The 72089-nt window shown below is 39.9% G+C and overlaps 2 protein-coding genes across 2 annotated transcripts; one reads left to right on the top strand and one right to left on the bottom strand.

Moving 5' to 3' along the window:
• The first annotated feature begins 20913 nt into the window (after window positions 1–20913).
• On the top strand, window positions 20914–21380 carry LOC308657672 (10 kDa heat shock protein, mitochondrial-like). Its single transcript, XM_081309589.1, has one exon. It carries the CDS (start codon window positions 20993–20995, stop codon window positions 21299–21301), a length of 309 nt encoding a protein of 102 aa, XP_081165715.1. The 5' UTR covers window positions 20914–20992; the 3' UTR covers window positions 21302–21380.
• Window positions 21381–41495: 20115 nt separating this feature from the next.
• SPIC (Spi-C transcription factor) lies at window positions 41496–71335 on the bottom strand (the record flags this gene model as incomplete). Its single annotated transcript, XM_081310857.1, has 7 exons — window positions 41496–42578; window positions 45897–46005; window positions 48442–48554; window positions 49696–49789; window positions 50781–50807; window positions 70694–70765; window positions 71039–71335. The coding sequence occupies 7 exons, from the start codon at window positions 71333–71335 to the stop codon at window positions 42151–42153; spliced, it is 1140 nt and encodes a 379-aa protein (XP_081166983.1). The 3' UTR covers window positions 41496–42150.
• Window positions 71336–72089: the final 754 nt, after the last annotated feature.

The following is a 72089-nucleotide window of genomic DNA, read 5'->3' as shown; positions in this document are numbered from 1 at the left end:
CACACTTGCCCATTCTGCAAAGATCAAGAACTTTCAAATATCAATGTGCTCTCTTTTTGTGACATCATTCCAAAAAGAACTGTCTCCTACCAACCAATCAACTCTCATATAGTGATGATGCTCATAATCATCATCACAAGCACTAACCTTTTTGGATGATTACTATATACTATATAGTATTCTAAGCACTCTACATGTATAGTTGATTTATTCCCTACCACAACCTTCTGAGATAGGAACTATAACTTTTGATAGATGAGGAAACGGGCACAGAAAGTGACACCAGGTCACTCTATCTTTTTTTTTTTTTTGAGAGAGTGAGAGAGAGAGAGAATTTTTAATATTTATTTTTAGTTCTCGGCGGACACAACATCTTTGTTGGTATGTGGTGCTGAGGATCGAACCCGGGCCGCACGCATGCCAGGCGAGCGCGTTACCGCTTGAGCCACATCCCCAGCCCAGGTCACTCTATCTTGAGAGGGAACTCTAGTGATAATTCTAATGACATTTTCTGGGATTGTGTGTTATAGGATTTTGCAAAGGTGACTTGGAAAGTAAATTTTTTTGAATGCATTTTTTTTTTAAATATTGGGGGTTTAACCCAGGTGTGCTTTACCATTGAGCTATATCCCCAGTTCACTCCCACAACTATCCCCACCTTTTAGATTTTTTGTTTTGAGAGAGAATCTCACTAAGTTTCTTAGGGTCTCACTAAACTGCTGAGGCTGTCCTCAAACTTGTGATCCTCATGTCTTAGCCACCTGAGCTGCTAGGATTATAGGTGTGGGCCACCACGTTCAGCTGGAAAGTGTTTTTAAGTGAACTGAAAATGCTGAAAACTTAAAGGATAGAGCTTTAAATAAAAGGAGAAAATCAACATAATGTTTAAAAAATAAAAACTTATGACTATTTGGAATGCAGTTGGAATTGTACCAAGTTCTCACACATTCTAGGCAAGTGCTCTACACCCCTAACATGGGACATGTATGCTTCAAAAGTCAACTCAAAGAATAGGGCCAGTTATAAGGAAATCATACCCAGGTGAGATAATGAGACTTTTTATTTGACATTTATTGATGCTTTTTGCTAGGGATTATTTTCCATATTAGGATGCAGGTCAGTCTAAGCGCGTCTCAAATGTCAATCCAAGCCTCTCTTTCAATAAATATAGACTAAGGCACAGTCCATCACTGCCCTTCTTGGGGCCTCACTTGAAGCAATAGTTGTAACTTTTATTTCAATTCACAAAGTCACTTTCTTTAAATTTATGTTCCGAGTTGGGTTCACTTGGGCTGCTTTTACAAGTTGGTAAGTCGTGAACTTTCAGATGGGACTATTATCTCTTTTTGCTCCTTCAACGGTATGCAAATCAAATTTTCAGAATAATTAAAGGGAAAACTTAACCAGAGGTACGCAGAGGTGATTAGTACAGCTTTAAGTACCCATTTCAAACTAGAAAACAAGATGGAGAAGAAATATCGGAAAGGTATCTGTAGTCGGTGAACTAAGTAGTTTCAGAAACACAAAAGTCAAAAATAAAACCAAAGCCAATAGATAAGCTCACTTTAAATCACACGAAACTAATTATCTATCCAGGAACTAAATAATAACTGGGGAATGAGCAGTGGTCATTCTTCTGGCTGATTTTGTACCAACCCAAGATTATCAGCAAGGGAAACTTTCTTGGAGAGATGCTACTGTGGAAAATTTGCAAGTTATCTTGGGCTACAAATAGCTTTGCTTGAACTGGTCTAGAGGAAATGGAATCTTTTATCACACGTAAGCTGGAAGTAGTAATCTACTGAGATGGAGGACATTGGTATAAGCACCCAGGGCAACCAGGGTATTACTTCCACCTCTCCCACTGACCCGCAATGGAAACCCCTGTGTTATCAGCTCAGTATCCATTCCTCTTTCTTCTGGAAGCCTAGATATTCTTGGGTAAACCATTCACTCTCCACCTTCAGTCGCTCTGATTGTCCAACTTACCATCTGACTTCAGATGTAACAATATAATCAAAGGCTGATCAAGAAAAAACACCCCACTGGCTGGCTGCTGAAGTGGGTTCAGGGATGATCAGAGGATTCAAGCTGGCCAGTAAGACTTAAGCCTGTCACTCCCTTCCCACCCCGTCCCCTGCCCCAGTAATTGGTAACTTGTTTACTAAGGTTGGATTACAGGAATTTGGGACTGGAAGGAGAGTCAGGAAGCCAGAGAACACGCAGGGGCCAACGTCTAGAGACTTCATTTCGTTGAGCTCTTTTTGTTTTTGCAGTATTAGGGATGGAATCCAGGGCCTTGCACACTCTAGGCAAGTGCTCTATCACTGAGCTACACTCCCAGTACCCCTTTTGTTGAGTTTTGATTTTGCCTGAAGGTGGAGAGAGCCACTGCAGGAATGATCAGAGCTGAGACTCAAAGATGATTTCAGCATCCATTCAAGGCCATGGGTGTCAAGACCTCCCTTGAGGTGACAAAGGCAGGTTGGGCAGAAGAGTGCTGTAGGGGCTTGTCACTCTTGAAGAGGCAGAACAGGTATATGGAAGCCTGGCTCAGTGGCGCCTGCCTAAATCCCAGTGCCTTGAAAGAACAGGTATATGGGTGGCAGGGGAGGGAGGCAACAGGGGCACCACTCCTAGTCTGGGGCCTTGGTGGATAGAGGAGCCATTCACTTATGCCCAGGCAGGGGAGGTGGGCCAAGGCTGAGTCTGGGAACCTTCCCCTGGGGAGAGGTTCTGAAGCTCTGGCTCATGGTCGTGAGGGGGCTCAAGAAATGAGGGGAGGGATAAGCTGGGCCAGGAGGGCATGTAGAAGGCTCCATGCTCCTGCCACAGCTCAGGAAGCACTGCCTCCATCACAGGATGGGTCACAAGGATAGGCAATAAGCAGAACTTCCAGAGCCTAAGGGAAGTTGGCAAAATGTTTCAGCGCCTCAGGGCACACAGGCTGGGCCCGTAGTGCAGCAGCACTTCGAAGAAAACCTCAGGTTCCCGGTGGGGGGGCATCCTGGACAGCCTGCAGAGCAAGCGCAGTTCATGGGGGTGTAGCCTGCCCCATTGGGGAGCCCTGCACAGGCCCCATAGTGCAGCTGTAGCAACTCAGCCACGGCCTTTAGCAGTTGGCACGGGTGTTGTATAGTGGTGCGTGGCACTTGCGCCCAGGCACCCTGGCCTCTAGGAGGTGGCGTGCTGCGGCCTAGTGCTGCTGGCCACTCCTGGGGCTCTCTGCTCCAGCTCAAGGTGCATTTGGTGCCCTTTCGCCCTGGCTACTGCACAGGCCCACGTTGGTCTCTGTGAGGATGGCCTTAGGCCTGAGCCTAAATAACTCCATTTTTAAAAGTCTAGTTTGAAACCTGCAGTCTCACCAGGCACACCCACAGAGCCCCCCAGGATGGCCTCAGACAAGTCACTTCTCCTCACCCTGATAACAGAGTGAAGCCCCTGGCAGGCTGTCCTTGCCTGATACAAGGGAAAGGTGAGAAGATCAGGGTGGAGACCACCAGAGCAGATGTTTCTGACCTCAGGGTAAATGATGTCACTGAGAAATCTGGTGTTAGCTGATAAGGATTGCAAGAGGGGTCAAAAGCCCCCAAATTTAGTATAAATAATAGAGCTGATGAACAGGCATTCAGCCAGCCAAAACAAGGATGCACTGGATCTGGAGAGCCTGATGAGGACCTGGACTGATATCCATCACTACTGTCTCAAGGGGGCAGAAGTGCGTGGACATTCTATATTTCTCCCCTTAACTGCATATGTCGCAATTTTGCCCCGTCCTGACAGCCTCCTAAACCTGTCACTTTTGTTAGAACTATTGGGATTGGGGCTTCCTTTCTCTTTCTGTTATAAGTTGATAAACTAGTAGGATATATCCTGGAATTACTAGGAATGCTCTGATCCCCAATGGGTAGATTCTACCTGAGAATGAAGCCATCACAGGGAGAAGCAAAGCTCAAACAGCAGGAAAGACAAAGGCTTAACAGGATCATATTTGAGAATCAGTAACCAAGGCTGGGGCTGGGGCTCAGAGGTGGAGCACTTGCCTAGCACGTGTGAGGCACTGAGTTCAATCCTTAGTGCCACATAGAGACAAGTAAATAAAATACAGGTATTTTGTCCACATACAACTAAAAAATATACATTGAGAGAGAGAGAGTCTTCTCTCAACTATCCCTTGTAGGAACGGTGGAAAAGCTCCTTAAACTCAACAAGCCAAAGCAACCATTTATGTTTCCGAGATTTTATTAGCAGGACCATAGGGGCCAGTCGCAGAAGAGAAGGGGGGAAGAGAGAGAGAGAGAGAGAGAGAGAGAGAGAGAGAGAGAGAGAGAGAGAGAAAGAGAGGAGAAGAGAGGAGAAGAGAAGAGAAGAGAAGAGAAGAGAAGAGAAGAGAAGAGAAGAGGAGGGGAGGGGAGGGGAGGGGAGGGGAGGGGAGGGGAGGGGAGGGGAGAGAGGGGGAGAGTAAGAGTGAGCACGAACAGGGTGTTGATATTTATGGGCTCAACGCAGGTTGAGGAGGAGCAAGGCGAGTGGGCTGCTACTTCTTCATTGGCCAAGAGTTCGAGCCACTTCAGGGACTGGTGATGCACCAATCAAAGTTCGCGCCATTCATAGGGATTGGAGGTGATGGTTTGCACGCCATTCAGTGCATCATGGACCTGAGCTCCCAGAAGAGAAGCGCTCCGGGCGCCATCTTTACCAACATCCCTTCCTTAGTGAGGGCTTATTCTGGCCACCCTATTTAATATAACCTGGTCCCCACCCTGCATCCTGATCCCCTTTGCTAGAATCTTCTTTTTCTCTTTTCCATAACATTATCAACTTTTAACACACTAGATTATTTTCTGTTTAATATGGTTGTTGTTTGTCATCTGTTTCTGCTAGAGGCTCCAACAAGGACAGGGGGTCTTGGTCCGTTTTGTCCCCTAGTATATCTGGAGAACCTAACATGAAGTCTGGAGATATGGCTTATGTCTTTCAGCATTCCATAACTGAGCTCTGTGTCCACAAACTCTCTTCGAGTGGCATGCTAGGGAGTAATTGGAGGTAATCAATCAGTTCATGCATGTAAAGTGTTTAGGATAGCTTCTACACATCATAATCATTCAAAAATTCAATATTTATGATACATATTGTTGGACAAATAAATAAATGGATAGATGTTGTAATGATTTGGATGTGGTTTGTCCTCCATGGGTTCATGTGCTGGAAGCTTGGTTCCCAGTGTAATGGTGTTGGAAACTTTAAGAGTTGGCACCTAGTGAAATTTAATTAGGTTCTTGGGAGTTCTGCCCTCACAAGGGATTAGTCTAGTTCTTGCAGAGTACTGATTAGTTATTTAAAGTGAGGTATTATAAAAAGAGTAAGACTGGCTCCTCCCTGATCTTTGACTTTCTGTATCACCACATGGATAGTTCCTTTTCTATTTCCATGGGGGCCCTCACCAGAGGCTAACCAAGGGGGCTGCCTGATGTTGTATTTCCAGCCTCCAAAACTGTGAGCTAAATAAATCTTCCTTCTTAATAAAGTATCCAGCCTCAGGTATTTTGTTACAGCAACAGAAAATAAATTAATACATACAGATTCTTCACATGAGGAAAAGTATTTCACCATTTTGCTGAAGTTGATTTGAGTAGACTTTCTGTCATTTTCAACCCAAAGTGTTTTGAATTGTGAATTGGACTCGTTTCTTCTTTTTAATCTGTTTTCCCTTTTGTCTCTTTTCATTTTCTAAGTCTGTGTTAGATCCTTTGTTTCTTAAATGTAATGTTTTATAGTAGCACCCATGGGCATTGCCTAGATCCATGGAAAAGTTCAACTTCAACAAAATGTGCAGGAGTAGAAATAAATAAGGGAACACTTCGTCATATCAGGAGGTACCCTAGTGACAGACTTTAAAGAGTATCAGCCATGGGTCAAGTATGTGATAATTTTTTAAATCTCCCTCTGAAAGTAGACCTACACTTATTTTCTTTACACTGATATTTAATGTAAGCATTGAGTGAAAATTTTGAGAAAATTGTCCAGAAAATATGAGAGAGAGAGAGGGGGGAAGAATAGGAGTGAAAAGATCAGGACATCAGACATTGTCTTTGTCCTTATTGGGTTGTGCCAGTTCCAGAACATTCTCTACCTGAAGTATTTGAACTTCCAGATTAAAAGCATCTATCAAGCATCTTGCACAATCCATAAAAAAACCTATATTGACTCACTTTATCTCTTTGGCTAAATTTCCAGAGATAGTAAAAATAAAACAGATTACACATAAGTAATCAAAAATTATAATGGTGTCAGAGTATTCAATAGCAATACTAAAAATCTAGGAAGGGGGCTGGGGATGTGGCTCAAGCGGTAGCGCGCTCGCCTGGCATGCGTGCGGCCCGGGTTCGATCCTCAGCACCACATACCAACAAAGATGTTGTGTCCGCCGAGAACTAAAAAATAAATATTAAAAATTCTCTCTCTCTCTCTCTCTCTCCTCTCTCACTCTCTCTTTAAAAAAAATAAATAAAAATAAAAATCTAGGAAGCAAAACAATATAATAAGGAAAAATGAAATGTCTTCAAACTTCTGAAGAAAATTGAATTCTATGCCCACCTTTGTCAACTTGAAAATACCATGAAGCAAGAGAACATCTCTCATGCCTCTTAAACAGCCCCTTGATTCTGAGAATGGCTTTGTGACTTGCTTTGATCAATAGAAGGTTATAAATGTGTCATGCCAATTACAAGCCTAAGCCTTAAGAGAACTTGAGTTTTCTTCTCCTGCTCCTTTTGGAAACTGTCACCACCAGGAGAACTATCCTGGGCCAGTGAGATGGATGAGAGATGGGTGAATCTGGTCACCTCCACCTACATCAGCTCACCCCCCAAAGCAACACCACCTACCTATCAGCTGGCCACAGACACACTAGGAATCCAGCTGAGAAAATCCCCAAACTGACATTCCATAGAAATATGCACTAAATAAATGATCACAATTTTGAGTTGCCAGGTTTTGAAGTACAGTGCTTTGTTACGCAGTGGCAGATAACTAATACACCAGCCAAGTTATCAATTAGGTGCAAGGTTTTTACAAAGCTGAATTTCATGCATCCCTTCATTCTCTTAGCGAATATTTTATTGATTATCTATTTTGTGCCAAGTACCAGTCTTTGTGGTAGGAAACAAAGTCTTTATTAAGAAGTCTTCTAAATGATCTTTCAGTTTTGAGCCTCATCTTCTCCTCCCACTTCCTCAGATAATGGATCCTCTTGTGCAATTTGTCTAGGCTTTCCCTGGCATAGGTTTCTCCAGATCTGCTGAAGTCAGTCAGTCACGACCAGTGTATTTTCAAACTTCCAAAGTGTTGCTACCAAATTCTTATTCTTCATTGTCTTTGTCCTTATTGGGTTGTGCCAGTTCTTTAATCCTTTACTGTCTTTTATATTATTTTCTAAGAGGAAGATTGAAGCATGTCCTTCATATATATATATATATATATATTTTTTTTTGTACCTGGGATTGAACTCAGGGGCACTCAACCACTGAGCCATATACCAGCCCAATTTTGTATTTTTATTAGAGACAGAGTCTCACTGAGCTGCTTAGATCCTTGCTATTGCTGCAGCTGACTTTGAGTTCTCGATCCTCCTGTCTCAGCCTCCCAAGCTACTGGGATTACAGACGTGCACCACCATCCCAGCTTCATTCAAATATTTATTGAAATATTATGTGCCAGAAACTGTGCTGGGTGAAGGGGCACAAAATTGACAATGGCATAGTCTTAGTTCTCAAAGTGTTTATTATCTCTTCCTCTGAAAGGCAAAGGATCATTTTTAGGCAATAGTTACAACGTAGGAGCCAAGAAAAGCAGATAAGATTAAGCCTCTTGTGATTTGAGGATGCTTATTTGACCTCTCAGCTGTGATCTCAAGGACAAAGCTGATCCACGGCTCATCTCTGTAACTCTCATGCTGACACATGGTAGAATCTTGACCTGGGTTGCATCTGAGTCCCTGACATCACTTTAGTGTTATTTAAAATGAGCATGAGCCAGTGAGATTTCACTCATGTTACCATTTTAAGCAAGACTTTTGAAGGTTAGGACTAGATATTGTACATGGTCCAAAAGCTAAAGAGAAATCGCTAATGTCACACTTGTTGGTAAATGCCGAAGTCTGGCTGGGCACGAAATAACCGAGCCACCACAAAGCCTTGTAGATTCAAACAGCAACTCTTTATTCCCGAACTCACACCGACACTCTACACACACTACCTGGGAATACACTCCCTCCACCGGGCTCCGCGTGCCAATTCTCTCAGAACCCTGTGAGAACTCAAGGGGAACTCCAAAGGAGCGGTGCCTGAGGCAGCAGGATCCGCCCTAATCCCAGCAGGATCCGCCCTAATCCTGGAGCCGCCCTATTCCCAGCAGGATCCACCCTAAACCCTAAACCCTGAGCAGGGTCACCTTTCAACCCAAAATGCCATGCGTCATTTCTACTTGGCTATGGCTCTCAGCAGGTAAAGATGGCACCTGGAGCACTTCTCTTCCGGGAGTTCAGGTCCATGAAGCACTGAATGGCGCGCAAACCCTCACCTCCAATCCCTATGAATGGTGCGAACTTTGAATGGCGCACCACCAATCCCTGAAGTGGTGCAAACTCTCAGCCAATGAAGAAGTAACAGCCCACTCACCCTGCCCTGCTCCTCCTCATCCTACATTAAGCCCATAAATATCAACACCCTGTTCACGCTGGCTCTCTTACTCTCCCCCTCTCCCTCTCACCCACTCTCTCTCACTCTTCTCCCTCTCCCCTTCTGCTCTCTCCTCTCTCTCCCTCTCACCCTCTTACTCTCCCCCTCTTCTCCCTCTCTCTCCCCCACCCCCTTCTCTTCTGCGACTGGCCGCTATGGTCCTGCTAATAAAATCTCGGACAGGTAAACGGTTGCTTTGGCTTGTTGAGTTTACGGAGCTTTTTCCGCCATTCCTACAACACTGTACATTTATTAATAGAAAATATAAGTCTCTGGTCCAAGACCTTATCATCCACTGCCTATACCATATTTTCTCTTGGATATCTTCAAGACATCTCAGATTTTACAATTCAAAAATTGAATGCATAATTTTTCCCCTCAAAATTTTATCCCCTCTTGTTCTTTCTGTCCAGATATCGTGGTGCATGCCTCTCTAATCCCAGTGACTGGGAGGAGGAGGCAGGAGGATCACAAATTGGAGGCCAACTTCAACAAGGTAGTGAGGCCCTAAACAACTTAGTGGGATCCTGTCTCAAAAAAAAGGACTGGGATGTAACTCAGTGGTAACGCACCTCTGAGTTAAATCCCCCAGTACTCACCCCCGCCCCCCCGCCACACACACACAAACACATACACAGACACAAATCTTGTTCTCTCCGAGCTCTGTATCCTGAAGAAGGATATAACCTTCCATCCAACTAAACAGCCTAAAGTTCTAGGACTTACTCTTGACATCTACCTTTCCCTTATCTTCTCTATCCAGTTTATCACTTAGTTCAGCTCTTTTTACTGTTTAACTATTCTTCCCTCCCTATTCCCCAGTTCTGGGGATTGAAACCACAGGTGCTTTACCACTGAGCTACATCCCCAGCCCTTTTTTTAATGTAAATTTTTTATTGATACATGACAGCAGAATGCACACATCCCTTTTTAATTAATTTTTGAGACAGGGTCTCACTAAGTTGCTGAGATTGATCTTGGACTTGTGATCAGCTCCTGCCCAAGGCTCCCAAGTTACTGGCATTACAGGTGTGCACCAGTGCACTTTCAAATCCGTCAAATCTGTTTGCACTTCTAACTATCTTTCAAATCTGTCTACTTGTCTTCATATTTAATATAACCTCTTGCTTGGACTATGGCAATAATATTCTTTTTTTTTTTTTTTTTGGAGGGGTACTGGGGATAGAACTCAGAGGCACTTGACCACTGAGCCATCTCTCCAGCCCTATTTTGTATTTTATTTAGAGACAGGGTCTCGCTGAGTTGCTTAGCACCTTGCTTTTGCTGAGGCTGGCTTTGAACTCACGATCCTCCTACCTCAACCTCTCGAGCCACTGGGAGTACAGCCATGGGCTACCATGCCTGGCAGCAATAATAGTCTTGTTCCCATTTTTCTTAATCCCTTTTGTTATAATAATCAAAGCTTCATCCCTGGGTTTCATAAATTGACTTCCAAACCACTAATGTATAATCGAATCAAGCCTTTGTTAAAGCACACCGGTGGCGACTGACCAGAACATAAAGCTGTTCCCCTGATCAGCCCCAAACAATTGCAAGGGCGCTCCTATAAGCCTGAAAACCACAAAAGGGATGTTCGGGGGTCTAGCCAATGCAAGCAAGCCAGATTACAGAAGCGGGACAGTGCAGTCAAGCGGAGGGAAGCCTAACCAATCACAGCCCAGTCACCCCAGTTACAGAAACAGAGCCCCGTTACCCTAGTTATAGAAAAAATGCCCCATTAGGTAGTTCTGTGATCTTAAAGGTTTCTATAGCAAAAGGAAAAAAACATCTTGCCCCAGTCATGACCCTTCTACTTGGCATGGCTGCTTTATAGGATGAAGTCATAAAACAAAATGGAGTCACATTTGCTTCTACTATCACACTTTAAGCTCTCCTTTGATATTGCACTCAGATGTCTTTTCAAAAGGCAAATCTGATCATGTCTTTCCTTTTTGTTTCTACCTAGAGTTGGGATTCATTGGCTTGATTTGAAATATTTAAGAGTTTCACTTTCTTTTATGGAATGGTTGGTCCCTTTGGGGGTTCACCTCTAAGCTGCAGTCAAACTCCTCTATAGTCTGCTCTCCTAACCCCAAGAGGCACAGGCAGAGGCACAGGCTGGTGTGGGATAACAGAAGAGCAGTGAAAGGGAGACCTAGAGGAGGGAGTTTATGTGCCTTTTGTATCGGAAAAGGCATGCAAAGCCCCTGGCCGGGTCTTTGTCTCTTGGTGTACTGACACTTTTATATCATCAACCTGATAAGGAATCAAAGTGAGGTCTGAGTCAGCAAAGAAAAGCATCCCAAGTTTTGGAAACCCCCTGATGGCTTCCCAGTGATCCTCATGTAAACAAAAATTCCTTCGCTCTGTCAAATACCTGTCATGCCTGGGCCCACTTACTCCTCCAGCCTAACTTCAGCCCCCAGTCCTCACTCCCTGTACAAGGCCCACATCCTTCTTTCACCACCTCAGGACTTCTGTTCATGCTGTTCCATTGCCTGGAATGCCTCTCCACTGGGTTAATGCCTCCCATCCTCCAGCCCACCTCTCTGGGGAAAATGCTCCTGACCAAGTCAAAGTCCCTCCTCTCAGAACAACCTGTCCTCTCCAAAGCAATTATACTGGTTGGCAAGCCTCTTTGGGATTATTTGATGAATGGCTTTCTCCCCCAACTGGGTGGTAAGCTCATGAGTGCAGGAACTGTGAATTCTGCTTACACTTGACTCCCCAGTGACTAGCCAAGTTCCTGACCCAGAGCAAGTTCTCAATACATATTTGTTGAATAAAAGGATAATAAAATAAATGAATATGTAAATGAATGAAGTAATTAGAGATATTCTAGTATCTGGAAATTTCCAAGATATCTATTTTAAATGGCCCCAAACAACAACCATTGCTGGATTATTTCATTGTTTATTCTAAAACTGCCATGTCCGTGCCCCAGGTAACAATTTATACAACATGGTGCTTAGGTCCTCAAATAGATCCTATGATATTAATATGAATTTGTGGCTCTAAGCCATAGTTTGGAGAAGACAAATACTATCTTCTTACCACATTGAAACATGGTTTCAATCTCTTAGAAGAGATCACCAAAAAGCAAGCTGTGAAAATTTTATACCGTGGACCTAATTTTACATCCTAGTAAAAATCTGATACTGTTTGGAAAATTCAATAAGAATCTATTTGCAGACTTAATTGGTGTAAAGAACTTTTCCAGGTTACAGGTTACCCAGCTTTGCAAAAGCAGAGCTCAAGACCCATCTCTCCCTGGTAAGCTTAAAGGCGGGTGATGAAGAGGTGTATAATTTTCACCATCATGACATGCTGAAAGATATGTGGTCCTTATGCTTAGAGTAGGATTGCTTTGATAATTATGAGGATGTGATTAAGCTTCCATCTGATGATAGAAATAGCTAACACACACACACAGAGAAGAGCTAACACTTAGTACCAACTATGCCAGGCAATATTCTAAATTCTCATTTAATCCCCATAACAATTATAAATGATGTTGGTACTATCATTTCCTCCAGTTTATAGGAGAAGAAACTAAAGCACAGAAAGATGATATAATTTTCCTAAGATTATACTAAGGGCTTCTGGCTGCAGAGCTCACCTCCGCACTGTTTGCTATGGTCCCCACAAACCCTGTGGCTGCTGAGCACTTGAAATGTGGCCAGTCAGGATCCAGGTGCACTGTTTGTGTGAAATGTGCACTATATTTTGAAGACATTATGAAATACAAAGAATATCTTATTAATAATATTTCAATTGATTATATATCTATATGATAATATTTTGAATATATAGGGATAAATGTCATTAAAATTAGTTTCAGCTATTTCTTTTCTTTTTTGTGTAATATTTAATTCTATTTGTATCTACTTTGATTGGACAGTGCTGGCCCACACTCACGCTGCGTTGGCCCTTCATGGACAATGAATGCCTGCACTTTATATAGGGCTTTTAGCAAAGTACATGAACTATCAGCATGAATGATGCATTGTAAAATGGGGAAGAGAAAAAAGAATAGAAATAATGGTGCCACCCCCAGTTTATCAGCACTAAAATCCCGAATCAGGGAGAGACGTTAGCTTTTGTCTTTAGCACATAGAGCTCTGCAGTGTGATTCATTGTCTAGGACCCTTCTCATTTCTAGACTCTGTCCTGGCTCCAGCCTTTGCAGACTTCAGCAACCTATTGACATCTTCTTGTTCTCTTCTAGATGGGGGGGGGGGGAGAAGCATCCTTCCTGATGATTTCTCTTTGTGCCTGTTAGCATTTCCCTATATCCAGAAATTGTATCTATTCATGGACTTGTTCTTTTTTTCCTCCTCAGCTTTATTGAGTAATAATTGACACATAAAAATTGCATTTATTTAAGGTATACAATAAGATGCTCTGGTATAAATATACATTGTGAAGTGATTATCACAATAAGCTAATGAACAGATCGGTCACCCTGTATGGTCACCTTGTTTCGTGTGTAGTGAGAACACTTAAGATCTACTCTCCTAGCAAATTTCAAGTACACAATACCTCTTCATTATAACAAGTTATAAAGTTATGAAAGCTTTTTTTTAATAGAATATGAGGAAGGCTCTATTATTATCTCTATTTTCAGATTAGACAATAAAATATTGCCTCGGCGGACACAACATCTTTGTTTGTATGTGGTGCTGAGGATCGAACCTGGGTCACATGCATGCCAGGCGAGCGCGCTACCGCTTGAGCCATATCCCCAGCCCATGAAAACTTTTTAAAAGACATTTGATAATAAAATATTTTGGTGTGTGAATGAAAATAATATATAGATTCTTCCTCCTTTTTACTACACATTCTAGAGCACCCTATGTGCAGGCCAAACCAGAAGACATTCCTCATGGAGGTTGCATTTTAACTGAACCAGTATTCACCAGGCCCTGCTATGTGTTAAGCACTGAGGGTGTAAAAACTGATGATCAAGGTTTTGCCTTTAAAGCAGGTCATAGGGAAGAAAAAGTAAATTTTAAAGAAATCACTGTCATTACTTTGATTACCACATTAAAACTCCTAGAGCATTCCTGAGGAAGTGGGGGCAGTGCTGTTATTTCCATTTTTCAGATGAGGCTGTGTTGCTGAGAAATGAGCTCCATTGCTAGGGCCGGGCTGTTAGAAAGTGGTAGATGCATACACCCCACCCCAGATTACTCTGTTACCCTGATCATTGGCTCTCCTCAGGGCTGCCATGAGGAGCTCTGCCCAGATCAGGGGGAGGAACTCTAAGTAGACCTCTGTGTTCTCCAACATGGTGGCCACTAGCCACATGTGGCGATTTAAACTGAAATTAATTACAATCAGCTAATACAAAATACTCAGTTCTTTATTGGTGACAGCCTCCTTTTAAATGCTCAATAGCCACAAGTACTTGGTGGCTGCCAAATTGGGCAGCATAGAATAGAATGTTTCCCTACAGAGAATTCTACTGGATAGTGCTGCCATGAATTAATTTTAATTTGGTATTTATTAACAAATAACAATCCGTGCTTACTAAAAAAAAAAATTACTCTAAATGAGGCCTTATTTAAACCTTCTAACAATTTCTATGAGGAAGCCTCTATTATTATCTCTATTTTCAGATTAGGGAACTGAGGCCAGAGGAGTGTTGTTGGGATCTGAATACAGTTAGTCTAGTGCCAGAGTGGGTGTCAGTCCTCCTTGGTGTAGTCCTTGAACCACCACAGGCGGCAGCAGCAGCAGCACCTGCTAACTTGTTTGAAATACAAATCCTTAGGCCTCCCCAGAACTGATGAATCAGAAGTTCTTGGTGGGATGTAGTTGTGTTTTAACCTCTGCATTCTGTTGTGTCATATTCTGTGGCATGCCTAGAGTGCTGCTCGGCCTGGCTAGTAGTATCTTTTATATATATAATATTTATATTTATCTCTCTCTCTTTCTTTCTTTCTTTCTTTCTTTATTTATTTTTATGTGTTGCTGAGGATCGAATCCAGTACCTCACAAGAATGAGGTAAGCGTTCTACCGCTGAACTATAACCCCAGCCCCTAGTAGTATCTTTTAATAGGAGAGTATGTGTCCAACAAAAACTTTTTTACTGGAATACAAAGAATAATTGCTAATGAATGTGTACTGAGCACTCATCCCATAGCAGATTTGAGGGTCCATTTTTAATCGAATAATCTAAATGAGCTAATTTATCCATTTCTACACAGTAAGAGGATTTTGTTCTGTTTTTTTTTTTTTTCCCCCCAGGACTTGGGCTTGAACCAAGTGCACCACTGAGATACATTTCCAGCCCTTTTAAAATTGTGAGACAGGCTCTTTGTAAATTACCGAGGCTGGCCTTGAATTTGTGATCTTCCTGCCTCCACCTCCCAAGTAGCTGGGATTACAGGTGTGAGCTATCCCTTGGGCGCAAATTAGTTTTTTCGTTCTCTGTTGCTTGATCATCTCCTCCTTCTCCTCCTCCTCCTCCATCACCACCTCTTTCTCCTTCTCTCCTCCTTCTTCTCCTCCGGCTCTTTCTTCTTCTCCTTCTCTCCCTCCTCCTTTTTCCTCTTCTCTGGATCTCATTCTATCAATTTTTTAAAAATTCAGCCCAAGGCTGGGCATTGTGGCTCATGCCTCTGATTCCAGCGACTTGGAATACTGAGGTAGGAAGATCACAAGTTCAAGGTCGGCTTCAGTAAGTGAGACCCTGTCTCAAAAGAATAAGACGGACTGGGCATGTATCTCATTGGTAAAGCACCCCTGGGTTCAATTCCTAGTACCAAAAAAACAAACAAAACCCTAAAATCTTTCCACATCAAAAGATATATACCTTAGAATACACCAACCTGACCTGAATTTCTGTCCCTGGAGGTTTTAAAACAGCAGAAATTCACTCATTCTGTTACATTCTCCCGTGTTACATGTCTTTATTGACATCTAATATGCATCAGGCATTGTCTTAGGCGACAAAGAAGAGACAAAGTTCCTCCCTTTATGAGGCTTTTATTCTTAGTTTCTCATTCAAAATCTATATTCTTATACTGTTTGTGAAGAGAAAAACAATAAATAAGCAGATAAATAAAAACAACAAATGCAACAGGAAAGATTCTGTGCTAGGGAATAATCATGACCTCTCTGAGATACCTTGAAGATACATGAAGGAAGGAAAAAAACCTGTCATTCAAAGAGCCTAGAAGTTGGAATTGCAGACAGGAGCAGGGACAGTATATGCAAAGGCCCTGAGGTGGGAGTTTGGCTAGTTCAAGGAATTGACAGGTGGTGGGTTATAGGGGAAGGTCATTTGGGAGGGCTGAGCTAATGTTGGAAATACAGGAAGAGGCCAGATCATGCAGGGCCACATAGAAAGAAGTTTGGATTTAATTCTAAATGGGATTTTATGCTTTAACAAGGAACAACAAAAGATCACGACCTACTTGTGATCTTTTACAGATTTTTTTAGTTGGTTATTTTTTGCAGTACTGGGGGTGAGGATTGAACCTGGGGTGTGCTACCACTGAGATACATTCTTAAAACATCTTTTTAAATTTTATCTTATTTATTTGTTATTTTTTGAGACAGGGTTTGGCTAAGTTGCCCAGGCTGGCTATGAACTTATAATCCTCCTGCTTCAGCCTTTGGAGTTGCTGGGATTACAGGTGTGTGCCACAGTGCAGTGCTTGACTGAAATGAATCCTTTTCCACACACATCTCTGTATGTATGTGTGAATGTATCTGCAAAAATATGCCTCTCAGTGCCATGGGTGCTACTTGTAATCAGTGTCATGATCTTTTGCAGTTTTAAAAGATCCTTGATTTTAAGAGCCAAGAGTGGAAGAAGGAAGGATAGTGGCTGTGTCCACATGCCTGATGATAATGGAGATGGAGCTTAGAAGATAGATACAAAAGTATTTCGGGGGCAGATAACTGTGTGCTCAGTACCTGATTAATAGGTAGTGTATAAATGTGTGTTCAATAAGTGAATGAACAAATAGATATTTCTCTAGGACTTATGATGCCCCTTTAATGCCTATTTATTGAACAAATAAACCTGACAAGGGGCTGGCAAGAAGCTTCTCTGGTAAGAGAAGCTTACCAAGCTTCTAAGAGAAACTCTAAGTTTTTTTTTTAATTTTTAAAATTTGTTTTAATTAGTTATACATGACTGTAGAATGCATTCATGTACTTTGATATATCATACATAGATGGGATATAATTTCTTATTTTTCTGAGTGTACATGTTGCAGGATCACATTGGTCATACAGTCACATATATACATACAATAATAATATCTGTTTCATTCTACTGTCTTTCCTATTCCCACATCCCCTGTCCTCCCCTCCCATCACTTCCCTCTACCTAATCTAAGGTAACACTATTCTTCCCTAGTATCCCCACCTTATTGTGAATTAGCATCCGCATATTAGAGAAAACATTGGGCCTTTGGTTTTGTGGGATTGGCTTATTTCACTTAGCATGATATTCTCCAATTCCAACCATTTACTGGTAAATGCCGTAATTTCACTCTTCTTTAAAACTGAGTAATTTCCCAATGAGTATATATACCCTATTTTCTTTATCCATTCATCTCTTGAGGGACACCTAGGTTGGTTCCATAGTTGAGTTATTGTGAATTGAGCTGCTATAAACATTGATGTGGTTGGGGCTGGGGTTGGGGCTCAGCGGTAGAGCACTCGCCTAGCACATGCAAGACCCTGGGTTCGATCTTTAGCACCACATAAAAATAAATAAACAAAGGTATTGTGTCTAACTACAACTAAAAATACATAAATATTTTAATAAAAAACATTGATGTGGCTTCGTCACTATAGTATGCTGGTTTTAAGTCCTTTGGGTGTAAACCAAGGAATGAGAAGGCTGGGTCAAATGGTGGTTCCATTCTCAATTTTCTGAGGACTTTCCATACTGCTTTCCATAGTGGATGCACCAATTTGCAGTCCCACCAGCAACATATGAGTGTGCCATTTCACCACATCCTCAGCAACATTTATTGTTGCCTGTATTCTTGATGATCGCCATTCTGACAGGAGTGAGATGAAATCTTAGTTTTGACTTGCATTTCTCTAATTGCTAGAGATTTGAACACTTTTAGTGACAGCTCTAACTTGTGGAGTGCCTTTTGCCTTTTTTTTTTTTTTTTTTTTTTTTTTGGTAGAACCCAGGGACACTTCACAACTGAACCACATCCCCAGCTCTTTTTATCTTTTATTTTGACACAGGATCTCACTAAGTTCCTTAGGGCCTTGCTAAGTTCCTTAGGGCCTTGCCAAGGCTGGCTTTGAACTCACAATTCTCCTGTCTCAGCCTCCCAAATTGCTGGGATTACAGGCGTGCACCACCACACATGGCTCCATTTTATTTTTAATTCTGAGACAGGATCTCCCTAAATTGCTGAGGGTTTTGCTAATTTTCTGAGGCTGCCCTTGAAGTTGCCGTCCTCCTGCCTCAGCCTTCCACATTGCTGGGATCACAGGCATGTGCCCTGCAAGTGGCACTTATGAAGTGCCTTTCATGTGCCATTTGTGCGTTTGTCAATTCATCCTCACAAGAGTTCTATGGGGGTGGGGGTGCTATCATCACCCCTATTTTACAGCTGGGGAAACAAACTCATAGATTCTTTTAACATATTTATTCCATAAGGGTTTGTTGCAGGATGCCATGGATTAAATAAGCACCAGAACTAATATTGGACCCGGGTCTGTCTGATACTGAAGCTCATTCACTATTACTGGGTTATGCTGTCTCTAATAAAAATAAGAAAATTGAAAAAAAAACCAGACCTTCCCTCAATCTGCTCTGTAATTTATGTGACAGTAAGTACAAAATGGGAGGTGGACAGGCTCAGTTCAGAGCACAACATAAGCCTGCAACCCTGACCTTTCCTCCCTAACTCAGAACACTCATCTGTATGACACCAGGATCTCTTGCCATGAGTGGAGACAGGGAGCTGGCTGGCTCCATGCGTCTGCATTCCCACTTGCTGTCCCCTGGGTCCAACTGCTTGCAGCTCCCTGATATTAGGTCTCGATGGCTAAGTCTGGCCTGGCACCAGGGAGAGGGACTCCGAGGCTCAAGGAGCTGAGAATTCTTGCTGGCCGCTGGGAGGGCTAGATAACACCAGAGAGATGCTGGCATGCTCAAAAGAAGAAGCGCTATTTTGAGAATATGGTCAAGTAATGTTTCACAGTGGAAAAACCAGTGGCACTCTGCAGTAGGATATGACCTGGCATGAGTTATAGCTCAGGCATCAGTGCCCTGGGTTTCTATTTTTATCCCTAAACTTGCAGTTGGAACTCTTTAAAAGGCTGGTACCTAAGAAAGAGATAAAAGCATCTTTTTTTTTTTCTAATATTTCTGGAAAATATCAGAGTTTAAGATTGAAAGCCAACCTGTTAAATCTATTATCAGATGATAGACCTGGATTTTAAGATATGGATTTAACATAAAGGAACACAACACAGCTATTAAAATAATGATATGAAGTTTTATTTGTCAACAAGGAAACAAGTTCCTGCAACATTTTTCTGGGCAAAAAGATGGTTACAAAATAGAGTGCATACCATGGTGCCATTTTGTAAAATATGTACATGTTTTTTTATTTGTATAGGAAAATTTGAGGAGATATAAAATACATTAATGTGGTTATTGTGATTTTTATTTATATTTTATAAACTTTTAGCAAGAAGTTTGAATTATGTGCCTAACCAGAAAGGTTAAAAAAACAGGGGGCAGGGGGATGCAGCAGTTTCTGTATTGAAGGAAAAAGATGGTGGCCAAGGGACCTCTCACCAAATGCTTGAGGGAAACCGTGAAGGGTGAGGTTGGGGTGAGGCCCAACACCTTGGCTAAGGTTTTGTTTCTAATATTCTCATAAAAGAAAGTATTCTATTTCTAAAATTGTCCCCAGATTGTTTATGTTATGTTGATTCGATGTGAGCTATGGGTTAGATTTATAAATGTGGATTCAAAGAACATCCACAAAACTCTTAAGAAGAAAAAGAAAAATTAATCAGCCATTGTGTTCAAAAGTTTAGTCAGTGCACTGGAATGGATTAACATTGGACACTTTGGCTGGGACCAGAACAGCTGTTTTTGTAAGGTTAACAGATGTCTACCAAAGGCAGACAGTCTGGGAGAGGAGAGATGATTTTTTTTTTTTTAAAGAGAGAGTGAGAGAGGAGAGAGAGAGAGAATTTTTAATATTTATTTTTTAGTTCTCGGCGGACACAACATCTTTGTTGGTATGTGGTGCTGAGGATCGAACCCAGACCACACGCATGCCAGGCGAGCGCGCTACCACTTGAGCCACATCCCCAGCCCCGAGAGATGATTTTTGTAAGACAGGAGATCAAAGAGCTTCAAGCGCCTTGACGGTGAGAGTTAATGGAGGCCACTCAGCAGAGGGAAAGCAGAAAGCTACTCTCAACGTGTGCCAGGGCAGAATTCATCTGCCATGCTCATCTCCACTAGTTCCTTAATCTAGGAAGAGGGTTTTTTTCCCCTTCAGTTTTTTCCTCAACTAGATATACCTAAACTTCAATTCATTTAAAGAGCATAATAGTTTTTTTTTTTTTTTTGGAACAGGAAATTGAACCCAGAGGGTTTTGACCCCTGAGCCATATCCCAGCCCTTTTTAAGATTTTTTAAATTTTGAGACAGGGTTTCACTAAGTAGATTAAGGCCTTGCTAAATTGCTGAGGCTGGCTTTGAATTTGTGATCTTCCTTCCTCAGCCCCTGGAGTTGCTGGAATTACACGTGTGCGCCATCATACCCAGCCTACCATAACATTTTGGGTAAGTAGTTAACCTAAAAGAGCTTGTCACCCAGTGGCCCAGGAGACAGAGGCAGAAGGATGTTGAGCTCAAATCCAGCCTCAGCAATTGAGCAAGGCCCTAAGCAACTTAGGGAGACTCTGTCTCAAAATAAAAAGGTCTGGGGACGTGGCTCAGTGGTAAAGCACCCCTGCCTGGGTTCAATCCCTGGTACCAAAAAAGAAAAAAATTAAATAAAAGCGTTGGCCTTTTACACTAGCATTTTGCAAGATTTAAGAATATGTTAAAGATTACACAATTACACCTGGTGTGGGGTTGCATACCTATAATCCCAGGGATTTGAGAGGATAAGGCAGGAGGATTGTGAGTTCAAAGTCAGCCTCACGCTTTTCAGGTGTTCAGAGGGCCTGACTGCGGGTCTCTTTGCGGCGGCTGCACTAGAGCAGAGTCCGAGCTGCGGCGGCGCGAGTCATGGCTGGACAAGCATTTAGGAAGTTTCTTCCACTTTTTGACCGAGTATTGGTCGAAAGGAGTGCAGGCGAAACTGTAACCAAAGGAGGAATTATGCTTCCAGAAAAATCTCAAGGAAAAGTATTTCAAGCAACAGTAGTAGCTGTGGGATCTGGCTCTAAAGGAAAGGGTGGAGAGATTCAGCCAGTTAGTGTGAAAGTTGGAGATAAAGTTCTTCTCCCAGAGTATGGAGGCACCAAAGTAGTTCTAGATGACAAGGATTATTTCTTATTTAGAGATGGTGACATTCTTGGAAAGTACGTAGGCTGAAACAAATCACTGTTGAAATGGCATCCTATGAAGCTGCCCATTCCACTGAAGTTCTGAGATCTTTCATCATGTAAATAATTTCCATGTGTCTTTTATAATAAACTGATGATAATCTAATAACAACAACAACAAAAAAAAAGTCAGCCTCACCAATTAGCAAGGTCCTGAAGAACTTAACGAGAACTTGTCTCAAAATACAACATGAGAAGGCTGTAGATGTGGCTCAGTGGTTATGCGCCCCTGAGTTCAATCCCTGGTATACACACACACACACACACACACACACAGACACAGACACAGATTATATGATTATACATTTAAATATGGAGCACAAAGTCCTATATGGATGTTATGGACTGAAGTGTGTCCCTGCAAAATTCATGTTGAAATCATATACCTCAGAATGTGACAATAGCATCAATGCTGATGTAATTAGTTAACAGGAAGTCATGCTGCCATTGAATGAACCCTAATCCAATATGACTATTATCCTCATCGAGAGGAGAAATTTGGATACATTTTTGACACACACAGTGGGGAGACAAGGGGAACAGACACGGGGAGAAGATGGCCATCCATAAGCCAAGGGAGAGCCTCGGAGCAGATCCTCTTGCTGCCCTCAGGAACCACACTTGTTGACACCTTGATTTTGGACTTCTGGCCTCCAGAATTATGAGACAGCACATTGCTATTGTTTAAATTATTCAGCTTGAGGTACTTTTATGGCTTCCCCAGAAAACTAATAAAGATTGTAAGATATCCTAATGATACTTGTGTGTTGGGCTCTACCATAGGCACTTAAGGAGGATCATCATGTTTTTTTCATGTAAGGAAATCTCATCAAGGCTCATAAGTCCAGGGCTTACCCCAGGTCACAGAAAACCAGAAGTTGTTTCCATGTTCTCTTTCTGGATCTGGGTTCCCCAGAAACATTCTCCATCTAAATCCTTAGACACACACATGCAAAAACAATTGATCCTCCTCAAACCAAACCTTTGCTGAGAGTGCACATTTTTCTTCCTATTAGTAGCAGAAAAGATGTGGGGTCAATTATTGAAAGTATCATAAAAAATTCAAGAATAACTTTATTATTGCTGAGTTTTCCCCAAGGCAACCATATCATCAACATCATCTAAACCAGGTATAGTGGTACACGCCTGTAATCCCAGCATCTCTGGAGGCTGGGGCAGGAGAATCACAAGGTCAGCCTTAGCAATTTATCAATATTCTGTCTTAAAAAAAAAGTGAGGGGACTGGGGATGTAATTCAGTGGTAAAGCACCCTTGGGTGTTCAAACCCAGTACCAAAAAAGAAAAAGAAAATGAACATCTTCTAAAATGAAAAGTTATGGTCTGGGAATGTACACTGTTTCCCAAGCATGCATAAGGCCCTGGCTTCATTCCCCAAACTCTCCAAAAATATATAAGTAAATAATAAAAAGTCATAAGCCTCCATGAGCAGTCACACATACTAATAGGCTGAAGACCAGGGTGGAAGGAGGAAAGAAGAGAGAATGGAAGAAGAGACAAAGTAAATGTCCAGGCAGTGAACCTAACTGACCTTGGCATTGAGGTCAGTGGGCTCTTAGGATAAAACCACACTGTTGACCATGGCCCTCAAGACCTTTTCTCCATCTCCTCCCAACTAACTCTGTCTCACCACATCACCCCTCTAACCCTTCTCTGACCACCTAATGTTAAACAAACCCTCTCTATCATTCTGTTCTCATGTGCCCCAGTTCTAATTCTCTGCAGAGCATGTGACACTCTTTTGTTTAAATACTTTTTTGGTTTATGATCTGTCTCTCTCTTTTGGAAAATGAGCCCCACAATCACTAGTACCCTGTCTTTTCTCTGCTGTACTGTATCCTCAGTGCCTAGAACAGGATCCAGATCATAGCAGGTCTCAATACATGTGTGCTAAAAAAAAAAAAATGAATGGATGGTCTTCATTTAAATTAAGAAAGAAGCCAGGCTCAATGATGCATGCCTATAATCACAGTGACTCAGGAGGCCAAGGCAGGAGGATCACAAGTTCAAGGCCAGCCTCAGCCACTTAGTGTGGCCCTAAGCAACTTAGCAAGAACTTATCTCAAATTAAAAAAAAATAAAAGGGGCTGAAGATGTGGTTCAGTGGTTGAGTGCCCCTGGGTTCAATCCCCTGTAACAAAAATAAAATAAAATAATTAAGAAAGAAGTTTTGCTGTTTAAGGGATGTTTCATTCAAATTCTGAGGGTGCCAATCCAATTTTTAATTTAGTTTAGGGATCCATTTTAACATAATTCGGCACAGAACACATTCTAGAGAAGCTGGTTTCTTTCTCAACCATGGTATGGGAGGTTGAGATTGTAGGATCGCTCTGTGTAGAAGTAGGAGAATCTCAGTATATGATACATTTGGGGGACTGGTAACCTAGTACAGTCAGGAGAAAAGCAATGCTTCTACTCAAGACCAGTAAGTGAAATTTCCAAGGTCCTTCCTGGGCTGCTGACTTCACCAGCTTTCTTCAGTATAGCAAGGAAGTGAAGATCAGGGTCTCTGTAGTGAGACATCCTGGACTTGGATCCCAGCTCTGCCCCTTCCAAGTTGTGTGACTCCCTGAGCACATGGTATCACCTTGCAGGTCCTGTGGGTGATGATTATTACATACTTGTCCCAGAATTTCTATATAGCAAGGACTTAGGAGCAGCCAGATGGTTGGACAGAGATGTGAGGCACTGTGTTGAGAGCTGGTTTTGCTCTCGACTTAGATTGTTTATTTTGAGGTCCTGGTGGAGATTTAGTGGATACAAAAGACCTCCCAAGATAACTGTTGGTGCCACCAGTGGGTGGTTGTGTAAATTTAGTAAGATAAGGTTTAAAAGCCCTTAGCAGAGTGCCCAGCACCTAATGAGGGCTGGACAAATGTTCCCAAGCTTCACTGCCACGTAGATGTCCGTGAGAGTAACACAAGGACCTCTCCTAACACACAACCAAAATGAATTTTCCAACGTGGGAATACAGAGAACGGGGATCTCAACTAGTCCCTGAGGAGCACTAGCATCCATAGAAGAATCAAAGTTGAAATAATAGATATTTAAAGACATCAAATATATTGTCTCTCAGGAAAAAGTCTCCTTAGTTTTGCATCTTTATGAGGACTTCTGTTATTGCATACTCTCACAGTTATGTCACACAGCACTGTAACAATGAATAAATTGTTGTCTCAAGGAATTTAAGTTAATTGTTCAAGACTGAAGATTCAAACTCAGATTTTTCTACTTTAAGTCTACATTATTTTTTTTTACCGAGAAAATTTAATGCTCAATCTCACATATTTTTTTAAAAGCATAACATTGTATTTTGTTATACCAGTGACTTTTTCTATGCTATAAACCTGACAGCAATGATTCCTCATTTATTTAGTTTACTTATGAATTCCTTTTTATTACAAATGACTATCCAGAAATGAAGGGTTGGATAAGAATAGGAAAGACAGTGGAATGAATCTGATATATCTTTCTTATGTGCCAATATAAAAATACCACAGTGAATCTCCACATCATGAACAACCACAAGACTGGGATCCCAATTAGAATAATATGTACTCCATGCCTGTATAAATATGTCAAAATATACTCTACTGTCATGTATAACTAAAAAGAAAAAAAAATGACTCCCCAGGTTGTCAGATTTCTTTCATCAAAAACCATATACCACCAGGCCTGGTGGCACATACCTGTAATCCTAGTGATTTGGGAGGCTGGGGCAGGAGGATTGCAATTTCAAATCCAGCCTTAGCAATTTAGCAAGGCCCTAAACAACTCAGCGAGACTCTGTCTCTAATAAAATATAAAAATGGGCTGGGGATGTGGCTCAGTGGTTAAGCACCCCTGGGTTGAATCCCTGGTACCAAAAAACCAAAACAAAACAAGAACCATATGCCATGATGGCACACTCCTGTAATCCTAGCAATTTGGGAAGCTGAATTAAAAGGATCACAAGTTTGAGGCTACCCTGGGCAACTTAGTGAGATCTTGTCTCAAAATAAAAAATACATACAAAGAGACATGAATGTAGTTCAGTGGTCAAGTTGTACCCTTGGGTTTAATTCCCAGTACCAAAAAAAAAAAAAAAAAAAAAAAAAAAATGGCTGAGCAGGTAGGTGGTGCATATCTGTAATCCAAGCTCCTCAGGAAGCTGAGACCAGAGAATTGCAATTTTGAGACCAGCTTAGCAACATAGCAAGATCTTGTCTCAAAATTTAAAAATAAATTAAAAAGCTGGAGGTGTAAGATCAGTGGTACAGCACTTAGAGCCCTGGGTTCAATCCTTAGTACTGCAAATAAAGGGGAGTAGGATGCCAATCTGAGAAATAAGTTTAAAATTTCTCTTCGTTTTTCCAACTAAAATGAGTCTCTCTGAACTCCAACAAAGTCAGATGAGCTGAATAAGTTATTCAATATGGAGGTAATAAGATAGCAAAAATATTTTTATGAGTTGGATTGCCATGTTCCTTCTGCCACTCAGGAGACATGATAGGACGTTCTTACTCTACAAAAATGTTTTTACATCATCCTGCTATCATGTAGTCCGTATATATAAATGTTTCTAAAAATATCCATTATAAATGTTGGTTTGTTTTTAGCCTCTTTTAGGTTTTAAAGAAATACTAATTTCCTGAGATCAAATGCAGAAAACTGGTTTTCATTGTATTTTAAAATGTTTTACACACTTTGAAGTACAGCAATACAATTTTATTTAAATAGTTTTTATCAAATTTTTTAAAACTTTATTATTTATTTATTTATTATTTGTATGTGGTGCTGAGGATTGAACCTAGGGCCTTGCATGAGTGAGGCGAGCTCTCTGCTGCTGAATTACAACCCCAGCCCCTTAAGTAGTTTTTTAAAAACCCTAGCTTTTCTTGTGTAAATCATCTAACCCACTAGTATTAAATTAGGTTGATTTTCCAGTGATTTAATAAACCTATTACACAAAATTAATGAATCACATCACTGTCTTTGAAGGAAAAAAAGATCAGCTTACAAAAATAGCTGAAAGGTAAATTAATCAATAGGATAGCTAGGCAAATATATATTTAGATATTAAGTACAGATATAGATATAGTTTATGCCCCAACTACTTCCTAAAAGGACTATAAAGCAGCAAACAATAAGCACACATGAATATATTTGATAAAGACAAGAAAAACTAGAAATCAAAAGTAAACAAAAGAGTAATAATTAAATCATAAATCATGAAATAGAGTGTTTAAATAAATGGATAAATAAACTAATGGGATTTGTTTTTACTGAATATCAATTATGAATTTTCTTAACAATCAGAGGAATATAGATGGAGAAGGAAGAAAATTAGATAGAATCAATGCTTCTCAAACTTTCCCCTGAAGTTCAAAGACAATGAGGAACTCCTGAGGAACAGGAAATTAAACATTCCACCAGAAATGAAAAATCAACTTAGAGAATTAATTAATATTGCATTCCATAATTAATATACTGGAAGTTTGGGACTAGCTATATGATAGAACAAATGCTTAGCACTTGTGAGGCCCTGTGTTCAATCTCCAGCATCAAACAAAATAGTAATTTGTTTAATGAAAAAACAATTTCATTGTTCATAATCTGTGAGTAAAATTTGATCTTCAGAATAAAGTACCACATAAGTGCTATATATAGTTTATCACTATTTTCCCATGGTACATTTTTTCCTACCCCTGGAAAGTAATATACACAATTTTAGAAGCGTTAAGTTTATAAAATTCTCATCTGTTCATTTTTTAAAATCATACAAGAGCTGATTATATTACATTATGTACTTTAAAATGAAATCTTTAAATTCATATATAATATATATGCAGCATTATACTGTATGGAATAATGTAAAAAGGGAAGAAATCATACCATGTAGAGACTAAAATCTAGTTTTGAATTAGCTCAGTCTCTGACTGGATTACAACAATCTGGTCCTAATTTATCTTCTAAAGCAAACTAACACAAATTCTTTTTTTGGAGGAAATAATATTATCCAGAACTGCTAGAGTTTTTTATATGCAATGTCTGGCATTCCATTAAAAACCATCAGACATACTAAGAAATTAGATAAAGAGGAAAAACAGACAATAAAAATAGAACCACATATGACCCAATGGAGGGATAGTAACTACCTTGGCCAAGAAGAGAAAACTTCAATATATGTTTCCATGGAATGAAAAATTTAAGAATCAAACTGATTGGCCTCTCCTGAGACATTCAGAATTTTGAAGCACAGGTTATCATAGAAAACAGAGGTCAACATAGGGTCAAAAACAGGGTAATTAGTTGAAAATCTTCAAATGGTAAAATTGCATCCCTGGGTTTCTGATATCTAGAAAGATAACTATTCTGTCTGAAAGGAAATCATGAGCTTATCATGTAGAGAATTGGATTAGGGTTACTTCAACTGAAGTTGGAGGACAGGGTGAAGTATAAAACTGAAAACATGAATATTGGTGAATATCTGCTTGTTGAACCATGGGATTCCCCTGGCTGTAATTTAACCTGCTAGTTTAACCCCAGGAACTGGGCATAAGTCCTTCCAGTCAGTACTTTGGAATATTCTTCTCAGGAAGAGTCTTCTACAGGTAGAAAATGCTTGGGCTTCTCCAACCCAAATAGCCAGCTCATAACTAAGTAAAGTTGAAGCTAGGCTTAGAGAATTTAAATTCTTAGAAAATTTAAAAACTGTGATGAAATTGCTTTCTCAGAAAGATAAGAAAAAGTTGTTTAGAAACTATTTATAAATTCTCATGACCACAGAAGTACTAAGAATAAACAGTAATTTTGGAGATTAGCCATGTGGAGCAAAGGTCTTTAAAATTAAAGTCTGTCTGCTCTGATCCTCATTACTGTGGTTAAAAATCATAATGAACTTTTGTCATTTTTTTGGCTGCCCAGCATCTGAACCCCTTCCTATATTCAGGAAAAATTTGACCTTGTGAGTCTTGGTAGGAAGCAGAATCAGTCTCCCAGTATGAGTTAAAAGTTCCAGATTATCAATTTTCTAGCTTTCTTTGCAGCCAAACATGGACACGTGTCTTATCCTCAGTCAATCAGAATCCCTCTTCCTAAAATTTGAATGGAGAACTAATAATGTACACAATAGGGGTGGCAGAAAACCAGCTCTGGATGCAATGGCAGTTGCATCAAGATTGTTTTCAGAACACAGTAGCAATGCCATGCTACCTCTGTTCAGTGACACATGTGGTGTCACATAAACTAAGGCCTGTAGGGTTTGGTGATAGTACGGCAGTGTCAGCCTAAATTGACCACATCATTGATGTGGTTTGGGTCTTTGTCTAGAGGTATATTCTCCAAGCTTTTCAGAAATTCTGTAAGCAATCTAATAATAAGTTTCTTTTGTATTTAAGTGAGCCAAAGCTGATTTTGGTTAATTACAGCCCCAAAAGTTCGCTGCTTCAAAATTCAGTGCCAGAAAGTAGGCTGCTGTTAGTAGCCAATGTTAAATTATGGAATTAGTCAGCCCGGTCCTCTGAACTCATTTTAACATATTGCTACCCAGTTCTAGGAAAAATAAACAGGGAGATTATCTTAGGAGGCAGAGCCATGGACCATGAAGTACAGGATAAAGGGTATTCCCTGAAAAGAGTGGATGTAGGTCTAGGCCAACATGCTGACTAAAGAGCTCATTTCTCTCCCAGGCAAGAGTCTCCCCACTCCTGTGCTGTTGGAGAAGGTATGTGTTATGGACAGGGACCTGGGGCTTGTTTGCTGCTCTTGCCCTTTCTAGATCAGATTTTTTATTGTAGCCCATCATTGGGCCATGAAAAACGAATACAGTCACAGATAGAGAAGAATGAATATCACCCCAGAAATCCTGGAGCTTGGGTAGTGTTACTTCATGAGATTCCTGAGCACCTCCCCTGAAGGAGGATGTGAATGATTTCTACAACGGCTTGATCTTTTTTCAGTGTATGTGGAGATAAACAAAGGGGTAGGTTGTGGCAAATATTGTTTTCTAGCCAACATCCATCACTTGGTTTCTCAGCGTTCTTCAGCGTTCTACAATTGTCCATCCCTCTCTCCTGTGAGTCAAGGGATGTCAACCCTTACTTTCTCCAGAAGGAAATCCTATTTGGTCTGAACCAATCATACCTCTCTGCACCTTTTCCTCTTGACAGCGATTGACTTAGGGCTGAGCATAATCCGACTATGACATTAAGAAATGAGAAGTAGTGTTGTAATGGAGGGTGGGTGTCTGGGAAGTTTCCTTGGGACTAAAAAAGAAGAAGAAATGACCCTTTCTGCCTTTGCACTTTGCTCCGTTGAGATGTGACCTGGAACTACAGTATCCATCTCACTTCCAACCCGAAAATAAGGCTGGTGGCAAGAAGAAAAGAAAAAAAGATTCACAAAAACAAATTATATCAGATCAATAATTTATTATGGTTGTAGTTCATTCTGCCTTTGAACTTCTTGATCTATGAAAGAACAAATTTTCATATATTTTTTAAATTTTTTCTTTTTTAGTTGTAGATGGACACAACACCTTTATTTTATTTAGTTATTTTCATGTGTTGCTAAGGATTGAACCCAGTACCTCACACATGCTAGGCAAGCTCTCTACCACTGAGCTATAACCCCAACCCAATTTTCTTATTGTTTAAATGAGTTTGAATTAGGAATTTTTGTCACTTGAAACCCAGAGCATACCAACCGTTCTCCTTGGTTTTACTCAGAGTTAGTGAGAAGAAACAAAGTATGTCAAGAGATACTTAGATGACTCTAAGTATTGTTGAGAATTTAATTGTTTACATAAACATGCTTGTTATGTAAAATTTTATTTGTCACCTACGTCAAAAAAAACTAATATAGGAAATTCAGTTTGTTCATTTGAGCTATATATGAACTCATTGGTCTCTTGTTGCTTAATCTACCACTCACTATAAATCCCACACGGATTTGCTTGTCAAATAGAATCTTCTCTAACTCCTACAGCTGTGGAGAATAAAGCCACCTGGGACAGCTGACTTAGACATTATGCAGAGCTTCATTCTTGCAGCTTGTATATGCTTCATATTTGAACCATGTTCACTTTTGTGACTTTTGTTGACTCAAAATTACATTTAAAATATTCATTTGGCCCTGGGCATGATAGCACATCTGTAATCCTAGATACCTGGGAGGCTGAGGCAGGAAGACCACAAATTCTAATATAACCTGGGCAACTTAAGTGAGATCTTGTCTCAAGATAAAGAAAAAAAAAGGGGGTCCCTCTCCTCTCTGAGAGGACCCACTGTCTCACTTGAGAGTGTCCCCTTCCCCTTTCCTATCCCTTCAATAAACACATCCCAGTTACTCTGAAAAAAAAAAAAAAGACTTAAAAAAAAAGGGCTGGGGGTTAGCTCAATGGTAGAGCACCCCTGAATTTCATTCCCTGTACACCCCCCCACACTGACACATGAAAAAGGAGAGGAAAAATCATACGACCCTCCATATTTGGGTTTCTGATGTGATCTACTTATAACAAATCCAGATGCCTTATTCTTCTCTTTCAGCTCTTTTGTAAAATAGCTAGGATATGTAAGGGCTGCTCCTGATAATTCTTTTTTTTTTTTTTTCACAGTAGTGGGGATTGAACCCAGGGATGATTTACATCTCTACTTCCATCCATTTAAATATTATTTTTTAAGTTTTGAGACAGGGTCTCATTAAGTTACCCAGCCTCAGACTTGTGATCCTCCATCCTCAGCCTCCAGAGTAACTGGAATCATAGGCATGTATCACCATGCCCTGCTCTTCATCAAATTTATAATAGGTTACGCTAAACTGTAGGATCCAACAGGCCTTAAGGTACTCAATTTTACATACTCATGGGATGTCTCACTGTTGTTGCCTAAGGATACCCAGTCCTTACCTGCAATCCTTCTTAAATCCATCAAAACCTTCACATTTCAGTCCAGCCTTAAATTGGAGATGTAACCATCCCTTGAATGAAAAACTCATTTTTACCATATTGTAAAGGCAAACCGGCATGGTTGTCTGTTCAGAGTTATAAGCAGGAAACACAAAGAAATTTTATTTATTTTAATTATCAAAAATTTTTTCACGTGGGACCGGCCGTGTCTCTGTGGCGCAATCGGTTAGCGCGTTCGGCTGTTAACCGAAAGGTTGGTGGTTCGAGCCCACCCAGGGATGCTTAACCTCCGTTGAGCTCCTTAGCAATCATCTCTTTGGGCTGGGGATGTGGCTCAAGCGGTAGCGCGCTCGCCTGGCATGTGTGCAGCCTGCGTTCGATCCTCAGCACCACATACAAACAAGGATGTTGTGTCCACCAATAACTAAAAGAAATAAATATTAAAAAATTCTCTCTCTCTCTCTCTCTCTCTCTCACTCTTTCTAAAAAAAAAAAAAATTCATGAGCTGGGCATGATGGCACAGACCTGTGGTCCCAACTACCCGGGAGACTGAGGCAGGAGCATCATTTAAGCTCACAAGTCTGAGCCCAGCCTGGGCAACATAGTGAGAGCTCATCTCAGAAAACAAAGAAACAGCAAACAAGAATGTTTTCGTGAACTTTTATTAATCCAAAAAAAAGAAGTAATTGCTTTAAACTTACTTTACATTAATATCTTTCTTATCAGAATCTACAGCATCAAAATAAAAAAATTGAAATCAAATTCTATCCAGATGGTACCAATTAGGGAAAAATATATGAACTAAAATATTTAAATATAAACTAAGGCACAAGAGTCATTCTAGCTCTTTGGAGACAGGTATCAATGACATTCCATAATGAAGTGACATTATCCTTGTGAGTCTGTGGTTGCTCAGGCTTTGCTTTGAAGTGCAGAGATGAAAGGAGAGGGCTTCTCCCCTTAATTTAATAATGGAGATGCTTTGAACAGGGATGTTGCAGAGAATATTTCCCACATAGAATAGCTGGATGAGGAAAAAGAAAATATTCTCAGCACTTATTTATGTTTTATGGATAGGAAGAATTGAAGGGAAAAAGAAAATGAGCCAGCCAGAAAGACCACAAGCTCTAGGACCCAAGTTCACACGAGAATCCTTTGTGTGTGCTATCACCATCAGCAGGAAAATGCAAATCAAAACCACAATGAGATATCCCCTCACGCCTGTCAGGAGGACTACACAGATATAGATATAGACATGTAGATAGAGTGTTGGCAAGGATGTGGAGAAATTTGAATTCTTGTACATTAATGGCAGTAATGTAAATGACACAGAATGGAGGTTCTGCAAAAAGATTAAAAATAAAATTACCATATGATCCAACAATCCAATCCTGGGTATACACCTAAAAGAATTGAAAACAAATTACAAAGAGATAGCTGCATTCCCAGGTCTATTGTAGCACGATTCACAACAGACAAGATATGCAAACAACCCAAATGTCCTGTCCACAAAGGAGGAATTAAGAAAACAGCATGAAATATGATTCAGCCTTTAAACAGATGAAAGTCCTCCCATTTGTAACAACATGAATGAGCCCGGAGGACATTATGCTAAGTGAAATAAGCCAGTCACAGAAGGACAAATTTTGCCTGCTTTCACTTACATGAAATAGCTAACATAGTCAAACTCACAAAAACAGAGAATGGTGATTGCCAAGGGCAGAGAAGAAAAGGAGGAACTAGTGCTCAAGGAGCATAAAGTTTCCATGATGCAAAAATTAAAAAAAGAAAAAGTTCTAGAGATAAGGCACACCATGCTTAGAGTTGATAATGTGCTGTTGCACCTTCAGCAATTTGTTAAGGGTTCTTAGTACTGGGGAGAGGGGTATCACATATATACATGAACAAAGCGACACAAGGAGACTGAGGTGATGGTTATTTTTACCTCCTTGATTGTGGCGATGGTCATGGGTGTGTGAAATATGTCCCACTCATTAAATGCTCAACCTTAAGCATGCAGTTTTTATTGTATATCAATTATATTTCAATAATGCTGTTAAGAAATAAAATGAAATCAAGACTACATTTTACAAATAATTAAATAAAAGACACTTCTAGAAGGAGATATTTAATGCTTCATGTCTGGGTCTTTGGCCAGACACTGCAAGCGGATGAAGTTTGCATCTCAGAATTTCATGGGCTGGAGAAGAGTTTAACTGGTTTCCAGCCAGGAAAAAAAAAAAAAAGAAACAAAATGAAGCATGAGATAAGGACACATCAGGGCTAAGGGGCCATGAAGTCTCTCTTCCTCATCCCTGGGTGGTGGCAAGAAAGAATGACCCTGTGTGAAACAGGAGTCATTTTTTTTTGTAATAGACAAATAGGGTTGTAATGTCTGGGCACTGGTTTAAGCATATCTTTATGAGGAAGGACCTGCTTGCAGAAATGGGCTTTGGTTGGCCCTCTTTGAGTAGAAGACGAAATGGAGATCTTTGCCATCCACTCTGCTTAACAGAAGGAATTTGAGAGCTGATGGGGGCGTTAGGTGGGAATTATCAACATGAAACCCTCAAGTTGACCCTGGGTGTAGGAGGGTCTATCGAGAGAGCTGTATTAAGTGATTGAATGATTTCTGTGGTAAACCCTAGTCACAGTTTCCCTTTTCAACCTTTGGTAAAATTTATGCTCTTATTAATACTTTACAAAGCATGTTTTCTGCGTGGGACAACAGGTGTAAATGTGGAGTCCAGCTTTGAGGTTAGTGTGTATGAAAATCCAGGAGACATGATTCTACAAATGAAAACCGGAGACATGATTCTACAAATCCAGTAGGGCAGGCCACACGTGCTCTTGGCCTGACTCGAAGATGGTCCAGGTCATCGGGAAAGCTCTCCTGCTTTCTGATAATATGGATGCCCATGTGTCACCCTACCAAGCAGGAAGTAAAAGCAAAGGGTTTCTTTCTAGGGCTCCTTGTGGAATGTGGAGAATAAGCCACAGCTTTCAAAAGCCACACTGCCTTATATGTGGGTTCTTTAGAGTTTATTATTTGCTAGTCTCTAGTCTTTGTCAGTCTTTTCTTTCTTCTTTTTCTCCACCCCCCCCCACCCTTTTCCAAATGTTCTAGCCTGGTCTCAGCTGGGCTGGTTTAGAGGACAAAAGGAACCTTGTTTCAAGGTTGAGCCAAAGAGATAGCAGGGCAATAGCTCCTCTGTGTGGCTGTTTCAGAATAGCAAGAAACATTGACCCCGAGTATATTCAAGGGAAGGGGGAAATGCAAAGAAATGGTTATGGGACACATAACTGTCACTGTTATCACTATGGAAGGTGGTGTTTTTCTTTGACCATCATCTCTTTTTAGAACCATGGAGTTATAAACGATGAATGGAAATGGGGTGAAAATACAAACTCAGGATATCCCCTCAAATTTTATTTTTGCTTGACAAATAATAATTGTATATATTTCTGGGGTATGTGTTTTGATGCATATATACATTATATGATGTTCAATTTAGGGTAATTAGCATATCCATCATCTTAAATATTTACCATGTTTGTAGTAACAATACTTATAACCCTCTTTTAACTATTCTGAAATATACAAAATATTATTAACCATGTTACCTTACTATACAGTAGAATATCAAAGCTTATTTCTTCTATCTGATTACACACACACACACACACACACACACACACACACACACACAGGGGATTGAACCCAGGGATGCTTTTTCATTGAGCCACAGCCCCCCCTTTTAAAAAATGTTTTTTTAGTTGTTGATAGACTTTTGTTTATTTGTATGTGGTGCTGAGAATCGAACCTAGTGCCTCACACATGCCAAGCAAGTGCATTACTGCTGAGCCACAGCAACAGCCCTCCTCTTTTTATTTATTTATTTTAATTTTAAGACAGGGTTTTACTAAATTGTTTGAGGCTGGCCTCAACTTGAGATCCTTCTGCTTCAGCCTCCAGAGTCACTAGGAGTAAGGTATGCATACATGGCTATCTGACTATAACTCTGTAGCCAAAAAGCAATATCTCCTCTTCCCCTTTCCAGGGCTCTGGTGACCACCATTTGACTCTACCTCTGAGTTTAACCTTCTTAGATCTACATATAAATGACATCATGTGTTACCTGCTTCTTCTTGCCTGACCTGTTTCACTTAATGTAATGTCCTCTAGATTCATCCATGTTGCTGTAAATGACAGAAATTGCTTTTGTTTTGCTAAAACTGAATAGTATCTGTGTGGTATGTGTGTATGCATGTGTGTATACACAGATACCACATTTTTAAAATCTACTTATGCTTACATTGTTTCCATTTCTTGATTGTTGGAAACCATCTTACAAGGACATGGCAGTGCAGATGTCTCTTTGACATTCTGAGTTCAATTCTTTTGGTTATGTACCCAGGAGTGGGATTACTGGATCATATGGTAGTTCTAGTTTTAATTTTTTTGAGAAAACTTCATATTATTTTCCATAAAGCCTATACTAATTTGCATCCCTACCAGTAAGTGTATAAGGGTTCCCTTTTCCCCACATCATCAGCAACATTTATCATGATCTTATATATAGAAAAGTCCTAAATACTCCAGGGGGAAAACAAAAGCTGGTTAGAACTGATGAACAAATTCAGCAAAATTGCAGGGTTCAAAATCAACTTATAACTGTCAATATCAGGGGCTTGGAATATAGCTCAGCGACAGAGCACTTGCCTGGCACGTAAAAGGCCCTGGTTTCAATCCCCAGCAGCACACATACATGAACACACATAAAAATAATAGGAATACATTTAACCAATTGTTTATATCTACAAGATCTAGGTACTGAAAATTATAAAACACTGATGAAAGAAATCAAATATTATGCAAATAAATGTAGAGATACCCCCTGTTTATAGGTTGGAAGAATATTGCTAAAATGGCTGCTCTACCCAAATTGATCCACAGACTAACTACAATCCCTTTCAAAATGGCAATGTAATTGTTCACCAGAATACAAAAGAAAGAAAGAGAGAGAGAGAGAGAGAGAGAGAGAGAGAGAGAGAGAGAGAGAAAGAAGAAAGAAGAAAGAAAGAAAAAAGAAAGAAAGAAAGAAAGAAGAAAGAAAGAAGAAAGAAAGAAAAAGAGAAAGAAAGAAGAAAGAAAGAAAGAAAGAAAGAAAGAAAGAAGAAAGAAAAAAGAAAGAAAGAAAGAAAGAAGAAAGAAAGAAAGAAAGAAAGAAAGAAGAAAGAAAGAAAAAAAGAAAGAAAGAAAGAAAGAAGAAAGAAAGAAAGAAAAAAGAAAGAAGAAAAAAGAAAGGAAGAAGAAAGACAGAAAATAAGGGAATTTTAGCTGGATAGTGATGCACACATATAATCCCAGTAACTAGAGAATGAGGCCAGCCTCAGCAACTTAGTGAGTTCACTCTAAGCAACTTAGTGAGACCCTTCTCAAAATAAAAAAATTAAAAATTACCCTAAATGGGGATGTGGCTCAGTGGTTAAGCACCCTTAGTTTCAATCCCTGGGACACACACACCCCCCCAAATAAAAAGGAGAAGAAAAGATGAAGGTGAAAGAGAAGAAGAGGATGAAGAGAAAAAAGAAGAAGAAATTCTAAAATTTGTATGGAATTATATAGACCCTGAATAGGCAAAGCATCCCTGACCAAAAACAAAGCTGAGAGCTAGTTGTATTAGAGAATGACGGTAATCCTACAACTCAGAAGGCTGAGTCAGGGATATCGTAAATTCAAGACACCAGCCTCAGCAACTTAGTGAGTCCCTGCTTCAAAATTAAAAAACAACAATGACAACAACAACAACAACAAAAACTAGATGCAGCTCAGTGGTAGAGCACTCCTAGGTTCAATTTCCAATTTTATCACCACCACCACCACCACCACCACAAAGAACAAAGCTAGAGACAACATATTGCCATATTTCAAAATATATTACAAAGTTATAATAATCAAAACAGCATGATACAAGCAGAAAACAATATATCAACCAAAGGAATAGAATAGAGAACCAACAAATAAACCCTTCTATCTATCAAGAACTATGTAATGTTTTGAACAACCAATAAAAAAAAAACAGAAACATTAAAGTGAATTGATTTCCTTTAACTTTTTAATTTATGCATTACAATTACACATATAGTTGCATTTATTGTGACATTGGTACATAACATGATTGGTAAATTACATTCTCTGGTATTTTCTCTTTCCCTTCCTCTACTGGTCTCCCTTCTAATTTCATAAGATCCCTCACCCTTTGTTTTCCCTTTCTAGTTTCCACATATGAGAGAAAACATGACTCTTATTTCACTTAACATAATGTTCTCAAGTTCTATCCATTTTTCTACAAATGACATAATTTTATTCCTTATAGCTGAGTAAAACTCCATTGTGTGCATATACTACATAATCTTTATCCATGCATCTGTTGGCAGGCACCTAGGTTTGGTTCCATAATTTGACTATTGTGAATTACACTGCTATAAACATGGGTAGGCATGTACTACTACAGTATGCAGACTTTAATTCTTTTGGATAAATATTGAGGAATGGTATACTGTTAAGCCAGGATGCAAAGAAAAGACCACTGACTCCAATTAATATCAAATTAAAACAAGCTTATTATTTCGACCGGCTGGGCTGTCTCTCCCCAAAACCACGGGAACCAGAGACAGCCCCCCCTGCTCTCCAGGAGTACAGCTTTATAGCACAAAAAGTTACACAAAGGGGGCTTGAGAACCTACAGATAACAAAATTTTGACAAGAATAACACAAAGTCTATTTCATATTTTGCTGGCCCGGACATCAGAATTTATGAAGGTTGAATTTATGAAGGTCATGGGAGAGCCTCAGAGAGGGTCGTTATCTGGCCAGGGAAGGTCAAGATTTACAAGGCGCCACTAAAGTTTCAGAGAGGGTTGTTGTCTGGTTAGGGAAAGCCGGGCATGGGTGAGTTCAAGGCACGGCAGGTATTCCAAGCAGTTTTACAACATCAAATTACAGCCAGGCTATACAGAAATCCTAATATTTTACAGAAAACAGAAATGAATCCTTTATAACTTGTGACAAGATGGCTCCTGATCTTAAGAGGCAATTAGGCTAGGTTTATCAATAACTGAGTCTTAAGGTGGCTCTATTCCTAGTCTTTTGAGGAAACTCTATATTGATTTCCAAGGTGATTGTATGAATTTTCAATCCCACCTAAAGAGTATAAGTTGTTCTTTTTCCCCCCACATTCTTGGCAGCATTTATTATTATTATTTGTAGTAGCAGTACTAGTAGTAGTATTGGAAATTGAACCCAGGGCCACTCTACCAATGAGCTACCTCCCCAGCTCTTCTGATTTTTGCCATATTTCAAAATATATCACAAAGTTATAATTTTGAGACAGGATCTTGCTAAATTAGTTACTAAGGTGGTCTTTAACTTGAGATGCTCCAGCCTCAGCCCCTTAAGTAGCTGAGATTACAGGCATGCACCACCATGTCCAACTATTATTTACAATCTTGATGATTGCTATTGTAAATGAGATAAAAATCTCAGTGTAGTTTTGATTTGCATTTCCCTGATTGCTAAAGATGTTGAACACTTTTTCAAATATGTGTTGGCCACTTTGTATATCTTCTTTTTGGCACTGTTTAATTCATTAGGTCAATAGATTTTTGAACAAAGATGCTAAGAAAAAAAATGGGAAATGGATAGTCTCTTTAACAAATGGGGCTGGGAAAACTGGATATCCACATACAAAAGAACAAAAGTGAACATTTATCTCATCACTTGTACAAGCATAGACCCAAAGTGGGTAAAAGACTTAAACTAAGGCCCAGAACTATAAAACAACTAAAAAGAACATGGAGGGAAATTTCCATGACATTGGTCAGAGACTGCTCAGATATGTTCACAAAACATAAGCAATGAAAGCAAAAACAGACACATGGAATTGCATCAAACAAAAAGCTCTTCACAGCAAAGGAAACACAGTGAAGAGAACGCACAAGCTGGGAGAAAATATCTGCAAATCATGAATTCAGGAGATAATACCCCAAATATTCAAGGAACTCAAACTGCTCAAGATAACAAATATCCCTACTTAAAAAAGGACAAAAGATTTGAACAGATGTTTCTCAGTAGACAAATGACCCAACCAGGTGTGGTGGCATGCACCTGTAATCCTAGCAGCTTGGGAAGCTTGGGCGGAGGATCTCAAGTTCAAAGCCAGCCTCAGCAATTTAGTGAGGGCCTAAGCAACTCAGCAAGACCCTGTATCTAAATAAAAAAAAAAAAATCAAAAAAGGGCTTGGGATGTTGCTCAGTGGTTATAGCACCCTGTGTTCAATCCCTGGTACCCCCCCCCCAAAAAAAAGATAAATGACTAACAGATATATCAAAAAATGTTCAATATCTGTTAGAAAAATGCAAGTACAATATCACCTTATACATATTAGATTTACTATAATCCAAAAGATGAACAATACACTTAAGGTTTTAAAGCTAGGAATGCATTTTGTTATGCATAAACATTGTATCATATGCAATTTTTTGTGGATTTTTTTTTTGGTGGGTACCATGGAGGATTAATCAATGAGCCACATCCCCAGTTCTTTTTTATATTTTATTTGGAGAAAGGGTCTCAATCATTTGCTGAGGCTGACTTTGAATTTGAGATCCTCCTGCCTTAGCCTCCTGGATCACTGGGATTACAGGCATGTGCCACTGTGCCTAGCTGTTGAGTGATTTTTTTCACCTGATAGGGAAATGTATTTTATTTTTTCTAGATAGTTATACATGTCAACAGAATGCATTTTTTTGTTTTTTTTATTACCTATATTCCTTTATTTATTTCTTACATACATGACAATAGTGGAATGCATTACATTCATAATTATCCATTCACAGCAAAATTTTTCATAACTCTGTATATAAAGTATGTTCACACCAAATTATGCCATTATACATGAGATCTCTTTTTTTGCATTATAATTTTAATATACCACAATTTATCGTATCTCTGTTTGTATATAAGGTCAGAATACATTTTGATACATCATATATAAATGGAGTATGACTTCTCATTCTTCTTATTGTACATGATGCATATAGGCACATAATGTCCAATTCATTCTAATATTCTGCCTATTCCAATACCCCCTCCCCTCCCTTTACTCCCCCTGTATAACACAAAATACCTCTATTCTTCCCTAGCTACACCCAACAATTATTGTATAAAACGAGCAGTGGGATAGCTGGGTCAAAGGGTGGTTCCATCCCAAGTTTTCTAAGGAATCTCCATACTGCTTTCCATATTTGCACCAATTTGCATTCCCACCAAAAATGTATGAGTGTACCTTTTCCCCTACACCATCACCAACATTTATTGTCGCTTCTGTTCTTGATAATTGTCATTCTGACTGGAGTGAGATGAAATCTTAGTTTTGATTTGTATTTCTCTAATTGCTAGGAAAATGTTTAAATTTATATATAACTTAAATCAATACAACTGACATAATCTAGAAGAAAGTAGATACATGGATTATGCTGAGAGCAAAGACACTTTCAGGTCAGAACTGATCATTTGAAACAAAGTTGTTTTTTAGAAAAATTTCCTTATGTTAGTATAGACTACATGCTATTTGATAAAAGAGAGCAAAAGGAGTTAATTTTTTTTTTCAGTGCAATGTTAATTGGATAATTGAAGTTAATAATTCTCCCCCCCCACACACCTCTCTCTCTCTCTAACTTCTGGGGAAATTGGTTCTAGGACCCTCAGATACCAAAATTGACTCTAAAGTCCTTTATATAAAATGGGGAAGGAACTGAGAAACTGATATGATTCCATTTTTGAGAAACCAGCTTCTACCTCAAGGCCTGTCCTAAGAAAGGGGGCTTGACCCTTGTCCTTGGAAAAACCCACAGAGCACTCCTAATCACATACCCACCCTGCTGAGTTGTTTGTCTGTAAATAACAGGAGAGGTCTGGGGCGCCAGGTGTCCTTGACTCAGTTAGGCTACATGAGGACCCATAGCAACCTCCTAACGACCTCCAATCAGCATGAGACAGGGAAAATACCTGGGGATGCCAGATGACCCCCCCCAGTAGTTTATGGTGGTTGATAATGTGTTGGGAAACCATGTAGTTTAGTATGTACACCCTTCATGGTTCAAACCAATCAGTTCAAAGGAATCCCCCTCTTGTACTAACGAATCACCCCTACCCAACTTGTTCCCGCCAGTGAATGTGCTAATCAATGTTAAAAGTCATTGTTTGATTTTTCCGAGGTATGGAATGATTTGCTGTGTGATGTTGTGACCCCAAAACCTATAAAATCTCACTAAACAAAGGAACAGGAAGTTGGGGATGTGGCTCAAGCAGTAGCGCACTCGCCTGGCATGCTCGGGACTCTGGGTTCAATTCTCAGCACCACATAAAAATAAAATAAAGATGTTGTGTCCACCAAAAACTAAAAAAAAAAAAATATTAAAAAAATTCTCTCTCTCTGTCTTTAAAAAAAAAAAAAAGACAGGGACTCCCTGGGACCCCTGCGTCGGGAACAGTTGTGAGTCCAGGCTCAACTCTTGTGTTATTATATCGGATTCGGCTCCTGGAGGTCAACTGGGGTCCCACGAATCTGGCATTACAGAACATCCACTAAAATACTTCAAATAATCTCTAGATTACTTATAATACCAATATAAAACAAATGTTATCTAAATAGTTCTTACCGTATCATTTGGGAGAAAATAACAAGAAAATAAGCTCGTACATGTAAAGTACGGAAACATTCATTTTTTCAAATATTTTCCATCCGTGGTTGGTTGAGTCCATGGATGTGGAACCTGTGGAAATGGAGGACCAACTGCTTTCAGAGAAAAATCCTGAAGCTTCTAGAGTTTTCTGATGCCAGGCAATGGGGAAATGAGAGAGAATATTTAGCAATCAACGTAATTTAGCTCATGGTAACTGGCATAGGCATAGCTGTGATTGGCATTCCAGTTACTTAAACTGAGATATTCTTGATCAGGTTGAACAGGCTGTGAGTGGAAAATCTCTTTACCCAAGAAATGAGGTGGAGAGAGTCTTTGGAGAACAGCCTCACTGAACTGGTAGGTGAGCTTTCTTCGGATTTTGGTGATTTCCCCAGTTCTTCCGTAATTCCTCAGGGCTCTGGCCATTTTCTGGTAAGTCATGGTCTTCCGATTGCCTTTTTTTTTCCCCCAAAGTTCAGCAAGTTTTTCTTTGTTTTTGGATACAAACTGAAAGATGCCTTTGGTTTTATCTACCCACTGAATACAGGAGGCCATCTCAGGATCGCACAGGGACTCATGAAGGTATTCATACAGCCTGAGCTTCTTTCTGCCTGCAAGGGAGAGAAACAACATGAGAACCTCCTCTGAAGGATTTGTGGAGTAACAACAGCATTAAAAGCTGACTTGGCACTGGTTTTCCTCCTCCTACCCTTCTAGAAATGCATTTATGGCTTAATTTTGTAGGACTTAAAAGTCAAAGACCTATTTGGCCTACTGAGGTTGCAACTGGACCTTTCTTGTGGTGGAAATTGTCCAAAGATTTGCACTGTCTTTTGCCGGAACAGGGAATTCCGGAGCCTCTTTACTTGGGAGCTCCATTTGTTATATGGTCTTTCTTCTCAGTTAAATCCTGACTTCTCATTTTATGTCATATCTTAAGCTTTCTAGAGAACAAAGCTGAGCGAAATGGAAAGCAAAGTTCAGTATTTTTAAAGAGATGTCTCAAGGGCCTTTTCTAGAAAGCATGACATTTTGAAGGATCCTTATTCAAATGAATTAAAGGATGTAAATGCACTTTGTAACATGGAAAACAGGATGCAAATAAAAAGTGATATTAAGGGAATTATTCATAACAACTTAGGCCAGGATGCCAACTCTGGATTTAGTGGCACAATGACTTGAAAAATATAAATAGAGCCAGGTGTGGTGGTACATGTCTATAATCCCAGCAGCTCCAGAGGCTGAGGCAGGAGAATTGAGAATTCAAGGCCAGCCTAAGCAACAGTGAGACCCTGTCGCAAAATAAAAAATAAAAAGGGCTGGGGATGTGGCTCAGTGGTAGAGCACCCATGGGTTCCATCCCCAGTACAAAAACAAACTACATACAGGAGTAGAAATTCAAAAAAAAAAAAAAAAAAAAAAAAAAAATATATATATATATATATATATATATATATATATATATATATATGCCATTATTCAAGAGCAATGACAAAAGGGATTTTGATTTTTCTATTGCCATGAAATAAAATGGTACCAAAGTTTTGCACCTTTCATGAAGGCAGCCATTTATATTTCAAAAGAACTTGGCAGGAAAATTTGAGAGAATTTCTATTTTTTTGTTTTCCAGCTGATAAGAATTCTTTGGCCTAATAGAAAACTCAGGAAAACAAAAGCCATAGCTTGTTTTGTGACTTATGAATTAGCCTGTAATGATAAGGCTCCCACAGATCCATCAGTTGTTGAAAAAAATCCATGAACAAATTCCATTTTTCCCTTGCGAACGTAGACTACTTGATTCCCAAACTCCTTTAATCAGTCTCCGGGGAGTAAGATTCTTGCATCAGTCATCACTCATCCCAAAGCCACAAATCTTTCACAGAGATTATCATTTGCATTATTTTGAATTGGTGAATTGAGAAATGCAAGGGACTTACCAAAAACACATCATGAATTAAAGTCACAGCACTAAGTAAAACTCTTCTGTCTCTTATCCAGTTATCTTGTTGGTCTTAAGAGATCATTATCTTCTAAAATTAGTTCTAAATTTTTGAAAAATGTATAAATTTTTATTTCTTAAGAAAGGGGGGTGGAAGCCAGGCATGGTGACCACACCTGTATTCCTAGTGACTCTGGACGCTGAGGAAGGAGTCACTAGTTCAAAGCCAACCTCAGCAATTTAGGGAGGCCCTAAGCAACTTAATGAGACCCTGTCTCAAAATAAAAAATAAAAAGGACTGGGGATTTGGTTCAGTAGTTAAATGCTCCTGAGTCCAATCCCCAGTACAAAAATATTTTTTAAAATAAAAATGATCAAAAGTATGAACTGAAACTAAAAATTCTATTTGGTAGATTAAATACCAAATAGGTGAACATGGTGAATTACTTTGGGTATAAACTGAGAAGAAAAGAATAAATAGTTATTCTTTACATACTTGTGAATAGCTCCAATTACAAAACTTAAGAGTCATTATTACTTTTGAATTATGGAATTAAATAATTAAATTAAAATAATTAAAATGTATTTTACAGTATTTTTCTGTATCAATACATGTAGAATGCCTTCAAGCCTTTTAATGATTATATATGTTCTACTTTATGGGTATACAAATTTTCCTTCTAAGAACAAAGACCCAAAATACTTTATATTTCATCACATTTCAAATGTGTCCCTATTTCAAGTGGAAGACTAAAATCTAAAAACAGAAAACAGTAGGTGATGTATTCCCTAAGGGCACAACTCCACAACACAAAAAATACTGGTTTCATTCCCTAGTGTTTGATTTTGTTTAATTTTATATGTAATTCCTTGCTGGATTAGGGTATTAAGGTATATTTAGAATTTTACGATTCTAGGATATAGTATACTACTGTACAATTTAAAAAAATATGTATTCTTTCAACATTTTTTTTAGTTGTTGATGGATCTTTATTTTATTCACTTATTTGTATGTGGTGCTGAGAATTGAACCCAGTGCCTCACACTTGCTAGGCAAGCACTCTACTACTGAGCCACAATCCTAGCCCAAAATATGTATTATTTTAAGCCAAGCATGGTGGTACATACCTGTAATCTCAGAATTCAGGAGGCTTAGGCAGGAAGATCATGATTTCAAAGCTAGCCTCAGCAATTTAGTGAGGCCCTAAATAACTTAATGAGACTGTCTCAATATAAAATATTTTTAAAAGGGCGTTAAGTGGTTAAGTGCCTCTGGGTTAAATCCCTGGTACAAACAAAAACAACAATGACAACAAAACCCAGGCAATTTAGCTGGACCCTGTCTCAAAATCAAATTTAAAAAGGATATAGGTTAGTGTTAGTGCACTTTCCTAGCATGTGTGAGGCCCTGGGTTCAATCCCTTGTATGTTCATTTAAAATAGTGTATAATTTTGGCCGGGCGTGGTGGTGCATGCCTGTAATCCCAGCAACTCAGGAGGCTGAGGCAGGAGGATCACAAGTTCAAGGCCAGCCTCAGCAATTTAGTGAGGTCCCAAGCAATTTAGTGAGACCTTGTCTCCAAATAAAAGGGCTAGGGATGGTTCAGTGGTTAAGTGCTCCTGGGCTCAATCCCTGTTATCAATCAAGCAATCAGTAATATAATGTATAATTTAAAAAATGCATGTGCACAGTGGCATATACCTATAATCCCAGCAACTCGGGAGAGTTAAATTATCACTATTGTAATGAGAGAATTTTTCCTTTTATTTTTTTATGACATGAAGTTTCCTTATGTTGCCCAGGCTGGTTTCAAACTTCTGGACTCAATCCATCCTCCCACCTCAACTTTCCAAGTACAGAGACTACAGGCTGGCCAAAAGGGAATATTTTGTAAATACAATTTCAAACACAGATACAGAAATCCCTTTAAATCTGTTATGAGGATGACGTGGTTACTGTGCCTATGGAAGGTGTGGTATATCAACTTACCTTTCACTCCCTTTTGCTGGAAGACAACAGGTTCTGCCAACTGATTTCCAGTTATATTCTGCAGAGGTTGATGAATATTACCTTCATAATAGAATTCTGCAGCACTGTTCTGTGTAAATAATACACAGAATGTTAGGGAAATTCTCCTGTGGCCCCCAATTGGTGGCTAACATCAAAAGCTAAGAGCAAAAAGAATGCTAAGAATCACCCAAATTCTAAAAGCTGCTGTCCCCAATGGCAGCCAGATAGCGCCCACTAAAGAATAACATCAAACCAATATAAAGAGAGGACCAAGGGATGGAGCTTAGTCTTTGGCTTCACCAGGAGAGTTCCATGTCCTCTCTCCCTGGGAGAAAGAGAGGGGATTGTTTCATTCCTTCCCTCTCAGGATGCCCAATGAGAAAGATCAAAAATAATAAGGGCTGGGGCTGGGGCTCAGTGGCAGAGCGCTTGCCTAACGTGTGAGGTACTGGGTTCGATCCTCAGTACCACATATAAATAAAGAAATAAAATAAAGGTATTGTGTCCATCTACAACTAAAAAAAATCTAAAAATATTTTAAATATAAAAAGTTAAGATGGTTAAATATAAAAAGGAAGATGGTTGAGGATTGAACCCAATCCTGCTTCACCACTGAGCCACATCTCCAGCCCTTTAAATTGTTGTTGCTCTTGTTGTTTTGAGACAGGGTCTCACTAAGTTGCTGAGACTGGCCTCTAACTTGTAATTCTCCTGCCTCAGCTTCCAGAGTTGCTGAGATTATAGATGCGTGCCACCACACCTGGCAGGAAGATGTTGGCTGCCCATCTGGGCAACAGGAGGATAAAGATGGCAGCCAAGGGAAGGTGGATTCAAGAGAAGGGACTGGAGGAAGTAGCCCAAGCTCCCATTTTACCAAACCCCACACAAGAGGCTGCTCAGGAGACAAGGTGTCCCTAACCACTGGTGGCTGTTCAGCGTATGCTAGGGGTTTGGAGTTGAGCTGGAAGCAGGATGGCCAGATTTAGTAAGTAAAAATATTGGGCAGTCTGCATTTTGGCTGGCAACCTTAAATGGAAATAGAAAAGGTTAAAGTTGCAAAGTTAAATGTCCTGTGGAAATGTCCTACAGAACAATTTATAGGGACAGAAAAGGGATGTTGGACATAACCATAGTTGAAGGTAATGATTGAAGAAAAAAAAAAGATTTTACCTTTAGACCCCACCTTTATTAAGACTGCTTGATAAAACAGCTGCATGAAGAAAACAATGGAAGAGAATAGCAGGACATGCTACATACACTCATGATTCTGGCCACTCAGGAGTCTGAGGCCAGAGAATTGCAAGTAGGAGGCCAGTCTGGAAAACTTAGTCTCAAAATTTAAAAATTTTTTTTAAAGAACTGGGAATGTAGCTCAGTGGTAGAGCACCCTGGATTCAATCCCCAGTGACACACACAAATACCACACAAAAAAAATGTACCACAAATGGAAAGATACTGGGGACATCTCCCTTTGTGGGGGAGGGGGTTACTAAAATATAATTGAATTGGTCCAATACATGTAACTAGCTCAAGAAAGCAAACAGCAAGAGCAAGTTCATACAAGATTATAGGAAAAGCCAGAAGGAGAATGTTGAGCCCAGTGTGGTGGCGTATCGCATGCCTGTAATCATAGCAGCTGAGTTCAAGACCAGCCTCATCAATTTTGTGAAGCCCTAAGCAGTTTATCAAGACCGTGTCTCAACATAAAAAAGAAAAGGAAGCCTAGGCTCGGTGGTGCATGCCTGTAATCTCAGCTGCTCAAGAGTTTGAAGCAAGAGGATCACAAGTTTGAGGCCAGCCTCAGCAATTAGCAAGGCCTGAGCAACTCAGGGAGACTCTGTCTCTAAATAAAACATTTTAAAAAGGGCTGGTGATGTGGCTCAGTGATAAAGCACCCTTGCATTCAATTCCCAGTATCCACAAAAAAAAAAAAAAAAAAAAAAAAAAAAGAAGAAGTTTGGGTCTTGGTCCTGTCTTTTAAAGGAACCAGATGTCTTTGCAATTCTCCGGAGGCTAAGGCTGGAGGATCATGAGTTCAAAGCCAACCTCAGCTAGTCAGTGAGGCCCTAAGCAACTCAGTGAGACCCTGTCCCTAAGAATGAAGGAGAATCAGTGATATGAGAACTCTAAAAACACCTCCTCTTTACAGAAGTCATTCAAACTAAGTAAAGAGTAATGGCAAAGAGTACCTTCCTTCTTAACAGCATTGGGGCTGATCCTCCACGTTGACTGTCAAGTTCAGATCACAACTGATGGCGCTTAGTATTTTCATCTTTGTTATGGTTTGGATATGTGTCTCCTAACAGCTCATGTGTGAGACAATGCACAAAGGTTTTAGAGGTGAAATGATTGGTTTATGATAACTTAACCTAATCAGTGCATCACTCTCCTGATTAGAATCACTTGGGTGGGGCTAGAGAAAGTACTTCATTGAGGGCATGCCTTTGGGGGTTTCAATATGGTGAGCTGAGCTTAATCCTCTCTCTGATTCTTGGTAATGTGATCACTTGATAAAGATACTCACTATCACAGTTCTCCAATTATAGATCGGTTCCTCTGTAGGACATACTCCATAGTAGCTGGAATTTCCTCTGATGTGAGGACAATGGTTAATGAAAGTCAGGTAATTTTTGTAATCTAAGTTAAAAATAGAAACAGAAAGTCAAAATTTACATATATATTTATTTGTATTTATGTATATGTAGATATAGGCAATCAAAGCATACCCGTGTACTTATATATTCAATTACTGTCTCCTGTTTTCTTACCACTTTGTACTTTCCCTATGGTGTTTATTCCATTATGCAAGAATTATATTTTCTAACACAATCCATTTCCCTTTTTAGAGCAATGTTCCATGTAGCCTGAGACACCATAATTTCTTTTATCTTGGAAATCTCTTGAAATACCCTGGATAAACTCAACAAGCAACCTATCTGCATCTTATTTAGACTAGATAGTCTGTAGAAAATGTGAGGGGGAGGAAATACATCTTTTTCCAAATAGACTATCTGTTGGGTGAGTGAAAGGTGTGTAAGATAAATTAGAACAATTAAAAAGTCTTTCCTGAGTAATTAAAATGTCAATTAGATAAATAAGTCCCAACTAGACATTCTTTTTTTATGTATTTTTGCAGTGTTCTACCACTGAGCTACATCCTAAGTTTCTTTAAATTTTTTAAAGTTTGAGCCTGGCACAGTGGTGCATACCTGTCATCTCAGTGACTAGGAAGGCTGAGGCAGGAGGATTGCCTCAGAGCTGGAGATGTAGCTCAGTGGCTCAGAGGCCCCCATCTGGCCTCCTCAGTAAAAGGAATTATAATACACCGGTCATTCTTAAAAATAAATCATTTTATGTATTTGTATTCTTATGTGGAATGTCATTCTCTATATCTCTGCATTTTTGTATGTGAGACTTGAAATTTAGTTAGCCTAAATAACCCAGGATATGTTTTGCATTCATTAAAATTAATCCTAGGTGCTTTAGATGAAAATTGTATTCCCCAGTTGTGGGCACAGTTCAGTAGTAGAGCATTTTCCCAGTTTGTGGGAGGCCCTGGGTTTGATCTTTAGCAGTGCAAAATCATTACTGTCATCATCATCATTTCCGGGCTGTTTTTGTTTTTGTGATGCTGTAGCTCATATTCAAGGCCTCGTATATGCTAGGTAAGTGCTCTACCACTGAAGTACCCCCTGATCATTATTCTTATTCTTACATATGTATGTAACCAACCAGCCACATGACCTACCAGCAGAAGAGAGTAAGTACTTATCTTTACCTGGGGAGTGTTGAAGATCTCCTGTTGAATGATGCCTTAGTACTTCGATAGCGTCTTCAAAAGCTTGACCTAGCTTGTCTTGCTCAACAGAAGTCTGTTGGAACGATGGCAGAATGTTGGAGTTGAAATTACCCATGAAGTTAATTTTCCTGATACAAAATAGTATTTTCAATCTCTACATTATTGATATTTGGACTTGGCTGTCTTTGTTGGGGGGGGGGCCTGTCCTGTGCAGAGGATGTTTAGAAGCATGTGTCCCTCTCTATGCACTGGAGCCAGTGGCAATCAAAACCATCGCAGTCACATGTGGTGGTGAAAACCTGCAATCTCAGTGACTCGGAGCAGGATGATTGCAGGTTTCAGGCCAGCCTCAGCAATTCAGCAAGACCCTAAGGAACTTAGCGAAACCCTCTATCAAAAAATAAAGGGCCAAGTGCAGTGACTCATGCCTGTAATTCCAGCAGCTCCGGAGGCTAAGGCTGGATAATCATGAGTTCAAAGCCAACCTCAGCTAGTCAGTGAGGCCCTAAGCAACTCAGTGAGACCCTGTCCCTAAATAAAATACGAAAAAGGGCTGGCGATATGGCTCAGTGGTTAAGTGCCTCTAGGTTCAATCCCTGGTACATAATAATAATAATAAATTAAATAAATAAAAGGGTTGGGTATACAAGATCAGTGGTAGAACATCCCTGATTCAATCCTCAGTAAAAACAAAACTTCTCCAAATGTGCCCTTGAGGACAAAGTCAATACCAGGTGAGAGCTACTTCTCTAAAGTATAGTATTTAGAGAAAAGTATTAATCCTAGAATATAATATTTAGCATTCTTATAAAAATTTAACAAGGAATCAGACTTGAGGAAGCTGATTTAGGAAAAGAGGTCAACAAAATAAAATTTAGAAAGAAAGGAAAGAATAAAGGCAAAAAAAGAGGTCAAGAAAACATGTTTAATGGAACAGCATCGTGAATCATTACTTGAAAATCATGTTAATTTCTAAAGTATGTCTCCAAGACTTCAAATTGCTTAATTTGATCCAAATATTTTGTTTTAAAAATGGAGAATAAAGATTTAAAATGTCAACTTACCATGGCTTCATTAATTAAGTGGCGATTCTGAAAAAGTTAAATATTAAAAATTAAGCATTTATAATTTGATTCTGAAAAGGTCATATAAACCAAAATACCATCTGAATTTTCTTTGAGAATTTCCTACAAATATTTCTATTACTCTTCTATCATTGCAACTTTTTTTTTAATACTTATTTTTTAGTTTTCGGTGGACACAACATCTTTATTTGTAAGAGGTGCTGAGGATCGAACCCAGGCCGCACGCATGCCAGGCAAGCACGCTACCGCTTGAGCCACATCCCCAGCCCTGATTACAACTTTTAAAATATGAAAATAGCTGAAGGCTGAGGCAGGAGGATTGTGAGTTCAAAGCAAGCCTCAGCAAAAGCAAGGTGCTAAGCATCTCAGTGAGACCCTGTCTCTAAATAAAATACAAAATAGGGCTGGGGATGTAGTTCAGTGGTCAAGTGCCCCTGAGTTCAATCCCTGATACAAAAAAAAAAAAAAAAAAAAAAAAAGAGTTAATAGCTCAGTAGTAGAGTGCTTGCCTGGCACATTTGAGGCCTTGGGTTCCCTCTGTAGCACCACATTAAAAAAAATAAATAAAGGTATTATGTCCATGAACAACTAAAAAAAAAAAATACTTAAAAAAAAGATTTAATGTTAAAAAAATAAAAGCTAATTGTCCACACTGTTTCACTGATAATACAGAAATAACTCAGGGATATAGCTCAGGAATTTCAAGTACTTCAAAATCCTTTTAAACATTTTGAGTATTTAAAAGTTTTGACAATCGAAATCCTATTTCTTAGCATAGCCCTCCTTTATGATAGTGGACTTTTAAAAACCCTTTTTGCCTTCTGAGAATCTCACAAAAGACTTCTCTTTTTTTCATGACAAATGGATTTACATTACAAAATAAAATTTAACCAATGCAGCCATTTCACAGAATCTCTTGAATCCTAGGTTATTTTACATTATCTATTGCCTTATTTCTTTAAATGAATTAGGTTTTGCTTTCAATAGACAATTATCACACCAACCAATGCTTAAAATGCTTTTTAACTCAACTTTCTACAGAATGGCACAAACCAACCCACCTAAGAAATATGATAAATATAGTGGGCCCAATACTGCCTATCATTTCAGTGAACAAATCCAGCAACTATTCATACAAGTTCCTACATTTATCCTGCAAATACAATGAACTTACTCTTTCATATTTAATACTAATACAACAAGACATGGTAAATTAGGAGATGTAATCTATTGTCAATATTACACATATCCAAATATACAATCTGTCAAACAATAACATTCTATTCAGTTGTCTGGGGATGGAGTTCAGTGATAGAGTGCTTGCCTAACATGTGTGAAGCCCTGGGTTCGATCCTTAGAACCACAAAAATAAAATCAAATTCAATTTAGCTTTTTAAAATCACTGTATCAAGTCAGTTAAAAGAAGTTAGAAAAAAAAAAATACATAAATCACTGCTTGAGCTATGATCTTTAATGAATATTATCAGTAGTAGATAATTTTTAAAAGCTGCCTCAGTGACTTTCAGTTAATAATTCCTTGACTCAGAAGCACTGAATGTTGTATTTTGAATTATATACTTCAATAAACCTGCTGTCTTACACTAAAATACTCCAGAAAATTATCACAATTCTTAAAAGTAACAACCCAAAGGGAAGGGGGAAATACCTTGAAAACATTATCGACCGCTTCAGTGACTTAATATATCTTGCAACTTAATAGGAGAACAATTAGGACAAAAGCCTGAGAAACACTCATTCAGCCAAAGGAGAAAACTGAACAGTTCTTACAAGGTATCTTGAAAAACACAAGCTGACTACTTACCGGGAAGATACTTCAACCCTTTATAAAGATGTGCCATTAATATCACAATTGTCAAGACATCACTATCAAGAACACACTGGCGAGTTGCATTAAATAGCTGTTTTTAAGGAAGTGCTACAAAAGGGGATTTTTTTTAAAAGACACAGTGCCTTCATAATTTCTATTTTATGCTATGTCTAGTAGACAGAAACCAGGGGCTATTATTTTGAAGAGGCACATAACAGTTTGCATCTTCTGGGCCAAAAGCAATACAACCAACCATAGACAAGTCCACCAGAACCCTATGCAATTCTGTGACCTGCATAGGGCAAGTTGATTGCAGAGGCCCAATCAGATACCTCTGACCAATACATCTCTTGTCTATCTTTCTTCTTTTTCACCTTTTAAAATTTCTTTCTTTCTTTTCTTTTTTTTTTCTTTTTTTTTGTATCAGGGTGAACCCAGGGGCAGTTAACCACTGAGCCACATCCCCAGCCCTTTTTATCTTTTATTTTGAGACAGGGTCTTGATAAATTGCTGAAGGCCTCCCTAAATTGTTGAGGCTGGCTTCCAACTTGTGATTCTGCCTCAGTCTCTAGAGTCACTAGGGTTACAGGCATGTACCACCAGGCCCGGATAAATTTATCTTCTCTTCCATTTCTGGACTCTATACTATCTTTCCTTCCTCAACTGTGAAAGCCGGCACTCTGGCCTCCCACAACCAATCTGCTTCTCTCTAAACCGGGTTGCACACACCGACGGCGGGCCTGACTTAAGGGTTTAGAGTTATACCCCTGGTGTTCCAGGCCCTTCATTGTTAGCCTTATTTCCCACTTTTCATTTAAGAGGAAGAAACAGAAAGGTGCATAGGGATGCAGGCTTGTAATCCCAGCTAAATTCAGTTATCTTAGTCTTAAATTTTGTTATTTTTTGTTTTTTTGTTTTTTGTTTTTTTTTTGGAGGGGGAGGAGGGGTTAGTATCAAGGATTGAATTCAGGGGCACTCAACCACTGAGCTACATCCCCAGCCCAGTTTTGTATTTTACTAGAGACAGGATCTCATTGAGTTGCTGAGGCTGGTTTTGAACTTGCTATCCTCCTGCCTTAGCCTCCTGAACCACTGGAATTATAGACGTGCGCCACCGCACCCAGCTGGGCTCTTAGTCTGAAGTTTTATTTGGGGTGGCTCCTGTGCCTCTGATAAAATATTAAGGGATGCTCCTTCCACTTCATCCCCAGTACCCCAGTACCCCACTGCCCATTTTACGTTACCTGTGTAGCATCCAGTTGCACAAGGTGAAAGTCACCTTCTTCTCTTCTGAAACCAAGCAGGTAGCATCCTCACCTAAATGGCAATTGGCCATTTAAATAGCCGTCAACATTTAGCCAGGGGGGGAACCGCCCAAGAATTTTTGGTAAACCTTGTGGGCGGGGAGAAAGAGAGGTGGGTGTGTGATTTCAAAGCTGCCTGTGATTTTGTGCTTTGTGTGGTTTCAATTAGAGCTCAACTCTGATATGAGACTATTGTTCTAGGTCAATTATTTTTTGAGCCAATTTGTTATGCAAATATAAACCCAAAGCCCCTCTTCTGAAGTGCAAATATTATAGCAACAAATATAAAACTCCAATGGCTAATGCTGTATGTTTTTTTTCAGCCTATACCAGCCTATACCTTTTTATTTCATTTGGTTCATCATTCAATAATGATAGATCTCCAAGCTCTCTATTCTGCTAGGCATTGTCCTGCATCCAGGAGCCATAACCTAAATAAGTTCTAGTGATAAGAAATGACTCCAGGGGCTGGAGTTGTGGTTCAGTGGCAGAATGCTCGCCTAGCATGCATGAGGCACTTGGTTCGATCCTCAGCACCACATAAAAATAAAGATGTTGTGTCCACCTAAAACTAACAATAAATCAATATATATATTAAAAAAAATAAGCACACTATCCATCCATGCGTGGTAACACAAGCCTGTAATCCGATAAACACACGCCTGTAATCTGGTAAACACACGCCTGTAATCCTAGCAGTTCCAGATTCTAAGACAGGAGGATCTCAAATTCAAGGCCAGTCTCAGCATTCTAGAGAGGGTTTAAGCACCTTACTATGATCCTGTCTCCAAATAAAATGCAAAAAGTGGAATAGTGAAGCTCAGTGGTTGAGCATTCCTGGGTTCAATCCCGGGTGCCTAAATAAATAAATAGGACTGAAGATACAACTCAGTGGTAAAGCATCCTGAGTTCAATCCCCAGTACCAAAAATAAATAAACAATAAGAAGAAAAGGACAAAAGAAGCAGAGTAGAGAAGAGTCAGATAATGACAAATATTGGGGGGAAAAAAGCAGAGAAAGGTGATGGGGAGAGTGTATGGCCATGGTGAATGACCAGGAAAAGTCTCTAAGGGGGCATTCATGTGAGCTGAAATTCAAGGATAGAAGGAATAAATGAACGAAAAAGATGAGATGCAAAAATCTGGGGGCCACCTCCTGGCAGAAGAAACAGTAAGAAGGAAGAACCTGAGACAGAGATGAGTCTGGCTTATTGATGGCACAGACAGAAAGAAAGCCAGGGAGCCAAGAGGCAAAGAAACAGAAGGAGACAAGAGCTAGACAAAGGTATGTATGAAGACATTTAAAAAAAGATCATTTGTGGTAGTGGTTACTTGCATGGCCTCATTTCACAGATGAGGTATCTAAACTGAAGCTCAGAGACTTTCATGATTTTTTCCTAACTGAGGTTCAGTTGATAGTGAGAGGGGAACTGGTCCAGATGCAGATCTGGGTCCCTCCAATTTCATGTGGACACTCTAAGCCCTGGAGCCCCATATCTGAAGTTTGGGTTGCCTTAGTACCAAAGGCACCTTCCATGGCACCCTCACAGATGCTTATCTCCTGCCACAGGCTTGGTAAGTATCTGAAATGAACGGAAAGACAAGTGAACTTTCTAAACTTGCATTTCCCCCAGTCATGTCTCCAGAGTTTTATTCTACAAGAGATTTAATAAGACCAGTGGCACATGCATATAATCCCAGCTGTTCAGGAGACCGAGTCGGGAGGATAGAGTTCAAAACCAGCCTCAGCAATGGTGAGGCACTAAGCAACTCAGTGAGACCCTGTCTCTAATAAAATACAAAATTGGGCTGGGGATGTGGCTCAATGGTTGAGTTCAATCCCCAATATATAAAAAAAAAAAAAAACAAGTTTAATAAATAGATCCTAAGAAAGAGCTGAGTGGAAGGTACAATAGCTGCTTAGAACTTCTTTAGTGAGGCTGATGAGGATGTTGGATGTGTTTGGATGCAACTGGTTTTACAAATGAGACAGAAAAATACAGCTCTTGGGTGTTCTGTAGGGCTAGATTATGGAGTTTTTTTGTTTGTTTGTTTGTTTGTTTTTGTTTTGCAATTTGAAAAGATGACTCAATAGTCCTCTCAGCATTTTAGAGGTCAAGGCTTTGAAGAAGGAGCTAAAAGTTTCTTCCCAGGAAAATAGCCTCAGCACAGGCTTCCCACACCCCCAACCCTGCCAAACTGCCCCCCCCCACTACCCTCTTTGAATGCTAAGTATGTGCTCTACATTGTGCTGTGCGGTGGCATATGCATGTAATCCCAGCAGATTGGGAGGCTGAGACAGGAGGATTGCAAGTGCAAAGCCGGCCTCAGCAATTTAGCAAGGACCTAAGCATTTTAGAGAGACCCTGTCTCTAAATAAAATATAAAAAGGGCTGAGGATATGGCTAAGTGGTTAATTGCTGTTGGGTTAAATTCCCTGCTTTTAGATAAATAAATAAACTTTTTAAGACAGGGTCTTACTAAATTGCCTAGTGAGTCCTTAAACTAGCAATCCTCCTGACACAGACTCCCAAGAAGCTGGATTACTGAAATTATAGGTGAGTACCACCATGTCTTAGTTCAGTACATTATTTCAGGAGAACCCTGTCTGTAAGGTCCACAGACCCAATTTAGGAGCTCTTGCTATGTTGTATTATTCTAGGTGTAAGGACTGACTGCCTCTGAGATATTAACACCAACACACACATCCACATACACAGGGAACACATCATTTTGGGAGGCAGTGGCAGGAGCATCTGGACACCAATATTGCCCTCAAATCCATAAATGAGCTGAGTTAAAGCATAAGGACTCTATAGAAACGATCCCTGATTGACAGATTCTCTTTTGCAGAAGTTCATTGTCCTCAGTGGCAACTGAGATTATTTTAGTAAATCTTAAGCAACAGATGCTGCTGTCCAAATCATATGGTGTCAAGCTTCAGGTGGAAGATTGCATTTGCTAAGCATAGGGAACTGCAGAACCCAGGAAAAGGGAGACTAAGTTCAAGCTCTTATTATTTCTTGCCATTTCTGTTTAAGTAACTCAGTTGGGTAGGGGATTGAAGAACTCTGTCTTAATCTTGGCAAGATATCTGAAAGCCTAATAAGCCAATAATGATTGTTTGCAGACCTGGAAGAAAATGCCTCGTGTTGGGCTGGGGAAATAACTCAGTTGGTAGAGGGCTTGCCTAGCATCATAAGGCCCTGGGTTCAATCTCCAGCACCACGACCAGAAAGAAAGAAAGAAAGAAAGAAAGAAAGAAAGAAAAAGAAAAAGAAAGAAATGCCTCATGTTAGCATAAGAGAATACAGAAAATCCAGAGAATATGAAACAAATAACCAAACCACCTCATTAATAATTACTCATGGGCTGGGGTTGTGGCTCAGTGGTAGAGTGCTCGCCTAGCATGCTTGAGGCACTGAGTTCAATCCTCAGTACCACATAAATGTAAAATAAAGATAGTGTGTCCACTTAAAGCTAAAAAATAAATATTAAAAAATTACTTATAAAAAAATTATACTTTGAAATCTATTGACACTTTTATTTTTGTAGTCCAACATGGAATCTATCTTGAATGGATATTCTCTTTGCACTAGAAAACATGTGTACTTTGCAGCTGTTTCGTGTATTTTCTGATAACTATAAATTTAGATCCATTTGGTCGTTAATATTACTCAAATCCTCCATGTCTTTATTGATTTGTTTTGTTTCCTGCTGGGATTTAACCGAGGAGTGCTCTACCACTGAACTATATCCCCAGTTTTTTTTTTATATTTTGTTTTGAGACAGGGTCTTGCTAAATTGCTGAGGCTAACCTGGAACCTGGGATCCTCCTGTCTAAGCTTCCTGAGTTACTGGGATTACAGGTGTACACCACCCCATGGGGCTTCTTACCAATTTTGTATGTATATACAAGTTCTGTCAATTTCTGGAAGGCTAATCTCTAACTGTAATAGTGGAATTTTTATATTTTCTTCTTTAGTTCTGTCCATTTTTTTTTTGGTTTTTATGTATTTTTAAACTTTTTTATTAGATGCATACTAAGAACTGTTATCTTTAATTAATGAATTGAGACTTTTGTCATAAAAATTCTCTTTTCAATAATCCTCCCTATTTGGAAACTTTCTTATCCTTGGTGTCTACATGATACATATTATTATTTAAATGGTATTTGAGATTGAATCTAGGGTGTCAGACATACTAGACTAGTGCTCTACTACGGTACATCCCTACCTCTTTTGGGGGGAGGATAGAGATTGAACCCAGGCATCCTCTACTACTGAGCTACATCCCCAGCCCTTTATTATTTATTTGTTTATGGGTATTAGAATTCAAACTCAGGGGCACTCGACCACTGAGCCACCTCCCCAGCCTGATTTTGTATTTTATTTAGAGACAGGGTCTCACTGAGTTGCTTAGAACCTCACTTTTGCTGAGTCTATCTTTGAACTCACAATCCTCTTGTCTCAGCCTCCTGAGCTGCTGGGGTTACAGGCAGGTGCAATGAAGTCCAGCTGCATCATATATATTTTTACTTTTGATCAGTACAACTTTTCTGTGTCTACACACACACACATACACACTTACTTTTTGGGTGCTGGGGATTAAACTATGCACATGATAGATAAGTGCTCCACCACTGAGCTACATCCTCTATCCCCATACTCTACATCCTTAGCTGATCACAGTCTACTAGAGTTACTATTATAACCACTTCTTGTATAACATAAGAACTTTCTTGTAGAATAATTTCATTTATGACCTCTCATCTTTGTGTTATTCTTACTGTGTATTTACTTCTATACATGTTATCAGTTATTGAAAATCACAATAATGCTGTGAGGTGGTATTTTCATCCCTGAGTTCTAATTGTGGCTACATATCTCCTGTGCAAACTCGAATAAATAATAAGTAATCTCTGTTTCCTCTTCATAAAATGTGGATAAAGATTTTACTTACCTACTGGGTTACTATGAAACTTATCTGAGTAAACCCACGTGATATGCTTGGAACACTCCTGACTTAACAAATGCTTGACAAGGTTAAGTCTTACCTTATATTTACTCCCATTTCACTGATAGGAAAAACAGAGACTCAGGAAAATGAAGTAAAAGTACCCAATGTCACAAATATAGTAAGTGGTAGTGGTGGAGGTTTTTCAAACCAGTTCAACCTGTCTCTTGTCAAGGGCTTTGAATCATTTAACCTGACTTTGCCTCCTTATCTATGGGCTCAGAAGGAAAACAAGAATCTGATAACAATGGCCTTGCCAACCTAGTGATCGACTCCTGTAATCCCAGAGACTCAGAAGGTTGAGACAGGAGGATAACAAGTTAAAAGTCAGCCTCAGCAACTTAGTGGGGCCCTAAGCAATTTAGCGAGTTCCTATAGTGAAAATAAATAAATAAATACATAAAAAGGGTTGGGGAGCCTGAACGGTGGTGCACGCCTGTAATCTCAGCAGCTCGGGAGGCTGAGACAGGAGAATCACGAGTTCAAAACCAGCCTTAGCAAAGGTGAGGCGCTAAGCAACTCAGTGAGACCCTGTCTCTAAATAAAATATAAAAAAAAAAACCCTGGGGATGTGGCTCAGTTGTCCAGTACCCCTGAGTTTAATCCACAGTACAAAAAGGGGGGGGGGCTGGGGATGTGGCTTGGTGATAAATGCCCCTGGGTTCAATCCCCAGTACCAAAATAAACAAACAATGTGAATATAATAGCCTTGGGTCACATACAACCTGGGGCTTGCACCCTGGCTGAGAGTGGCAGAGCGGGGACTCAAACCCAGGTCTTCCCTCTCCACGGCTGGTGCCGGTTCCCCAAAACCAGGTTGCACCTCCCCAGCCCTATTTTGTATTTTATTTAGAGACAGGGTCTCACTGAGTTGCTTCGTGCTTTCCTTTTGCTGAGGCTGGCTTTGAACTCGAGGTCCTCCTGCCTCAGCCTCCCCAGCCCCTAGAATTACAGGCGTACACCACAGTGCCTGGCAAGAGTGGTGATTTGTTATTCCTGTGTTTTGAACCACGGCTGATCGTGTGTTCTCTTATCCTGAAAAAGACTCTCATGACCTAGGGGGATCTGATTGCACTCCAGTCATGGAGAAATGAGCTAGACCTCAGCCACATTCACTATCCATCTTTATCCTAAATCTAAACGACAAGTATGTTTTTCCACTTTCAGTCATTGTGGATTCAGAAGTTTCTAAACCTAAACCATTTATTGGACTGGGAAGGGGAAGAGGAAAATGACTATTCTCTCCTTCTCTTAATGGATTCCTAATTTCTATTTTCACTTTCTAATTTACTAAGAAGATAAGTTGCAATTGGTTAGAAATTTTTTTTTCCAGCAATGTGTGAGTGGCAACTTGAAAAAAAAAATGTTGTAAAGAAACAACATCCCATTCTTACAAAAAAGTAGCTGGTTAACTGGAGGTAGAGAAGAAAACGTGTATGAGTCCTTTGAATTCAAAGAAATTTATGAAATTGGTAGATTCATGGGACCCCAACTGTTAGCTTTGTGCCTTCCAGTGGCTGAGATTGTCTGCTTCCGGCTGGCATCCATTATGAAAGACAAAGTGTCTTTGTATGTAACTGTTTTTGGATGTTGTTTTTAAGCAACTAGCAATGAAATATAGTTTTTTTAAAAATCTGTAGAACATAGGAGGCTGAGGCAGGAGGGTCACACATTCAAGGCCAAACTTGGCAATTGGCGAGGCCCTAGGCAATTAAGCAAGGCCTTGTCCAGAGATAAAAAGGGCTTGGGGGTCTAACTCAGTGGTAAAGTGCCCCTGGGTTCAATCCCCAGTACTAAATTAATTAATTAAAATCGGTAGAGTGCTTTTGGTGAGTTTAGAAAAGAAAAAGTTGCCTAGTGTGTTGGTGCATCCCACTTGGGAGACTGAGGCAGGAGGATCAAATTCAAGGTCAGCCTGGGCAATTGAGTGAGACCCTGTCTCAAACTTAAAAAAAAAAAAAAAAAAAAAAAAGAGTGTGGTGGTATACGGCTATAATCCCAGCAGTTTGGGAGGCTGAGACAGAAGGATTGTGAGTTCAAAGCCAGCCTCAGCAATAGCAACAGCAACTCAGTGAGACCCTGTCTCTAAATAAAACACAAAATAGGGCTGGGGATGGGGCTCAGTGGTTGAACGCTCCTGAGTTCAATACCCTACCCATCCCCCCAAAAAAATTTTAAAGGAAGTCTGGGAATGTAGCTCAGGATAAAGTATCCCTGAATTCAATTCCTAGTGGTAAAAGAGAGAGAGAAAAGAAAAAGGTAGGGAGTGAGGAGGTTATAGCTCAGAGGTAGAGCACTTGCTTAGTATGCCTGAGATCCTGGGTTTGACTCCCAGCACCCCAAAATCACCACATCCAACAACAACAACAAAAGCATATTTGCCAACTATTTTTCCTCATCAATTATTTCAATTTTTGTTGTTGGCTTCTTGAAAAAAAAAAGTCTAATTGAAAATAAAAGAAGAAGAAATCCATGTATTATCAAAATCTAATGCCCAGAGTAGATTAGCTAAACCCATTTTGAAGAGTTAATTGGTTGAAATTATGGTGTATATCAAATAAAATCAGCCTAGGGAAGAACTATTTTTTTTTTTTTGAGGGAGGCTGGTAATGGAGATTGAATCCAGAAGCATTATAACTCTGAGCTACATCCCTAGTCCCTTTTTAAATTTTGAGGCAGAATCTCACTAAGTTTCCACAGCTGGCCTTAAAATTGCCATCCTCCTTCCTCAGTCTCCCCAGCAGCTGAGATTAGGCATTCATCACGCAGGGCTGCGCTGGGCAGTTTCAGTGGTCATGAGCTATTGTGCCGCATCCCACCTGGTAAAGTGGGCATGCTCAGGAGCTGCCAGGTAGACAATCAGTTCTTCATGACCTTGATACAAGACCATCAATCTGGAACTAAATCTGTCAACTTTGACAGGAGTCTTTGTTTCAATGCTTCACAAAAATCAAGAAGTGTGATAATACCGATTAAATAGAGAAGACATGATTTGTTGGAAATTCATAGGACTGGTCAGGAAAATAGCCAGTAGAAAAGCTTAGCCCATAAATCCATTTATCTAGCTAGCTAGCTAGAGCAAGTCAGCTGGGCCTGATGGTGTACATCTGTCATCCCAGCAACTTGGGAGGCTGAAGCAGGAGAATCACAAATTGGAAAAAAAAAAAGAAATATACAGATACCTGAACACATACATTTACATAGGACAAATACATACATAGATACTGACAAGAGAATGAAGAAATAATTTGTGGTATGTTCACCTAATGGAATAATACAGAAGTGTAAAAATGAAGTACATGTAAATGGAATGACAGAATAGTGGACTGTTAAGAAAACCCTAAACCCCATAAAACTACTTAAAATATGACAGGATTTGTAAAGAGTTCAAAAACAAGTAATAATAAATAATATATATTATATATTTTGGTGCTTGAGAGTCGATCCAGGGGCGCTCAACCACGGAGCCATATCTCCAGCCTTTTTTTTTTTTTTTTTTGTATTTTTTAAATTTAGAGACAGGGTCTTGCTGAGTTAAGTTGCTGAGGCTGGCTTTGAACTCATGATCCTCCTGCCTCAGCCTCCCAAGCCCCTGGGATTGCAGGTATGCGGCACCATGCCTGGCAATGTATTCTTATTCTATCTAGCTTATCTATCATAAATTATGGGGGTGCATGTGAAAGAACAGAATAAATACAAAATTGAAGACAATATATGGTCTCTCTACATTCATGTTTCTTGTTGTGCCCCCACCTTTGGAAGATCACAGAAGCTGACACATTTAGTTTCTTTTTGTTGTTGTTGCTGTTGTTGTTGCTGTTGTTGTGGTGCTGGGGATTGAACCCAGGGCCTTGTGCTTGGGAGGCAAGCGCTCTACCAACTGTAGCCCCAGCCCCAACGCATTTGGTCTTAAACACGTTTGGTAAGGCATCTGTGTTCTGCTCAACTCTACCTTATTTTGTTTAACTAGAAACCAAAGAGCTCAGTTATTTTTTATTTACAGAGTGAATCACCACAATTTTTTAAAATTCTTTCTTTCTTTCTTTTTTTATTTTTAGTCATACATGACAGCAGAATGTATTTTGACATATAATACAGTCTGCTAGGTATAGGATCATGTCATCGGCAAATAGTGCTAGTTTAAGTTCTTCTTTTCCTATATTTATGCCTTTAATTTCTTTCGTCTGTCTAATTGCTCTGGCCAGTGTTTCAAGAACTATGTTGAATAGAAGTGGTGAGAGAGGGCATCCCTGTCTTGTTCCAGATTTTAGAGGGAATGCCTTCAATTTTTCTCCATTTAGAATGATGCTGGCCTGAGGCTTAGCATAGATAGCTTTTACAATGCTGAGGTAAGTTCATGTTATCCCTAGTTTTTCTAGAGTTTTGAACATAAAGGGATGCTGTATTTTGTCGAATGCTTTTTCAGCATCTATCGAGATGATCATATGGTTCTTATCTTTAAGTCTATTGATGTGGTGAATTACATTTATTGATTTCCGTATATTGAACCAGCCTTGCATCCCAGGGATGAATCCCACTTGATCATGATGCACGATCTTTTTGATATGTCTTTGTATCCAATTTGCCAGAATTTTATTGAGGATTTTTGCATCTAAATTCATTAGGGATATTGGTCTGTAGTTTTCTTTCTTTGAAGTGTCTTTATCTGGTTTTGGAATCAACAATTTTTGAGGCTATTAAAGGCTCAGTTGTCAGAATCTGTAATGACAGATGCTCATGTGGATGCTCATGGGTCTGCAGGGGTCCTCATTAGTTGAGGTATAATGAAAAAGCCTCTCAAGAACATATCTTGTATACAGAGATATGGTAAATTGTGGTATAGAGGTGTATTAAGAATTGTAAGGCAAGAAATAATAATAACAAGAGAGCTCATGTAAAAAAATAAATCTTAAAAACATAAGTAAATAAATATATGAAACAATAACAACAAGAACTGGGGAAGGGGAAAGATAAACCAAACTAAAGCTACTCATGAAAGAGAAAGGCCGGAAGGAATATCCAAAAAGAGAATGAATGAATCATTGAGAAAAAAGACCTGGTTGGTAATCAAAGAACCAAAGAAAGAAGCTTTTCAAGAACTAGCCAGGAGGAGAAGGATGTAATCCACTTTTTGAGAAAGTCATCGGCTATTTGGGTTGGTCACCCATGAATTTTGAAATATTCAGAGATCTACAAAGAAACCAGTCTCCTTGAAACAAGGCCAGAATAGGGTTGTGTCACATCATCAGGATCCAAGAACATCAATATACAAAGAGCTCAAAAATATCAATACAGCTGGACACAGTGGCACATGCCTGTAATCCCAGCAGCTCAAGAGACTGAGGCAGAAAGATCACAAGACCAAGGGCCACCTCAGTAATTTAGCAAGACCCTCAACAATTTAGCGCCATGTCTCAAAAAATAAAAAGGGACTGGGGATGTGACTCAGTAGTAAAGCACCCCTATATTCAATCCCCAATACCCCCCAAAACCACATATACGCACATACATGATATATATAGCGTATGATAAGATTATAGTATGTAAAACATATATAAGATATGATATATATATCATATTGTGTATATGATGTACCATATATATCATATGATATCATATACTTAATATATCGTATATCATATATGTATGTATATATAAAAATACAAATAGATGGATATCCGGGAAAGATATTTATCAGAAATTCTCTTTAAGACAGGACCATACATGATTGGATTACGTTTGATGGGCTGTAGGGCAGCTGAAGATCCACTCATGTATCTATGAAGGTCTCCAACATGCCTTCACTTATTTATTTAAAAAGAGAATGGCCGGAAGAAATATCCAAAAATAGAATGAATGAGTCATTGAGAAGAAAGACCTGGTTGGTGAACGCCTACTGAGTATCAGGCAGATGCTGCTCTGGGTGCTGGGATCCTAGATGAGCAAAGCAAAGAATCCTGTTTTCAGAGCATTTCTGCAGGGGGAGACAGGCAGTAAGCATGGGCATAACTGAGCTACATCCACAACCATAAATAAATATATTAGATAACATACCCAATAAGTTATAGGGTTAAGACTGGGAGGGCATCCCTTATCAAACAGAATGATTGGTGTTAAGACGGCAAGCCTTCAGGCAAAGACACGAAGGAGGTGGGGAAGTGACGCAGGAGGGCGCCTGCGGGAACACACTGGGCAGGAGGAGCAGCCAGTGGGGTTACAGGCCCAGCCAATCCCAGGGTTGTATTGGTTGCTGGGGGCCCTGATGAAAGTGGTCTTTTTTTTTTTTAACATTTGTATGGTTTAATTTATTTTTTTTAAGAGAGAGAGAGAGTGAGAGAGAGAGAGAGAGAGAGAGAATTTTTAATATTTATTTTTTAGCTCTCGGCGGACACAACATCTTTGTTGGTATGTGGTGCTGAGGATCGAACCCGGGCCGCAGGCATGTCAGGCGAGCGGGCTACCGCTTGAGCCACATCCCCAGCCCGAAAGTGGTCTTTATTTTACCTTTTCTGGCACAGAATTCATTTCCTTTTGGGGATGTATGTCTGTGTGTAGGGCTGGAATTTAGGGCCTGACACATGCCAAGTACATGCTACTTTTTTTTTTTTTTGATACTGGGAATTGAGTGGGGCTGTGGGGAGGGGAGGGGACGAGGGCAGGCATTCAGCCACAGAACTGCTATGCCCACATTCCTTTTTTATTTATTTATTTTTTTTAAATAAGATCTCTCTAAATTGATGAGAAAGTTGGCCTCAAATTTGTAATTCTCCTGCCTCCGTCTTCTGGGTACCTGGGATTAGAGGCATGTGGTTGGTGTGTGGAATATAAACCTGTGCTATCACGCAGAGCCAAAAATCAAAAGATTTCTTTTCTTTTCTTTCTTTCTTTTTTCTTTTTGGCAGTACTGAGGATTGAATCCAGGGGCTCATGCATATTGAGCAACTACTCTACCACTCATCCCAAGCCCTGCTAAGCACATGGTTTTCTACCACAGAGCTACAACCCTAGGCCAGAACTCAGGTCTACATACTTTATATATTGGTTGATATTTCAGGGATATCAGGTGGAGATTGCACCAAATTATGAGGTTGCTCAGTACATACTTGTTTCCATCTCTTCTGATGCCATGAAATAGGGTATGGAGAAAAGGAAATCTAGTATACTATTTGTGGGAACATAAATTGGCAGAGCCACTGTGGAAAACGGTATGAAGGTCCCTCACAAAACTAAAAATAATACCGCTGTATTATTCAGCAACCCCGCTTCTTGGTATATATCCAGTTAGGATATAGGAAAATTAAATTAATTATGTCCAAAAGGTATCTGCATTCCCGCATCTACTATAGTATTATTCATAATAGCCAAGAAAGAGCAACCAGGTAAGTGTTCATGGATAGGAAAAGAAATTGTGGCACACAGATACAAAAGAATATTATTTAGACTTGAAAAAGGTGGAGTCTAGGAGTGTAGCTTAGTGGCAGAGTGCTTGTCTAGCATTTGCAAGGACCTGAGCTGGCTTTCTTTTTGCTTCTTTTCTCTTTTCTTGTTTCTCTCTTCTTTTCTTTCATTTTTAAAAATTTTTTTATTAGTTGCTCAAAATATTACAATGATCTTGAATATCATACATTTGATTCAAATGGGGAACGTAATCTTATTTTTCCACGTGTACAGATTGCAGGATCACATTGGTCATACAGCCACGTTTATACATAGGGCCATACTAGTGTCTATTGTATTCTGCTACCCTTCCTATCCCCCCTCCCCTCCCCTCCCTCCCATCACCTCTTTCTACCCAATCTACTGTGACACATTTCTCTGTCTTTTTCTTCTCCCTCACACCATCTTATATGTAATTTTGCATAACAAGAAGGTCTCCTACTATCTTCCATGCAATTCCCCTTCTCTCTCCCATTCCCACATACCTCTCGTCCCTATTTAATGGTAATCTTCTTCTCATGCTCTTTCTCCCTGCTCTTGATGAGTTGCCCCCTATTATATCAAAGAAGACACTCTGCATTTGTTTTTTAGGGATTGGCTAGCTTCACTTAGCATAATCTGCTCTAATGCCATCCATTTCCCTGCAAATGCCATGATCTTGTTATTTTTTAGTGCTGCGTAATATTCCATTGTGTATAAATGCCACATTTTTTTATCCATTCATGTTTTGAAGGGCATCTGGGTTGGTTTCACAGCCTAGCTATTGTGAATTGTGCTGCTATTAACATTGATGTAGCTGTGTCCCTCTTGTATGCTCTTTTAAGGTCTTTTGGGCCTTCTTAAATTGCCCAGGCTGGCTTTATTTTTTTTTATTTTTTTTTAAAGAGTGAGGGAGGAGGGGGTGGGGGAGAGAGAGAGAGAGAGAATTTTTTTTTTAAAGAGAGAGTGAGAGAGAGAGAGAGAGAGAGAGAGAATTTTTTTTTTAAAGAGAGAGTGAGAGAGAGAGAGAGAGAGAGAGAGAGAGAATTTTCCAACATTTATTTTTTAGTTCTCGGAGGACACAACATCTTTGTTGGTATGTGGTGCTGAGGATCGAACCCGGGCCGCACGCATGCCAGGCGAGCGCGCTACCGCTTGAGCCACATCCCCAGCCCCCCCAGGCTGGCTTTAAGTTGTGCTGCTTCTGCCTCAGCCTCCCAAGTAGCTGGGATTACAGGCGTGTGTAACTACACTCAGCATACTCATATTTTCTTTCTTTCATTTCTTTTTTTTGGTGGGGATGGGTACCAGGATTGACCCAGGGGTGCTTAACCTCTTGAAGCCTCGGTTTCCTTGTCTGGAAAGTGAACTATCAACAATGACAACGCCTCTCTGGGTGGCCGAGAAGGATTATAATAGGGAAGGTATATAATGGGGCTTGATATCTTAGTGTAGGTCTATTGGGGCAATCCTCAGCCTTTTTCCATGTTTTGAGACAAGATCTTGCTAAATTGCTGAGGTTGGCTTTGAACTTGGGATCCTCCTGCCTCACCTCCAGAGCTGCTAGGATTACGGCATGTGCCACCACGCCTGGCCATATATTTTCTTTAGACTGAATAAAACAACAACAACAAAAAGTACTGTTAGAAACTTGTGGTATATTATATTCCAAATGTTATTATTGACTGGATGACATCAACCTAGAGACCCTCAAAGAGTCAGACCACTGTGACCCACTCTGTGCCCCAGACACTGTGACCCCTCTGTCCCACCTCCCCACCCCCTGCCCCACTTCTCAGGTTTCTTATTTACAAAGTTTTCTTTAAAAAGAAGAACCCTCCACCCCACAAGTATCTCTTATTCTGAGTGCCCCCACTTCTTCTTTGAGTGCCTCTCCTGCTTTATTTTTTTTTGCTTTCCTAAATAAATGTCTTCACTTTCTTAAACCTTTCCTTTCTGTGACATAAGTCAAGAACCTGTCAGGTCAAAGTTGAGGTTCCCTTCTCCTTTCTGGGGGACGTCTTTGTACCCCTTTTCAGTGATGCCAAGATTTAGAAACTTTTAGTTTTAAAACTGAACAGTTGCCTGACGCAGTGGTGCAGCCGGTAACCCCAGTGACGTCGGAAGCTAAAGCAGGAGGGTCTCAAGGTTAAGGCCCGACTCAGCAATTTTTCGAGACCCTAAACCACTGAGCGAGACTTTGTCTCAACATTAACAGTAAAAAGGGCTGGGGGTGTGGTTCAGTGATTAAGCACCCTTGGGATCAAAAACAAACCTTTAAAACCGCCTCAGGAGGAGTTGGTGACAAAATGCCTTCACAGAATATCAGTAACAACGACAGGGTATGCTGGGCACACCCGGTGTGCTAAGCGCTTTACGCTTTACCTGGGTAGGTGAGCTCTTTTAATCTCAACAATTTCACCACCAGGTTAGTACTATCATTGGTTTCATAATGCAATGAAGAATCTCTAGGGAAGTAGTGGGATCAAAATGTGTCCTCTGGAGTTCCTATTTTTTTGCCATAATTCCATCCTTCTGGGCTTACATCAAATATTTTGATATTTCATCAAAATAGCCAGCTGTATTGGAATCTGAGGATCCCGGATCCCCAGAAACACCATAGGACCCCCACAGTCACAAATTTGACTTGAAAGGCCTCTGAGCAGATTGGTTTGAACTCAGGACTACCAGGCTCCCATGGCCTTCCTGGGAAAAAAGTTCTCCAGCTTTGGATTAAGTGATCGGTGCCTACAATGCTCTTCAGTGGCCCTGGTCTATCCCCACATAACTCTTGTGAGTGGGAGTCAATCTCAACTTTGCCCATTCATAGTTTTATCTCTTGGATAAAACATACGTTCTCATTGCCAAGTGTGGTAATGCATTCAATCCCAGGTACTTGGGAGACTGAGGCAGGAGGATCACAAGTTCAAGGTTAGCCTCAGCAACTTCGCAAGACCCTGTCCCAAAATAAAATTTGAAAAAAAAAAAAAAAAAGGGCTGGGGATGTAGTTCATGTGGTAAAGTGCCCCTGGGTTCAATCTCTAGTGTTGGGAAGAAGAAAAAAAAAAAGCTATCAGTAATTGGGATTGGGTATGTATTGTATGTCTGGTACTGTTCTGGGCATGTTTCATATATGAAATCACTTATTCTGTATTCATGATATTGTTCTGCAAAGGAAACATGCCTGCAAAGGATGAGAAATTTGAGTTGGCCTTTTATCCTCTTTCAAAAATGATGGGATACTGAGGAGACAGAGGATGGGAAAGGTTGATCAATGGGTACTTGATCAACCTTTATATAAAGAAGCAAAAGTTTCCGGTGTGGTATTGGTATCGATGTTGATGTTGGTGTTGATCAAAAAGTTAGAAGAATGGAGTTTGTCTTCACTATAAAGAAAAGATAAATGTTTGAGAAGATGGATTTATTTAACCTGACCTAAACATACAACATAAACATGTATCAGAACATCACATGGTACTCATCAACATGTAAAATTGATATGTTTTGTGTATCAGTTAAAAAACCAATTATATTTAAAAAGTGATGGTGGCTGGTTGGATTAAACAAATTCATGGGAAATGGAAAATATATCAATGCTTCAATTAGTGTTTCTCTGGTGAGTGATTTTATTTCCTCACAACCAGTCTCTATGTGTGGAGTGTTCCAACTTATAACTTATTTTCACCCCGTTTCAATACAACTTCACTCTCCCAGTCCAGAGGCTTTTAGGGAATTCTTCTTAGATTCAGAAACTCTTGTCATACAGCTCTGGAAACATGATGTTTGTTCCTGTAGGTTTTACCAGGCAGTTTCCAGGGCTGGGGAAAATGGAAAGCTACCGGTGACTGTGGTTTTTGTTGAGGGACTAACTTAGACTCTTGAGAGAGAGAGTGAATTTGCAGGGAAGGGAGGATCCTGTAACCGCACAGGTTCTGTGAATTGAGGAAGGTGCCGGAGAAAGAAAAAGCTTTATTAGCAAGGCCTTGTGAAGATGGTTGGATCTAGCCTTCAGTGACCATTTACCCCTTTCCTTTCTCTCTCTCTCTCTCTCTCTCTCTCTCTCTCTCTCTCTCTCTCTCTCTGAACTACATTCCCAGCATTTTTTTTTTTTGAGAAAAAGAAAATTGCTTAGGGCCTCCCTGAGTTGCTAAGGTTCGCCTTGAACTTTAGATCCTCTTACTTCTTGCCTCAACCTCCCAAATATCTGGGATTACAGACATGTGCCTGGCTCTTACCGGTTCCTCTAAGGGAGAATCATTTTGTTTTCAAGGTATGGAATGTGGGTTCCAGAAAACGGGGGGCCTCAGTTGTCCAGTTTTGAAAAGCAACCTCTTCTGCAGTGTGGGCCGTGCTCATCTCACCTCGTTGGCGCAGGTCAGTGAGAGGGTCGGTTCCGTGGATCTAAAGAAAACATAAATGATCCATCAAAGTTTATGGGTTGAGTAGAGTGGTTTGTGTCTAGTTCTCATTGTTATGGGTCATGGCTCACTGTTTCTGACAAGCAACCTTCCCGATGTGGCCTTCTGTTACTTGGGACCAGGGAGTGCTCCAGAACAGAGGGTCTTGTGCATTTCTACTGACTTTAGAGTGTGGTAAATCTGTGAGAGATGGGCTTCACTGGGCAGGCAATTCTTAAAGAGAGAGAGCAAACAGAAACAAGAAGAAACTTCTGACAATTGGGTCTCCATGGGGGCTTATGTGTGCTTTCCGTACTAGGATTTGAATGTGATTTGTGTCTCTCCAAGGGTTCATGCTGGGAACTTGATGCCCAAGGTGGGGGTCCTGGGTACGGTTGTGGGCCATTACAAGGTGGGACGGTCCTTTGGTCATTGGAGGCATGAGGTCATTGGAGTTTTCAGGGTGGTCCCTGGGTTCCCCTGTGGTGGGTATTGTCAATGGAGCAAGCCTCTCCTCCTGGCTCTGGATGGAATCGCTTGCCGGGCTGGTTGCCACCACTGGTGTCCCTGCCATGGTGTGACATCATCAAGAGCCTGTGCCTCGCCGTTTGTACTCTGAACCTCCAAAACCATGAGCTAAATAAACCTCCTCTCTGTAAGTAGCCTGTGTCAGACATTTCTTAAAGTGACACAAAGTTGTCCAATAGAGGTGCGTTTTCTCATTCATGACCCTTCCAGCGGATCCCTGAATTATTGCTGCCTGAAAAAGCCTTGGCTTTCAAAGATTGACATTCCTCATCAATTGTGTTGTTGTTGTTGTTACTATAGAATTAATAATAGTAAACATTCACGACCCTGTCCCTCTCCCCCAAACTTTTATTTTTCCTCCTCAAAATTTCTTAGAGAGAAGCCATAGCTTTCTTTGAAAAGTGAGGGAATCACAGCTTGGAGTCTGCAAGTCAGTCTCATATGTATTGACGTACATTTGGAGCATTCTGTATTTGGAGCATTGCATCCCTGCCCAAAACTTACTTTCTGGTGCCTAGCACAGTGTCTGGCACCCACTAGGTCACCAATAAATGCTTCTTTTAAAAAGTTCTTTTTTTTCCCCCCATTTTTCCAAAAACAAAGACTATTACATTTTTTGGGGGGGGAGGCTGTTTAGAATTGTGATTAGAAAAAAGCGCAGATTCAAGCAATCTTGAAAAAGTGCTCCCTAATAAACTAAACAAGGTGGCACGTGCTTGTAGTCCCAGCACTTGGGAGGTTGAGGTTAAAGGATCACTTGAGCCCATGAGTTGGAGACCAGACTGGGCAGCAGAGTATCA

This window comes from Spermophilus citellus, assembly GCF_964194105.1.
Source record: "Spermophilus citellus genome assembly, chromosome: 10".
Lineage (NCBI taxonomy): Eukaryota > Metazoa > Chordata > Mammalia > Rodentia > Sciuridae > Spermophilus > Spermophilus citellus.
This window is presented reverse-complemented; position numbering and strand designations above follow the sequence as displayed.

Excerpts from the sequence above, each read along its gene's own strand:
- LOC308657672 (XM_081309589.1), top strand. The coding sequence starts at position 20,993 with ATGGCTGGACAAGCATTTAGGAAGTTTCTTCCACTTTTTGACCGAGTA.